At 36.8% G+C, this 60,948-nt stretch overlaps 3 protein-coding genes across 4 annotated transcripts in view; 1 reads left to right on the forward strand and 2 right to left on the reverse strand.

Annotated features, from left to right (window-relative positions):
- The window catches only part of LOC131161801 (uncharacterized), a 15,153-nt gene extending 13,704 nt beyond the window's left edge, over nucleotides 1-1,449 (reverse strand). Inside the window, exons 1-2 of one of the 2 annotated variants that reach the window (XM_058117778.1) lie at nucleotides 1,171-1,449; nucleotides 1-536 (exon numbers count right to left, since the gene is read on the reverse strand). The exon at nucleotides 1-536 is cut by the window's left edge and continues 31 nt beyond it. In XM_058117778.1, the coding sequence (XP_057973761.1) occupies nucleotides 1-536; nucleotides 1,171-1,293 (659 nt within the window). In that variant the 5' untranslated portion in view covers nucleotides 1,294-1,449. The remainder of the gene's footprint in view (nucleotides 537-1,170) is intronic. The other variant, XM_058117779.1, reaches the window with a different exon arrangement.
- A 34,366-nt stretch (nucleotides 1,450-35,815) lies between these two features.
- On the forward strand, nucleotides 35,816-58,579 carry LOC131161802 (very-long-chain aldehyde decarbonylase GL1-9-like). Its single transcript, XM_058117781.1, has 3 exons — nucleotides 35,816-36,104; nucleotides 36,207-36,545; nucleotides 57,666-58,579. Exons 2-3 carry the CDS (start codon nucleotides 36,315-36,317, stop codon nucleotides 58,206-58,208), a joined length of 774 nt encoding a protein of 257 aa, XP_057973764.1. The 5' UTR covers nucleotides 35,816-36,104; nucleotides 36,207-36,314; the 3' UTR covers nucleotides 58,209-58,579.
- On the reverse strand, nucleotides 57,726-60,730 carry LOC131162610 (pentatricopeptide repeat-containing protein At1g34160; the record flags this gene model as incomplete). Its single annotated transcript, XM_058119220.1, has 1 exon — nucleotides 57,726-60,730. A coding segment is annotated over one exon (1,734 nt), but the record flags the coding sequence as incomplete, so codon positions are not given.
- Between the last annotated feature and the right edge of the window lie 218 nt (nucleotides 60,731-60,948).

The raw sequence follows: 60,948 nt of genomic DNA on the forward strand, positions 1-60,948 counted from the left end.
GGATCAGACTGTTCTAAGAAGGATAAAGTGGCAATGTAATCCTCGGAAAAGGAGGTGATGTTAACATTATTGCCATAAGCACCTTCACAAGAAACAAACTTCTTAAAGCTGAAGGCATTTCTCTTACCACCATGAATGAAGTTTGAAGAACATAGTCTGCTAAGTATTGCAAGAAGGACTCGGCATTTTTCCAAAAGAAGATTTAGGTCATACTCAAGCAAGTTCAAGAAAACCAAACAACATCTCAAAATAAGATTGAATTCTTCAGCCATGGCCCATATATCAAAATCCGAGCTTGCTTGTACACTAGAAGAATCATGTAAAGCAGTGAATAACTCTCTAAACCTCTTAGGAAGTTCTCTGAAAATATTATCAGAGAGATCACATAAATATCTGAACATCCTTTTGGAACCATTTGGTCGGAATTCCAAATCCAAGTTATTTGAAGCCACTCTGGAGTTAGAACAGGCTGGTATGTCTAAAGTCAAACTAACAAGCACATAGTACAAATTTTTCAAGAGTGGCGGCTTTAGACCCTGAAAAAAAAAAAAAAAACATCAATACACGATTAAAAATCTGCCTATGTACAAAATTGCAAGCATGAAGATTGAGAAGTGACTATTTAAAAAGTTTAGTCAACGCCCAAGTCTCAAACCAAATTCTGTTGGATTATTAAACGAAAACGTCAAAGAAGAGATGAAAACAGAATAGAGTTTGTAAATTGGCATCATTCTCCAACAGGGTGTCGAAGTTTTCTTGAGTTTCCATGCGTTTTAGAAAGCAGATGCGCTTGGTACAGTCTCCCAAAAAATCATGCCGAAAAAAAATTGTGCAGCAAAATCTCCGCATTTCCAATCTGAAAGTAAAAATACGGGATATTGGTGCTTGTTTTCTTTCTTTCCAACAATTCATTTTAACAAAAAACAAATCGTTTTCTTTTTTTCTACAAATTTGTTTTCTTGGAAAAGATTTGGAACTGAGAACCTAAGAAATAAGTTCTTTGGAAATAAGAATTTCTAAAAGGACACTCCCAAATCAAAATTACAGAGCATATGAAGCTGCGTTTGTCCAAAGGCAGAAAGAAACCCTAAGTCTCTCAACTAAATGAACTGGAGCACGGAAAATGCAAATAAACACTAAGACAGGGAAAATTTTGACGAAATGGGTCACCTCAGGAGCTTCCATGGCCAAGAGAACTGCTTGGACGATTTGAAGAACATGAGGAGCAGTAGACTGTTCATTATCTAGGGTTTCGTTTGCTAGGCTGGAATCTTTCTCGTCTTTGGCAACCATCCCTAGAGAGAGAGAGAGAGAGAGCGCTGTGTAGCCGAGTTGAAGCGCACAGACATTTTATTTTTTTTGTGCTTTAATTTTTGGCGGGAAACCAAAGATGGAGCTGGGGCACACATTTTTTGGGCTACAATCAGTTTCCTTAGGAGATTGCCTTTCAATTTGAAATTGGATTTGGATTTGAAAAGGATATAATATAAAAATATATTAAAATTTATTTAAATTTACATAAATTTAAATTTAATATGTAAAATTTATGCTCTCAATTTTAATATAATTTTATATTAAATCTTATTCAAATCTAATACAACTTCAAATCTAAAATTTGGGAGCCCGTCAAGTTTTTAAAAATTAATAAAAATTCTTTAAAATTTAATTTTATTCATAAAATGAAGCATAGATTAATAATCTTAGTCAACTTGTTAAGTATATGTGGAAAAAAAAATTACATATAATAAAGTGATATTTTAAAATGACATTGATTTGATAAGTTAAATTAAGAAAATTGATCAATATAATATCTTAAAAATTGACTAAACAAATCAAAAATTTAAGTAATTCTTGAATTGATTGGTCCAACAGTTCAATCGCATTGGATCAACCAATTGACATTCATATAACAAAAATTTCTCTTATTATTTCATTTTTTTTAAGAAAATATATGATAAATAAAATTTATTGATAAATAAAAAATACCTTGTAATTATAATGCTGCAAAATGTTTGTTAGATGTACTTTATTAAAAATTTAATTATTAAACACAACATAAAACACATAAAAGATAACTCATTATTTTTAAATTCAAGTCACCTATCAAACATAGTGTTAAAAAACGTAAACTTCAAAATTCATTCTTTATAAATTAAAACTATAAAATTAAATACTAGTTCTTCTATGTGTAGGACATGAATGCTAAGTTGATAAAGATAACTCAAATTTATATTAATTGATTGACATTTATTTGAAACAATTCACTGGTTACTCCTGATTTAATTCAAATTGTTTTGTTATTAAATATGGTATATTCAACCTGATCCAAAAAATAAGTCGCAATTTAACTACTGGCTTATCACATTGGATCAACTAATTGACATTAATACAACAAAAAAGTATAGTATTATTTCAATTTTTTAGAAAATACATGATAAATAAAATATAATGATAAATAAAAAATACATAGTAATTCTAATGTTACAAAATGTTTGTTAGATGTAATTTATTGAAAATTTAATGATTAAACACAACATAAAACAAATAAAAGATAACTCGGTATTTTTAAATTCAAGTAACCTATCAAACAAAGTGTTAAAAAAACGTAAACTTCAAAATTCATTTTTTATAAATTAAAACTATAAGAACCCAACCCAAGGGAAGTGTATTAAATAAATGAAGAAAAGAGAAGGAAAATTTAAAAGGTAAAAATTTGCAAGGCTCGTCAACGAGGCTTCTTTGCCTGTTGACGAAACCTCTTGTTTAGTTCAGCGACGAGATTCAGTAGCTCGTCAACGAGAAGATGCCGAGAGATTTTGGGAAATCCTGAAATCTCAGGCTCGTCGACGAGGCCACTTTGGCGTCGATGAACTTCCATCTGTGGCTCGTCGACGAGGACATCGTCTCATCGATGAGTCTGGCCGGGTCAACTTGTTTATAAATATCTTTTTCACTTGCTTAATGGGTCAGAAACCAAAAATCTCTCTCTCTCTCTCTCTCTCTCTCTCTCTCTCTCTCTCTCTCTCTCTCTCTCTCTCTCTCTCTCTATATATATATATATATATATATATATATATATATATATAACTCGAATCTTCTCTCTTTCTCTAGGATTTCAGGTCGTTAGTTGCCGGAATCAATGATCCAACGTTACCACGCGAATCAGAAGAGAATCTCTACGTTTATAGCGGATCAGAAATTCGTTTCGAGGATTTTCGGGTTTTGACTCAAAATTGAGATAAGGTTCTAATTTCCTTTTCGTTTTGGTAAATATGTAGTAGTAAGAATTATAGTGAAGTATAGTTTTTGGATGTTTAGGTTTTGGGAACTCGACTCGTAGTTTTGGAGTCATAGAGTTCGTGTTTTGGTTTTCAGGTTAAGGTAATGGGATTCTGTTTATATCAGTTATTTTTTAAATCGGGATCAGTAAACTTATAGTTTACGATCGTATGTATGTTTTGGCTACTTATTTGGGAAAATCTATTAGGTAAAAATGCAGGATTTTAGGGTTACAATTTTTGAAAAAATTTGGGGTTTCGAGTATCATTTCTATTTTGGTTGGAAAATCATATGTTGTTTAAAATGGCAGTAATGGGATGACCGTACTTGTATTTGTATTAAACTGTATTTCTTGAACTGAAAACGATATGATTTGTGTACGCTCAAATAAGTGTGGAATGAACTGTTGTATGTAGAATGTTCCAGGTTTTGTAAAATAGTTAGAGGCGGCTAATTACCGTATGCTGATGACTATAGGAACATGAGTTCCAAAATTGTTCCAGATTTTGTAAAATAGCCAGGGGCAGCTAATTACCATACGCTGACGCTATGTCTCGGCTAATTACCGTGGGCAAGAGTGTCCGACTTTATATTCGAGGGTGTGAAATATCGCTTGTTTGTTTCGGCTAGTCATCGATGGGTGTAAGTGGACACCGTACTAGCAACAATATCGCTGTAAAGCTTCGGTTATTACAAGGTATCATGTGCTTGAGTGTGACGACACTGACCATATGTTTGGTATCGTATGTACTGGAACTGGATTGTGAAATTACTAGAACTGTATTGTGTTATGTTTTATGTCGAAATAATACTTGTATGCCACACACTAATATAACATTTTTTCTTCCTTACTAAGAGGTGTCTCACCCTAAATATACAAATGTTTTTTAGGTCCTTCGAGTAACCGAAACTAACATCCTAGCGTTCAGGAGCATGATTGTCGGTTAGCTGCATTTAGTACCTGCGTAAGCACAGGTTTGGTAACCGAGTTTTCATTGTTGGGTTTTGCAAACACCCAGAGTACATATTGTATTTTGGGAATGAAGATTATATTTATGTATAGACTCTGGTTTCGTATGATATGTGTATCGAAAGAACATTTTCGCTGCGTATTAGATGAGTATGGGTATGTATGTGAATGTGTGTAGGGTGTATGTGTACCCCACGGGGTCAGACCCTCATTCAGTGTAGTATCATGTATGTTTTAATTGATATAAAGACAGGTTAGGTTACTATATTCACACCTGGGACCCATCCGCTGGTTCGGGGCATGACAACTTGGTATTAGAGCAACAACCAGGTTGTTAGGTATTGTAGACTTGGTTAGGCGTAACTATGTGTACATACTAGAGTATAAGATGTAGGAAATGGGTAAAGTAGGTCGAGGGTTGTTTTGTTGCTAGACGGGGACTTATTGGCGATGCTTTGTGTTTTTCGTGGAATGACGATTTCAGTAAAACCACAGTAAACCATTGATGGTTTCATGTCGGTGTGGTAAAACAGGCTTGGACCCATGAGAGTTGTAGTTAACATGATTAACTTTCAATGATTGTGTTAACTGTGTAGAATATAGGAATTCTAATTGATTCCTATCTTATTTTCAGAATGAAGCTCAAGGATAACAACTTGGAAAGTAGTTCTAAAGGAACCGCGAGTGATGGGTCTCCTTCTATGCCTTGGGGTTTGACGATGTAGGTCATACAAGAGATCGGGTGAAGTGTTAGGAGACGTGAGCACTTTCCTACTGCCACGGGTTGTACCATAGAGAGGTTCACTCGCATGCACCCTCCGACGTTTACGAGAAGACCCGATCCGATAGTAGTAGAGAATTGGGTGTAGAAGACCAAGAAGATATTGAAAGTTTTGCACTACATCGACCAACAGAAGGTTCTCTATTCTACCTTTCAACTGGCAAGAGAAGCGAAAAGATGGTGGAAGACTATGAGTCTGCTTGAGAAGCAGAGAGCTGGTCCATCTGGTATGACTTGGAGCTGTTTCAAGGAGGTATTTTTAGGAAGATACTTCCCGGCTTCCACTCGAGATGCGAAGGCTGATGAGTTCTCAAGCCTGACTCAAGGAACCCTGACAGTGCAGAGATATGTTTCCAAATATATTGAGTTATCTCGTTTCGCACAGTATTTGATCTCGAACGAGTATAAGAAGGCTTGGAGGTTCGAGAAGGGTCTGAGGAAGGACATTCGCAGGCTTGTAGGTATGTTGTAGATTCGAGTGTTTTCTGTTCTGATGGATAAAGCTACCATAGTCGAGGCTGACCTCCAGGGGGATGAGGTGGTACAAAAACAGAGGAAGAGGCCAGTATCTTCTGGTTCTCAGTCTGGTCTTCGATAGGGATAGTGGAAGAAGAAGAAGAACTATAGTTCGGGTTATCGCCAGAATACCAAATGGCAGGGTTCGCAGGGGGATCCATCTTCCGCACCATACACTAGATGTCGTAAATGACATAACAGTGAATGCTAGTCGTTCTGGGGTAACTGCTACAACTATGGCAAACCAGGCCACATATCCCAAAACTGTCAAGCACAGAGAAGTGATATGCCTGCACAGAGCCAGAACTGTGGAAGTAATTAGATGCCTCGAGGGAACTATCAGGCAAACACGGCTCTGACGAGGGTGTACTCTCTTATTCCAACAGAAGCGGAACATGTGGGAAACGTGGTGACAGGTACAATGTTATTGCTTTCAAATAGAGTTGTTGACTTGTTTGATTCGGGAGCAACCCATTCTTTTATATCTGCTAGTTTTGTGCAACTGTGTGGGGTTGAAACCCAAGTGATGTATGAGTGGTTGTCTATGGCTACACTGAATGGGAGTGTAACGATTTGTAGTAGAATGTTGAGGAACTGCCCAGTGGTTATTCAGGGAAGGCTGCTACCGAGGAACCAAGTAGTGTATGACATGTGTGGATTTGACGTCATACTGGGGATGGATTGGTTATTCTTTAGCTATGCGGTGATTGATTGTCGTAGGAAGCTAGTAGTGTTCAAACCTCCTAGAGTGTAGGAGTATGAGTTTTTGGGATCGTGTGTGCAATCGACACCATATATTCTATCATCTATACAGGTGAGAAGGTTACTCTTGGAGGGTTGTCAGGGGTACCTAGCTTATGAGAAGGAACCACCTCGAGATGATTTGAAATTTGAAGATATCCGAGTGGTTAACAAATTTTCGGATGTATTTCCGGAAGACTTACCTGTTTTACCTCTTGATTAGGAGGTGGAGTTCGCTATTGATCTACTACCACGTAAGGTGCCAATTTCTAAACCTCTATACCGAATGGCTCCAGCTGAACTTAGAGAGTTGAAGGAGCAGTTGCAGGATTACTGGACAAGGGCTTTATCAGACCTAGTGTTTCACCTTAGGGAGCTCCAATGTTGTTCGTGAGGAAGAAGGACGGGTCGATGCAAATGTGCATTGATTATCGTGAGATTAATAAGGTAACAGTGAAGAACTAATACCTGTTGCCTCGTATAGATGATCTGTTTGACCAGCTACAGGGAACACATGTCTTTTCGAAGATTGATCTACGGTCAGGGTATCATCAGGTGAAAGTTAGGACTAAGGATGTAGCGAAGACAGCTTTCAGAACCAGATACAGTCACTACGAGTTTTTAGTTATGCCTTTTGGGTTGATAACGCTCCGATGGTATTTATGAACCTAATGAACAGGGTTTTATATGAATACCTGGATCAGTTTGTAGTGGTATTCATTGACGATATTCTGATATATTCAAAGAGTTCGGAAGAGTACGGAAACCATTTGAGGTTGGTACTCTAGGTCCTATGAGAGAAGAAGTTGCATGCTAAGCTAAAGAAATGCGAGTTCAAAATGAATTAGGTCGTGTTTCTAGGCCATGTTGTGTCGAAGGGTGGTATCTCAGTTGATATTGGAAAGATAGAAGCAGTGGTTGACTAGGTGAAACTGAAGAGCATGCAAGATGTTCAGAGTTTCCTAGGACTGGCTGGGTACTATCGGCGGTTCGTGGAGGAATTCTCTAAGTTATTTGGCCCTCTGACATGGTTGACGAGGAAGGGTGTGAGGTTTGATTGGACTGGTGAGTGCGAGCAGAGTTTCTAGGAGTTAAAACACCGACTGGTCACTACTCCAGTTTTAACCATCCCATCTGGGGACAGTGGTTTTATGATTTACAGCGACGCATTGCTGAAGGGTTTGGGATGTGTGCCGATGCAACAGGGGAAAGTAATTGCTTATGCTTTTCGGCAACTCAAGGAGTACGAGAAGAATTACCCCATGCACGATCTGGAGTTGGCGGTGGTAGTATATGCGTTGAAGATCTTGAGACACTACTTATACGGTGAGTAGTGTGAGATCTTCACGGATCATAAGAGCCTCAAATAATTTTTCACACAAAAGGAGTTGAACATGAGGCAAAGAAGGTGGTTTGAACTGATTAAGGACTACGATTGCACCATTAGCTATCATCCAAGGAAAGCTAAAGTGGTAGCTGATGCGTTGAGTCGGAAGTCAGAGCACAAGTCAATATTTATAGTAGTAGGTCAGCATCATATCAGGCGAGATTTGGAAAGTCTAGGCATGGAGTTGGTGGATGGTAATCATCAGATTTTCATTGCTAGCTTGGTGAACCAGCCGACGTTATTTGAGAGGATTAAAGCCGCGTGGGCTAATGATGCGGAGTTAGTTGAGGTTGTAGAGAAAGTGCAATAAGGGTTGGCTGCAGATTTTAAAATCTCTGAGGGAGGTATGCTGAGGTTTGGGACCAGGCTATGTGTTCTGAACGACGAGGGGATAAGGAGGACGATTCTAGAGGAGGCGCATCATTCCTTATATACGGTACATCTGAGTAGTTCGAAGATGTATTGAGATTTGCGCGAATCTTTCTGGTGGAGTGGCATGAAACGGGAGATTGCACTATTTGTGGAGCAATGTCTGACGTTTTAGCAGGTGAAAGTTGAACATCAGAGGCCGACAAGGCCATTATAGCCATTGAGTATTCTGGAGTGGAAATGGGAGCATATTTCCATGGACTTTGTCATCGGGTTGCCACCAACACTACATGGGCAGAATGTCATTTAGGTAATCGCGGACAGGTTGACTAAATCTGCTTACTTCATACCGATGAAGGTTAGCTACTCTTTGAGTAGGTTAGAAGATTTGTACGTGTAGGAGATAGTCAGAATGCACGGGATACTGATGTCCATTATTTCAAATCGAGACCCGAGATTCACTTCTCGATTCTAGAAGAACTTATAGAACGCAATGGGGACGAAGCTTACTTTTAGTACAGCGTTCCACCCCCAGACTGATGGACTGTTAGAGAGGACGATATAGATTTAGAGGATATGTTACGAGCTTGTGTGTTAGACTTCGGTGGTAGTTGGATTTAGTTTCTACAATTAATGGAGTTTGCCTATAACAATAGCTTCTATGCTAGTATCAGGATGGCACCGTTCGAGGTGTTGTATGGTCGGAGGTGTCGGTCTCCTCTGTATTGGGATGAAGTCGGTGAACGGCAAATATTAGGGCCCGAACTCGTATAGCAGACGTCTGAGAAGGTCAGATTGATCAAGGATAGGATTAAATCAGCTCAGAGTTGGTAGAAGAGCTACACGGATGTTCACCGTCGTGAGTTGGAGTTTGAGGTTGGGGGTAAGATATTTCTAAGAATCTCTCCGATGAAAGGGGTGGTGAGATTTGGAAGGAAGAGTAAGCTGAGCCCGAGGTATATAGGACAATTTAAGTACTGGAATGAGTGGGTCTGGTGGCCTACACTACCCCCAGCTATCTCGTGGATCCATGATATGTTCCACCTATCCATGTTGAGAAGGTACGTGTCGGATCCGTCGTATGTGATTAGTTAAGAATCTTTAGATATTAGGGATGCTTTGGCGTATGAGGAGATACTCGTTCATATTTTGGACCGTAAAGTTCAGAAATTTTGTACCAAGGAGATACTCGTTCAGATTCTGAACCGTAAAGTTCAGAAGTTGCATACCAAGGAGATACCATTAGTGAAGGTACTGTGACAGAATCACGTGGTTAAGGAAGCTTTTTGGGAGTTAGAGACGAAAATACGCTAGAAATATCCACAGTCTTTCCGAGTAGTAGTTTTGATAGCATGATCGGTTTGGGTATGTGTATATGTAATATTCTGCTATTGTAGTAATGTTGTGTGGTTGGTCTCTGGGAGGATTTTGTAATATTGTGAACTCCCGAGATAGTATGTATTTAACCACGGTATTCCTCCGCCATAAGTGAAAGTATGTATGTATTTGGGACGGGGCTGCTATGTGAGTGGCCACCGGCTCTTTCTAGAGTCGGGTATGCGTTTGGATATGTAGTTGAGTTGGTAAATGAGAGATTACAAATTTTGAGGATGAAATTTTTGTAAGGAGAGGAGGTTGTAAGAACCCAACCTGAGGTAAGTGTATTAAATAAATGAAAAAAAGAGAAGGAAAATTTAAAGGTAAAAATTTGCAGGGCTTGTCAATAAGGCTTCTTTGCCTGTCGACGAAGCCTCTTGTTTAGCTCGGCGATGAGATTCAGTAGCTCGTCGAGAGGAAATGCAAAGAGATTTTGGGAAATCCTGAAATCTCGGGCTTGTCGATGAAGCCACTTTGGCGTCAACAAACTTCCTTTTGTGGCTCGTCGATGAGGACGCCGTCTCGTTGACGATTCTGGCCAGGTCAACTTGTTTATAAATATCTTTTTCACCTGCTTAATGGTTAAGAAACCAAAAACCTCTCTGTCTCTAGAACTCGAATTCTCTCTCTCTCTCTCTCTCTAGGATTTTAGGCCGTCAGTTTTCGGAATCAACGATCCAACGTTACCACGTGGATTAGGAGAGGAATCTCTATGTTTATAATAGATCAGAAATTCGTTTCGAGGATTTTTGGGTTTTGACCCAAAACCGAGGTAAAGGTCCAATTTTGTTTTCGTTTTGGTATATATGTAGTAGTAAGAATTATAGTGAAGTATGTTCTTGTATGTTTAGGTTTTGGGAATTCGGTTCATAGTTTTGGTGTCGTAGAGTTCGTGTTTTGGTTTTCGGGTTAAGGTAAGGGGATTCTATTTATATTACTTATTTTTGAAATCAGGATTGGTAAACCTGTAGTTTATGATCGTATGTATGTTTTGACTGCTTATTTGGGAAAATCTATTGGGTTAAAATGTGGGATTTTCGAGTTACAATTTTTGGAAAAATTTTGGGTTTCGGGTATCTTCTCTATTTTGGTTAGAAAATCATATGTTGTATAAAATGGTAGTAATGGGATGACCGCACCTGTATTTGTATTAAACTGTGTTTCTCGAACTGAAAATGATATGATTTGTGTATGCTCAAATAAGTATGGAATAAACTGTTGTATGTAAAATGTTCCAAGTTTTGTAAAACAGCAAGGGGCGGCTAATTATCGTATGCTGATGAGTATAAGAACATGAGTTTCAAAATTGTTCCAAGTTTTGTAAAACAGTTAAGGGCGGCTAATTACCGTACGATGACACCATGTCTCGGCTAATTACCGTGGGCGAGAGTGTCCGGCTCTATATCTGAGGGTGTGAAATATCGTCTGTTTGTTCCCGCTGGTCACCGATGGGTATGAGTGGACACCGTACTGGCAACGATATCACTGTGAGGTTTCGATTATTGTAGGGTATCATGTGCTTGAGTGTGACGACACTGACCATATGGTATCATATGTATTGGAACTGGATTGTGAAAATACTAAAACTGTATTGTGTTATGTTTTACGTCGAAATAACACTTGTATACCACACATTGATATAACCTATTTTCTTCCTCACTGAGAGGTGTCTCACCCTGAATATACAAATGTTTTTCAAGTCCTTCAAGTAGCCGAAACTAGCATCCTAACGTTTGGGAGTGTGGTTGTCGATTAGCTAAGTTTAGTACCTGCGTAAGTACGAATTTTGTAATCGGGTTGTCATTGTTCGGTTTTGTAGACACCCGGAGTACGTACTATATTTTGGGAACGTAAATTTTGTTTATGTATAGATTCTGGTATTGTATGATGTATGTATAGAAAGAACATTTCTACTGTGTATTTGATGAGTATGGATATGTATGTGAATGTGTATAGGGTGTACGTGTACCCCACAAGGTTGGACCCTTGTTCAGTGTAGTATCATGTATCTTTTAATTGATACAGGACAGGTTAGGTTACTATATTCACACCTAAGACCCATCCGTGAGTTCGGGGCGTGACAAAAACTATAAAATTAAACACTAGTTCTTCTATGTGTAGAATATGAATGCTAAGTAGATACAGATAACTCAAATTTATATCAATTGATTGACCTGTATTTGAAACAATTCACTGATTATTCCTGATTTTATTCAAGTTGTTATGTTATTAAATATGGTATATTCAACTAGACCCATACCTAGAAAATAAGTCTTAATTCGACTATTGGATGATTCGAGCTTATTTTGAAATTTTATGTATTAAAAATATATTTAGTCATTTAATTTGTATAATATGTATATAATAAATATTTTAGAAGAGTATAATTATCTAATTTATTTTTAATGAATTACTAGTATTGTTTATTTTTTATACATTTTGAATATTTTTAAATAATAATTTAATTATTTTGTCATATTTCTGTCAATTGGTTGAGTCAAACCAGTTGGCGAATGTTTGATTCACTTATAAGTTTCATTTTCAAAGTATATTACACTTATCTTACTAATTTTCTCAACTTAATTTATTCAATTAATATTATTTTATTAATTTATCTCATTGAAATTGAATAAAAGGGTAAAACTGTCATTATATTAAAGATAAATTTTACTTTTTTTCATTAAAATTTTTAATTGATTAACGGTTAATTAATAGAAGGCTCATTTTGTGAATAAAATTAAATCTCAAGGGGTTTAATGGTAGTTTTTGATAACTCAAGGGGTAGAGTGTTATATTTGGAAAATTCGTAAGATGTTGTTGGATTTTACCTGCACAAAAAATTCCCTACATTATGTTAAACGACTAAATATTTTCCTAAAAGTTAATGCATACAACCATTTAAATTTGAATAATAATAATAATAATAATAGAAAAATCTTCCCCTTTTTAAAATCATTTGGAACCACCTTAAAGAAAATGATAAATTTATTAAGTTATGATAATAAATATTAAACTGAAAAAGGTGTTAAGAGTCATAAATTTTGTTTGGATATGTTTAAAATTAGTGTTGATGGCAAGCAATTTATAAAATAAGTGATTTTTGGCTATCTCCTTTTATAAAATAATTTATACTCACTTTTTAAACAAAAAGTGGTTTCACTCTTTCTTTCATTAAATTCTTTTCTTATACATTCATTACACAACTCTAACATAAAATATAGTTCTTATTCATCCATTGCGCAACTCTTGAAACTACATTGAACTCCAAATTATATAAATACAACCTTAATACAACTAAATCAAAGTTGAACAAAGATTACACATGATTACGTTCCAAAAAAAATTTGATAGATTATCACCTCTCCCAAATTTTTCATCAATTTGCTCATGTAGCATCAATTATTTCATACTCTGGAACACATGACCTTGTCATCGTTCCACCTCTAAGGAAACATTTTCCAAAACAATTTGATCAGTGATCACCTTTCCTGGATTATTCATTAGTTTGCTCATGTAGCATTAATTATTTCATTATGATGTGTTAGAGTAACATTCTACACTTTAAACAATTCATTATGATGTGTTAGAGTAAAATAAAATGTTTGTAATGTCATGCAAGAAAATAAAATAAACACTTGTTGTTTTGTTGGTAAGGGAGTCAATATCTTAAATCTCTTTTTCAGAATCTGAAAACATTCTCAATAACATTTCTTAATGATGAATTATACTAATTAAAAATTTCTTCTTCACATTGTGGTCTACTGTTCCCCTAAAATCAAGTAAATGATATATATTTTCCTTGCACAAAGTATATAACCGTAAGGATTAGGATATTCAACATCAACCACATAATATTTTTGTATAAAATGAAAAGTAAAATATATCATACTATCCTCAAATTTGTAGCATGTACTCGTGTGTTAGCTGTGGGCATGGTTAGCGTAGGCAACAGATTAGTCTGAATAAAAAATGTTTGGGATACTGTTGTTAATCCAAAAATAATAATAATAATACTTGGTGGAGGATGGAGAAGTTTTAATTTAGTTAATTGAAGGTAGTGAGTAAATATTTCCTTGTCACTAGCACTTCCTTCCTAATTTACATTCACAAAGGCAAATAGCATATTGAATAAGCATGCGACCATAGCATTTTTTGCACAATTAATTTATATTTGCAATATGGAGCTTGTTTATCTACTCCCACAAATACTTTTAAACAATTACAAATTTTGGTCACTTTATGCGGTTATTGATGAAAATGATTTTCTTTTAAAGGTAACAAGTGTATGTTACAATAAATTAACTATCACAACTTTGAAAAGGCTAATACTTTTCATTATGTCTTTATTTGGGGGGAGGGGGGTTATATAAGTTTTCTATGTGGTTTGATAATGTCAATAGCAAAGTGAGATAATGCCATTAAGACTTAATTGAAGTGGCGACTAATTGCTTCTGTTGAATGTTGAAATCTATCACATGTCAAATGATAATTAGTTGCATGTTTAATAATATATAACAACTATCAAAGACCTCATGCATACACTATAAGGATTTTGAAGAAAAAAATATTTTTTTGCACTTTTTTGTTGAAAAAATTCCACTTTACTCAACCAAATAATTGTCTATTGTAAATGGTTAGAACTACCAAGTTGCACATTAAAAATGTACTCTAAACCTACTCATTCTACTATACAACATGCAACTATAGTTTTGACAAAACTACATATTCTAGGATAGACCCCTACAATGCACGAGAACTTTAAATTGTTGACATTGGGTTTTAAGGACTCGTTTTGATTGCCAACATTTTGGTAACTGTTTGCAAGTCAAACAAGTATAGACAGTCAATTCATTGATTCACTAACTTGTTTATTTATTTTAGAAAATGGAGCCGCTACTTTATTTTAATTTTAAAAAGCAACATAAAGGAAAACCCTTTTTATAAAGAGATTAGGTTCGGGAATGTTTTTGTGAATAAGAAAGACAATTACTTAAATTTTTTTTATTGGAATTCAAAGAACTAGCTAGGACCCTATAGCACCCATTTTATGAATGATTACCGTACTTACCTTGTATCTCTATATGTATCTTCCCTTTTTGAAATAAATTTTCCATAAGAAATGGTTAAACCATGAAAACATTTGAAAAAGAAATAACTTGCACGATCAAGCGGTCAACCGCTTTTCATTTTTTTGCTTCTTCTTTTTAAAAAGCTTCCAACCCTTAACCTCTTTAAAAAGCCTTTCGTAGGATCAACACAAAGGAATTAATCTCATGAACAATCCTACTACTGAATGCCTACTCAAAATGAACATATAAACATGTATATATTAGAAAATAAAGAAGAGAAGAAAGAAAGAATTTTTTTTTTGTTTTTATTTGCTACGACTGGATCTACAAAATAGATTGCCTACATATTTTTAAAAGAGGAATCAATTCATCTATAGTTCTCAAAAAATATTTTTAATTTCAATCTTACAAATATTTTTAGGTTATTTTAAGAAAACTCTTGAATTTTGAATAATTTGATTTCTTTGAGAGAAAAACTATAAAACCCAACTTGAAAACTCTCATTCTTCCCTTTAGAAAATAGATTTTTTAATCCATTTAACGATCATATCATAAATGGTTCATAAAAAAGTTAAATTTTTAAAAAGGAAGCTTTGGTATTTTTGGAACGAAAACCATAAAACCTAAATTTAAAAAGTGGGGATTTTTTAAGGAAGATCCACAAATCTACCCTTGACATCTTGTTTGGAAAGTTGGAGAACTTCTAAAGCCACATCATGATGTACGACTCTAAGAATGTTTTGAAAACTTTATAAAAACATGGAAGCTTTTATGGGAACTTCATATAGATTCATTTCTTGATGAAACTTTGGTTTTTTGTGGAGAGACCATGAAAACCTCAAGTAAGCATTCAGATTCACCCAAATGTATTCTATCGAGTCTAGATATCCAAAACCATTTGAAAATTCTAGAGAAAATCAAGAAAAAGGTAAAAAAAAAAAATAGTACTATTGGGATCTAGAGGTAGACCACTTGTTAGGGCTAGTCGATTGCTTGATAGCCAACGACTAATTTTTCAAAAAAGACAAGGGGTGGTCTATTGCTTAAACATGGACTGGTTGACTGCTTGCAAGTAAACATTTGTACAAACATGCAATTTTGACTTTCAAACATGTTTTTCTTTTCTATACAATTAAGATAAAAACATGTCCTACAACATCTAACATATATATTTTGTTGGCCTAACAAGGCTTACGAATCCTATTTTGATGATAACAAATTAAGAGAACTTAACATATTTGGTTAAGCGATAATGTTTTAGGTAACTCAAGTATCAAGATCAAGTGATTCAAGTGACCAATATCAAAGTGCTTGACAAAGTCTGTTGAAAGTTCGAACTTAATGTTACAAGATCTTATGAAACTAAAAAATGTTAAAGCTTAAAGTCAAGTTGAACATGAAGAATAGAAGCTATATATGAAAACTTAGTGAATAGAAGTGTCATAGTTGTTTAAAAGTCTCATGTAAGTACTTCACATGTTTTTAATATAAGTGGTTGAAACTCTTAGGAATCATTACTGACTTAGAGACCAATTTTGAAAATCTCGCAAAATGATTTTAATTAAGTCTCATATGAGTTTTTCAAAAATTAAAGGCTTAACGTATTGAAAAACAAAGTTTTTGGAAAGATGCAAGCTTGGGTGACCGACCATATTGGATCAGGCGACTGACATATTATTTGCTAAATAAATTGAGTAGACATAATAGCTTCAGGCGACTAACCATACTCAATTAGGCGATTGACATTTTATGTTGGTGAAAAATAAACAAACAGAATAACATCAGGTAACTAACCTCTCAGGATCAGGCGACTGACTCTATTCTGTATTTGAAATTTCGCTGAATTATAAAAGCACAGGCGACTGACCCCGATAGTTTAATTGATTGATCTTTGGATATTTAAATTTAAAATAGCAAGGGAAAGTTTCCAAATTAGATTGCTTGGACCCTAAACTTTTTCAAAACTTGGGAAACACTCCAAGTAACTAGGGGAATATGAAAAATTAATTTTTTTTAATCTATAAATGCATGTGAAACCTTAAGATTAAACACACACCAACAATCAGCAATCAAGCTATATTCTTTCTACTCTCCAAAGCTCTTGCTAATATTCTTGTTGAAGCATCTGCTGTGATTTTGCTAAATTAAAACTCATGGTTCTTGTGCACTAGCTGAGATTTTCCAAATCCAAAGAACCTCGGTGATATTTACTCTAAGCTTCATCTCTTTATACTGATTAAATTGCTGAAGTATCTTGTGATTTTAATTGTACAAATCTGCTCTAACTGAGAGTGTTCTTGTACAAATCAAAGTTGTTCTTGTTTTTGTATTGTATTGACGATAGGTTATTAGATCGTTGTCTAGTGATAGGGGATTCTCGTTAGAGAGGGAACTCCACCTGAGAAGGCGAGAGGTTGTAACTCTGGCCTAATAAAGAAAGTGGGAAAGGAAAATCCTCACAACGGTTGTTTGAGGTAAGGACGTAGGTTGCATGCTGCTCCTTGTAAAAATCCGGTGTATCTCTCTTCTTCCCTAAATCTCTTTAAGTTCTTGCAATTATATTAACTGTGTGGATGCTTTAAAATTTGACGAAAGTTGGAAATTTGCTAAGTACACAGCTGATTCATATTGTGTGTGATTATCTCATTTATTCTACAAGACTTTTCAGATTGATTGGAGCCATTCAAGTTATCATTGTTCATTGTTTAAAAAGATAATTGATTTTGAAATTATAAAATCTGAATAAGCAACATCATCAATTTGTTTAATAAAGTGTGGTTGTAATCAACAAGGATAAAAAAAAAAAAAAAAAAAAACTAAAAGTTCCAAAGAAGTTTTAAAAACACCCAATTCACCCCCCTCTTGGGAGTTCACCTTACTTTTCAATTGGTATTAGAGCGGGGTTGTAGTAAATCTTAATCTAGAAGCTACACCAAGGTACCTATAGCACACCTAGGTGTATCTACCTTTGCCGAGGGTCAATCCTCATCATAGACCACCTATTTTCTGCGGTGTAAACTACACTTTTGGAAACAACGAATGAGAATCTATTTGCAAACCATGGAGTGGAAAATTTGGAAAGTTGTCACACATGGTGACCTTGTCCCTACCAAAATTGTAGACAATAAAGAAATACCAAAAGAAGAAAAAGAGATGGCTGATAATGACTTAAAAATGTTGCAAACAAATTCAAGTGCAATGAATGCACTATATTGCACCCCTGATGCAAACGAATTCAATAGGGTCATGGAATGCAAAACAGCCAAAGAAATTTGGGATAAACTTGAAGTAACTTATGAAGGAACTGTTGATGTAAAAGATAGTAGAATTGATATGCTCACTAATGAGTATGAAACATTTAAGATGAACCCTGATGAGACCATCACTAGTATGTACACTAGGTTCACCCATATTATAAACTCTCTAAACACATTAGGGAAAAACTACACTACTTATGAGATGATTCGGGAAAAACCTAGAGCGCTCCCACCTATGTAGGAACCTAAGGCCACTGTAATAACGGAAGGAACAAATTTGAAAAATACCTCCCTAGATGAATTAATAGGATCTCTCCTCATATATGAGATTGCAATAAATGAAAGAAATTCGGAAGGTAATAAACACAAGAAATCAATAGCTCTTAAGGCTAATAAAGAAAGTTCTAGTGAAGAAGAAGAAGAAGACAAAGAATTAGAAAATGATGATATAGCCTTGATTACTAGGAGACTTGGAAAATTTTTTAAGAAAAATAAGAAATTTACCCGGAAATTTAAAGGATCAAAAGCTGATAAAGGAGAAATGTAGAGACCCAAAAATATAATAAATGAAAATGATAAATGAAAAAGGAAAAAGGGAAAGGAAAGAAAAAGAAAAAGAAGGGGAAAAGAAATTTAAAAAGGGGCATCAATAGGGATTCGTTGACGAACTCATGGCCTTCGTTGACGAACGTCCTTCTGAGTCTCATCGACGAGAAGATACCAAGAGTAGGAAATTTAGGCCATTAAGGGTTCGTCGATGAACTCATTACCTTCATCGATGAAGACCCTTCTGTGGTTCATTGATGAGTACATGTGTCTCGTCGACGAAGCCACGTGGCCAGTGGTCTATACATATATATGTTAAAAATCAGATTTTTCAGAAAAAAAAATTCTTCTCTCTTCTCTCTCTCTCTAGGTTCGGCCAGCCCACCTTCTCTCTTTAGATCCGATACCGTTTTACTCCATTTTGATGATCGAAAGTTACCACAATGATCCTGGGGAGATTCTCTACAACTTAACCGAAGCGGATTGTTGATTTGGAGTCCTTAGGTACCACTCCAAAATCAAGGTAAGTAAGTTATTTTAGGGTTTAAGTACTTATTTAGAGTATATAAAGCCTAGGAAATGCTAAATGAGAAATATTCTGAGGTTGAGTTGATTGAACTGGGGGTAAATGCAATTTCAGGATTTGGAGTTCTGAACGCTGCATGCATGATTTAGGGTTTTTCAACACGCTTCTTAGGAAATAGGTAAGGGGATAAATTAAGTCAGGTATTTTCATAAAGTTAATTATGGAATATACAGTATTTGATTCAGGAATTCATGTATGGACCTGTTAATTTAGGTGTAATCCCCAGAGGGGGGTGAATTGGGTATTTTTAAAATCTTTCATATTATTTACCACTTAAACCCTATTTCTATATTTAACAAATTAATTGCAGGGGTTGAAGTTGATTTAAATTATTATATCAATGAATGTTTTCCTAATTAATTATTAAGTGCATGTGAAGTTATTCAAACATACACACATGAAATACGAGTAATGAAATGTAGTGCGGAAAGTAAAAAGAGTAAGGGAAGAGAGAAAACAAACACAGATTTTACGAGATTCAACCAACCCGGCCTACGTCCTCGCCTTGAGAGCAACCCACTCATGGATTCCACTAATTCCCTGCTCCTTTAACCGGGACAGAGCTTCCCTTACATCCGCTGCTTACAAGAGGCAAAGTTTCCTCCTCACCCGATTCACAACCTGAATCGTGATTACAATTATAATATCAAAACTGCAAAACAACTCAAGATTCGCTTCTAACAAAGCTAGTGAATACAATTGAAATCCTAACACATATCCATATGATGAAACTTGAAGTTCAGTATGTATGTAACGATATAATTGTTAGATGAATGAAATGTTTCAACCAATTTCCCTTTTATCAAATCTCCCAAAATAATGATGTAAGTAAAAGCTTTGGAGAAAATTAGGGTTCTAGTTCACTTTGTGAAAATGCACGAATATCAAATGTGAACTTATCAAAAAAAACTTTGTATTGAATATTATATCAATCAAAATCAAAAGGCTTTCTTTCAAATATTCAATCACAATACAATCTTTGTAATATGTAAATATATATATATATATATATATATATATATAAAATATGATTTCCAAAGATCAAAAACTGAATATAATTTTTTCCATAAAATATCCCTTAATAAAATATATAGTTAAGAACACTAAGGATATTTAATCAAGTGGTTTTAAGATATCAAAATTATAGAGCCTTTAACTGAATACACACTTGATTCAAAAACATTTAACCAATGGCGAAAGCTTTTCTCAAGTATTGATCTTATCAAAATAATATATAAGTAAGTACACTCAAGATTAATCACTCAACTTATATTCAATAATAGATTTTGATATGAAAAGTTCTTTGAAAACTAAATATCAACAAGTAGATCATTTTATATGAAGAACTCTATGAGACTAAATATTAACAAGTAGTGTGATTTACCAAACCTTAATATCAAAATGCTTGTACAATAATCACAAGAAAACCTTTTGAGGATCAAAGTAGCTTTAGCTCAGATGTGTAGTATAAGATTTGAAATCCCAATCACAACCTCAGTAGTGTGATCTCCCAAGTTGTGCTAATATGCTTAATCGTATGCAAAAGGTTTGATTTTCTTCTTCTTGTGGTTGTTTCGTATTGTTTTTCTTGTTCTTGTTGATCTTCATTTTCGGCACTAGGGTTTAGATGTTCATTATATAGGTACCTTGCCCTTAGAATGAATATTAATCGCATGTTCTCTCATTAAAAAAAATTAAGTTTTTAACTTTCTCGCAAGTTCAGACAACTGAGGGTTAGAGCCCAGACGACTGAAGTTTCTTAGAACTTCGAAAAATTAAATCTAGACACATGGTCAGACGACTGAGGTTAAGGTTAAGTCTTCTGAAGCGTCGAGTTCAGACTACTGAAGTCTGAGTTTAGTCTTCTGATGTGCTTCTGCCAGGTTCTGTGTTTCACCAGTATTTCTTCAGACGACTGAACTTAATCTTCGGTCTTCCGAAGAAATTATTCATTATTCAAACGACTGAGCTTAACTTCGGTCTTCTGAAGTTCAATCTTCAGATTACTGATGTGGAGTTCGATCTTCTAAACTAAACATTTTCTGGATTTTTATTTTTAGTTTCAAAAATATGCTTTGCTCTCTTTCTTTGCTCTTTTATAAAAATATTTTTTGAGATTTTAAAAATATTTCTAAGTCCATAAATATCCCCTAATTATGTTCATGAGATGCATGAGTCCTAAGGTCAGTCTAGGGCATATTTTGAGCCTAAAATTAAATCATATGAAGTATGTGAATACATTAGTTCTAAATACTCATTCCCATGACGATCTTGAACTTGCCGCTTGCATCTTCATTCTTCTACTCTTTCAGTTCCATGGATTATGCCAAGTTGTGTATGCTTTAATCTTCATGGCTTCCATGACTTGTTATCCTTCCATGCATGCTAAATATTGTTCATGTTCTCAATCTCAATGCACAGATCAAATACCAAGTGATTTGTCATTATCAAAATAGGATTGGACTCGTAGAGTCAAAAAGGCCAACCATTGCTAGGTCCCGCCTATGGGCCGCACAACTCAGTCATATGGGGATTAATACATAACATCAGCTAGCTATCCATCCAGGGTATGATTTCAGTATTATACATATATAGCAGATGATTTATACGTATACAAAAGTCTAGTATGACACAATATGTTATATGGAAATATGATTTATTTAGATTTATATAGAATAATTTTACCTAGTTTATTAAATGTAGTTAAATTACGTATGGATTTTCCTTACTTATCATATACAGTTTAACATGTACAATATATATTATAATACAAGATACTCATGTTGCCACACATTGATTTTAGTTTATCTCCCTTACTGAGAGGTGTCTCACCCTAGCCATACAAACATTTTAGGAAACCTAGATAGACGAGCGGACTGAGCTCCAAGGTAGTGAAGGCTGATTGTGCTACCCTGGTTGAAGGGTAAGTAGTTGGAATGAAATCAGAAAGGATTTTTGAGGATCTGATACTAGGATACTCACTGTCTTTTATTTTGGGATGTATATAAATATAAGTACTGACAGACACAATAGAACTCTGGTATTTGTGTATTATGTTGTGTGATTATGGTTTCCGCTGCTTAGTTGACACGTATGTATAAACAAGTGTATCTTCGGTACCTTTGGGTCCGGGTTGACTTTAACTTTGTTAGTATAGCTTGGTATTAGAGTTATTATGATTATTATTATGTGTAAATATATATATATATAGCATAAATTTTAGGCCATTGCAGTTTGGTATTAGAGCCTAGGTTGATAGGTTCTGTAGACTTTAGGGTACATCGAAAACAATACCAGAGTTTAGGAATGATTTTGAAGGAGTTAGGGAATGGGTAGATCATGATTTTAGTGAGTTAATGTTAGGAAGTTGAGATGAAAATTTAGGGTTTTGTTATGCAGTTTGGAAGCAGGATTTCCGTAGTGGTTTCTATGTCTTTCTTGGGGTGACGATTTCAGGAAAGTCATAGTAAACTATTGTTGAGCTGTCTTTCTAAAGTGCAGGACTGAATCTTAAATTGAGAATATGGACGTTAGGTTAATTGATGATATATGATTTTAGTTAGATAAAATATATTACATATGTTATGAAGATAGGGTCCTCAGACTATGTTTATTGACTTTTTTTGTTTATTGACTTTTTTTCAAGATGGACCCTGGGGGTAGAAGTGCTCATGCTAGTTGTGATGATGGTGTAGGGCCCTCTTGTAACGACCTGATTTTTTCTAAATTTTTTTTCCACTTAAACATATATATCAATTCTCTCTCTATTACCTGCTAAAAATATCTGAAGCCCCAAGGGAGTGCTGAGGAAACTGTGTTCACATTACATTTCTAGGCAGTGGTAAACATAAAACTATAAATTGTATTTACAATACCAGAAAATCTAGAAAGTCCCAAAATATACATCACAAAATGCCCAGTGACATCAATCAAGAATCCTAGAATCTACCCCATACAACCAACACTCAGGAAACACTCACCCTTCCAAAAAGGGCAATGCAAGAACTTCTCTACCCACGAGCCTGATCTGCTCGCCTAACTGGATCACCTGAAAAATGTTTAAGTCCCTAGGATGAGACAATGCTCAATAAGAAGAAATATGCTATAACTAGTGTGTGGCAATTGGATTACACATTTAATATATTGATATAATACTAAAACTGTAAAATTGATAGTCTAATATACCGTACAAAATACCTTTATTATAGTTTAAAATACAAATGTATATTTGATTTTTTTAGTTACACATAATTCTAATATTATAATAAATATGATGTTGTACTGTAAATTTGTATTTATAGAAATAGCTATGATAATACCCTGAGAACTAAATGTCATGATTTAACCCCTTATGATAGGGTTGTGCGGCCCATAGGTGGGACTTGACTCTATTTGGTCTACTAGGTAAGTCAATTTAAAACTTTACCAATCAACAATCCGGCCTACTGCAGTCTCTCCGGGCATGATACTACTCTACCTCGTCAAACCGGCCACCTCAACCCAGCTCTCTGGGGAGACTACAATCTCTTTTGGCACGGTAGATGGAATCCACACACTATCTAAGATATGTGGTTGCACTTTGATCTGAAATAGCAACGGTACCGTACTCAACTGTCTGAATCTAACTAAATATTTTCTCAGGGTCTGATACTATTTAGTATTGATATATATCATTATCTTACTATTTTTACCATGATTTTGAAATAACCATAACATCTTTAAACTGATTTGCATAATCTAAACTTCTGACTGAATAACTGAATAGCTAAGTGTTATGGTTTTGAGGTCATGGAATTCTGAAAAATATTATAAATCATACTTTCTGAAAACTGCATATCAATATTTTCTGCTAAAAAACTGTAAAACATGATATTTGTAAAACTATATAAATACTATACTAAACTGTAATAAACTCATGCCACACAATGGAGTAATTAAATCCCATGCTCTGAAATATGCATCTCTAAATATAATAATAATATTTTGGAAAACTGAATAATAATACTAATATATACATATTTTTCTGGTAAACTTTCTAAAATTCCTAGCATAGCATATTTCCCTTACCTATCTGACTGGGAGGTTGACCTCCACTCAACTCTCGCACCCTCAGTGTACCAAACCCAAAAATCTGCATTTAAATATTCAAATTCTCTAGTAAATCAATACACCCATATTTCCTGAGGTTGCTTATTCATAATTTCTTGAACTATAATTAATGGGGCTCCCAAACAGATACTTGTTGGGGTCTTCAATCCACGATTATAGGGGTCCAAAGCACCCTATTCCTGAAAATATGATACCCTAAATTTATTCCACAAAACAGCAGTATATTCTCATGGTATACAAAATCTAACCCCAAATAATACTGGTAATACTGAAAATGCCTAAAAATTCACTTATCCAAATTTTAAGATGGTTTGCAAACTGCTCAAATCGAATTTCTGCTCCAGTTAGGTTGTAGAGAATCTCCCCAGGATCATTGTGGTAGCTTCTAATCGTCGAACCGGGGAAAGACGAAGCCGAAATCTTAGAGAGAAGTTAAAGAAACTTTTTTTAGAGAGAGAGAGAGAGAGATAGAGAGAGGAGTTATAAAATGAATTTCCTGTTGAAAATTCGTTTTCCCTCTTTAAAATTCTTTTTCCTCTCTTTTATTTATTATTTAATTCCAATAATTATCGGGTTATTACATTCTTCCCTCCTTATAAAATTTCATTCTCGAAATTTACTATCTGTACCATACACCACTCTCAGAAGAAAATTGGCTACTTATTTTATTAATTACCCTCACTTATGGCGGAGGAATACCGTGGTTACATTCAAGGTCCTGAGAGATTACAATTATACTTATAAAATAAAATTCTCCTAAAACAAAAACATTACCTATCCTATAATCTAAAATACAACCATATACATATCACTCTACACTAAACAAACTTTGACTTTATCTAAACAACACTGACTAATACTATAATTCATTAAATAAGTATGGGTACTTTGTCTAATTTCTTCCTCAAACTCCCATGAAGCTTCTTCTATAGCATGGTTTCTCCACAAAACTATCACTAGCTGAATTTCCTTGGTGCATAATTCCTGTGTCTTTCGGTCTAAGTTTGTATTGGTGCTTCCTCATAGGCTAGTGAATCTCTAAGCTATATTCCTGCATAATTGATTATGTGGGACGAGTCTGGAACGTATTTCCTTAACATAGCAACATGGAATATATCGTGTATTCTAGACAAAAGCTGGTGGTAGCGCTAGCCTATAGACAACTGACTCTACTCTCTCTAGTATTTCAAAAGGGCTAATATACCTAGGGCTCAGCTTGCCCTTCTTCCCAAATCTCATAACCCCTTTCAGAGGAGCTACCTTCAAGAATAACCGATCCCCAACATCAAATTCTAATCCCCAGGGCCGGTGTTTGCGTAGCTTTTCTACCGACTCTGAGCTGTACTGATTATTTCTTTAATTAGTCGAACTTTATCATATGTTTGCTACACCATCTTTGGACCCAAAACTCGCCTCTCGCCAACTTCATCCCATAAAAGAGGAGAACGACACCTCCTACCATACAGTGCCTCGTAAGGTGTCATGCCGATGCTGGCCTGATAGCTGTTATTATAAGAAAATTCAACCAATGGCATAAACTGGGTCCAACTACCCCCAAAATCCAACACGCATGCACATAACATATCCTTTAATATCTGGATCATTCTCTTAGTATAATCATTCGTCTAAGGGTGAAAAGTAGTGCTAAATGCTAATTATGTTTCCATAGCCTCTTGAAAGTTTTTCCAAAATCGTGAGGTAAACTGGGGATCTCGATATGAGACTATGGATACCGTCTCACCATGAGCGCGAACTATTTCTTGAACATATATTTATGCTAGTTTGTCAATGGAATAGCTAACTTTAATAGGGATGAAGTGAGCCATCTTCATTAGACGATCAACGATCACCCAAATAACATTCAACCCCTGTCACACTGGCGGTAGCCCAGTTACAAAATCCATAGAGACGTGATCCCATTTCCACTCTAGAATGAAGAGAGGCTGCAACTGCCCCGCTGGTCTTCGGTGTTCAGCCTTATTTGATGGATATTCATCTATTCGCTAGTAGCTAATATCTAAATTCATATATAGTTTTGTATGCCTATGCTTATTGTGCGTCAATTCAACTAGCGTAAGTCCAATTGGCTAAGACTTAATTCCACACTCCTAATTGTGTGAACCTTTCGGCCTGCCCCATGCTCACATTTAAACTCAAGTGCAACAAAAACAACAACAAAACCAAGCCTTAGTTCCACTAGGTGGGGTCATCTATATGAATCTTTTTCCACCAATTTATGCGATCATGAACCATTTCTTTTGATAGATTCAAGGATATTAAATCCTTACTCATTATCTCCTCCCAAATTATTTTAGGTCTACCCCTACTCTTTCTATTCCCCCCCCCCCACAGTAACTAAGTCACTCTTCCTCACAGGTGCATTATGTTACCTACGTTGCAAGTGTCCATACCATCTAAGTCGTCCCTCCTTTATCTTATCTTCTATAGGAGCTACACCTAACTTACCACGAATAGTTCATTCCTTAATTTATCTTTCAATGTTATACCACTCATCCGTCTAAGTTGTTGACTTTTTGAGTCCGATCTCTGTTTAGATGCTGACAAAGTACCAATATCTTATATGTTTTTTTAGGTATGTGAACAGGTTTAAATTTCAGCACACATAAGATCAAGGTATTTGGAAGCTAGAAGAAAAACCAAGATCATATGTATCTAACGCATTCTATGAACGAGCAAAGAAGAAGGAGAAGATTGTTTAAATTGTAAATGCATTTATTATTTTTGGGTATGTAATAATTTATATCGGTCTATAGTAATTAATGCATGACATGCATGGTAGGAATATAAACTCAACATGACCATAGATTGACCATAAGAAACAAATGACCATAGACAGGTCGACCGATGCCAGGTTTTTTTAGGCTAAATTAAAAAGCCTAGATCTTAGAACGACCTTAGGTCCCTGCACATCCACTTTGATAAATCCCCTCAATCTTACAAATCATAATAATGCAATCAGGGGTAAAAATATGACTTAGGCTTTAAAATTGAAAGGGCTTTGGGCGACCGAACTTATGCGTTCAAAATGCCTCAATCGAACGAATGTATGAAAAATCAAAATTGTTAACCGGGCTTGGGTGACCGAACCAAAATGAACCAAACATTCTTGGTCGACTGAACGTTTAATGTTGTCTTTTTCACCTTCTCCAGGCACTCGAACTTCATGTTCATTTTTACCTCAAGCGACCAAAATGGCAAGTTCAGCTAACCGAACTTAAAACAGGTGACCGAACCTCAAACACTTTGAAAATCGCCTTGGTTCAGCCAGCCGAACTCTTCACCGGGCACTCAAAGTTGAAAATTTTAACTTTTCCAATTGTGAGTGTTCGGGTGATCGACCTTGAGGTCCGGGCGACCGAAACTCTCAGGTTGCCATATTTTTAACTGCATTAACTGAGGTTAATTAATGATTAATTTGCATTAAACATGATTAAACAATTTCCAAAATACCCTATATGTCCCCAACAGTTAGATTTTTGCCCTACTCTATATATACCCCCTCATTTGTCATAATAAGGGAGTGATTAGCACATAGATTAGCAAATTTTGTCTGAAAATTTTATTGATCTAAATCTTTCATACTCCTACCCTTTTTACAAGTATATTGCCAAAAACTCTTTCTTATACTCATTTGATCATATATCTTTAGAAAGTGCATATTTTCCTCACCTTCTTCGTTTGCATATTGATTGCATTTTGAAGCAAGGTTGAGTGTTATTCTTTTGTGAGAATATTTCATACTACTTAAAAGTTTATCTCTCTCTCATACTTGCATTTGTTGTGTATTGATTTTTGGAGAGTAGCTTAAAGTTTTCCTATTATATTTTATTTATAAATATTAGATTGGGAAAAACTCTTCATTGGCTTAAGAACTTGCATCCTTATTTTCATAAGCTTGCTTTGCATTTTAAGAGAATCATTTTTTAACAAGCTTAAACTTTAACATCCATTGTGCTTGATACTTGAAAAATATTTTTGAGATTTTTGTTTAGGATTCTAGAGATGCTTTGAACACTCATATTGCAAATACATTGTCTTGAAATCAAAGGTCTCAATCTCACATATACATATTGACACACATATTGTTGGGAGTTAACACATTGGTTAACGAAATCTCACTTGAGTTTAATATCTTATCATTCATTAGTGCATTAATTACATTATGCGTATAGTGGTACATATTTGCTTAGTGCAAGAAGCATACTTATTTGTACAAAAATTGAATATCTGTTGTATTCCCGACGTGTGATCGGAAGAGGGAAATTTGCCTTGTGAAAAGTCCCGGATTGGTTTAGATGCAATTAAGAGAACTAAGTGCACCATCCTAGTAAGGTATTGTATTAGATGCCACTCCACCCGTTAAGTGAGTCATAGTGGAATCCTCTTACTTGTGAGCTTGAGGCGGGAACGTAGGTAGTATTGGATGAACCCCGATAACATATCTAGTACAACTTTTATTTTTCCGCACTTTCAATTTCAACACATGTATGTTTTATGTTTGATTTATTATATGCAGTGCATGTGTTTGATTGTTTGAATATTTGATTGGTTTATGATTATATAGAAAGACCCTAGACGTGTGTAATACTATTTGTGGAATTTGAATTGACTTAGGAGAAAAGTTTTAAATACCCAATTCACCACCCTCTTAGGAATACACCAATTCCAACATAAGCATTTTCATATCGACAACTTTTACTTTTTGGATATTATGTTTCTTCGTCGTCCAAAATTCCGATCCATATAACATTGTTAGTCTTATAGCTATCCTATAAAATTTCCCTTTCAATTTTAAGGGTATTCTATGATCACAAAGCACACTTGAAGTACTTCTCCATTTTATCCAACATGCTTTAACTCTATGCATTACATCATCTTCAATTTCTCCTTCAGCATGCATAATAGATCCAAGGTATTGAAATTTACAAGTGCTATTTATTTCTTCATCATCAAGTTTAACTTTGTCCCCAATATTCCTCCTGTCATTACTAAAATTATATTTCATATATTCTTTCTTATTTCTACTTATATATCCTAAAGCCTCTAGATTTCAAAACTTCTCTCCATAATTCTAACTCAGCCACTACTCCGTCCCTAGTTTCATCAATTAATACAATATCATCTGCAAACAATATATACCATGGAACCTCTTTTTAAACACTCTTAGTCAATTGGTCCATCACTAAAGCAAAAAGATAAGGACTCAAAGTAGATCCTTGATGTACACCTATGGTGATTGGAATTCTCTAGTTTTTCCATCTATAGTCTTTACACTAGTCATTACTCCATTGTACATATCCTTAATGACATCCGCATACCTACTACATACACTTTTTTTCTTCCTAAAACCCACCATAGAACTTCCCTAGGTATCCTATCATATGCGTTCTCAAGGTCAATAAATATCATATGCAAGTCTCTATTCTTTTCCTTAAACTTTTCCATTAATCTTCTTAAAAGATAAATAGCGTATATGGTAGATCTCTCAAACATAAAATCAAATTGATATTCTAGAAACCTTCATTTCTAACCTTAATCTTTGTTCAACTACCTTTTCCCATAGTTTCATCATATGACTCATAAGTTTAATTCAGTGCTAGTTATTACAATTTTGAATATCTCTTTTATTTTTGTATATAAGTAGTAAAGTGCTTTTCCTCTACTCATCTGTCATTTTCGTAGTTTTTACAATTGTATTAAATAAATTAGTGAACCATATAATTATGTTATCACCTAAGCATTTCCAAACTTCAATTGGGATGTTATCTGGTCCCATAGCTTTCCCATTCTTCATCTTTTTTAGTGTAAACTTAACTTCGTTAACTTTAATTTTGCAAATAAATCTCATATTTTTAGTCTTTTCCTCATTTGACAATTCTAAGTTTAAGCCTTATATTTGGTTTTCATTAAACAACTTACTAAAGTAACTTCACCATCTTTCTTTAATGTCTTCGTCCTTAACCAAGACAATATCATCCTCACTTTTTACACATTTTATATTTCCTAAATCCTTACTCTTCCTTTCTCTAACTTTAGTAAGTTTAAATATATTTCTTTCCCCTTCTTTTGTACCTAATATATCATACAACCTATTAAATGATCTATATTTAGCTTCAGTAACGACCTCTTTTCAATCTTTTCTTACCTCCTTATATTTTTCAAAGTTATCTATGTTTCTACATTTTTGCCACGTTTTATACCAAATTCTTTTTATCTTTATGATTTTTTGTACATATTTATCCTACTATCAACTCTCTTTGCTATTCGAGAATCTTTCTTTTAATTCACCTAAAATCTTTTTTGCTATCTTTTTAATAAAACTAGTTAATCTATTCAAAAGAGTATTTGTATCTATCCCATCCTCTATGATCCAATCCCCATCTTTAATCATTTTATCTTTAAATTTTACTATATTTTCTCCTTTTAGATTCCACCATCTAATTGTCTTACACTGGTTTATTGTATCCTTCTTTTTTCATTTTTTAATACATATATCTAACACTAAGACTTTGTGTTGCGTGGTTAGACTTTCACCTGGAATAACTATACAATCTTTGCATGATAAATGATCTACCCTCCTAGTTAAAAAAAAATTTACTTGACTTCTATTTTGTTTACTTTTAAAGGTTATTAAGTGTATCTCTCTCTTCTTAAAGCAAGTATTCATTATACTAAAATCATATGACATAGTGAGGTCTAAGATCATCTCCCCAAACTCATTTTTGTCGCCATATCCATATCCTCTATGTATCCTCTTATAATTTTTATTATCTCTTCCAATGTATCCATTCAGATCTCCTTCTATAAATATTTTCTCAGTCCCTCGTATGCCTTATATAATACTATCCATATCTTCCCAAAATTGTCTCTTAAGATTTTCTGCTAAATCGACTTAAGGAGCATAAGCACTAATGATATTTATTATCTCTTGTCCTAATACCATCTTAATTTTTATAATTCTATTCCCTACTCTAGTTACATCCACACTGCTATCTCTTAAGTTTTTGTTTATAATAGTGCCTTCATTCTTATTTTTTTCTTTTCCAATGTACCAAAGTTTAAATCCTGATTTATCAATTTCTCTACCTTTCTCCCCCACCCACTTAGTTTCTTGAAGGCAAATTATTTTAATTCTTCTTCTGATCATTGTATCCACAATTTCCACACTTTTACCGGTAAGTATCCCTATATTCCAAGTTGCTAATCTAATCCTAGTTTCCTGAACTAATGTCTTTACCTGCTCACATCCAAAATGATGTAGGAACCCTAGCATATTTGAAATCGTACCCGGGCGCTGACATGACGTGTCGCTTCGGGGCGACAACCTAGTCCACCCTTGCACGCTTTTCACTACACCCAAGTGGTTCAAGTGCAACGCGTCTCTCGTAGGGGACACCCCAGTAAATATTCGGTAATGATTCATATCATAGTGATCTGAGAAAGTTTACACTGACCGTTAGCTACTTAACACAACCCTCCTCCTTTACCCGGGCTTGAGACCAGTTGTGTGTGAAAAAAATTAGGACATTAAGCGAATCATAGGTGAAGTAAAGGGTGTGCTCAGGCCATAAGGCTCCCCACTTCGCGAGGGTAAGGGGAGGGTTGTCACAGTGTACGGAGCCTTACCCCTACTTTTGTTAGGAACCTGTGAGCATCTAGATCAAAATGACACCAAAGATTTAACGTGGTTCGGTCAATAACGACCTATGTCCACGGAGCACACACCAAGTATTCACTATCACCAGAAAATATTACAATTCTCTCTCTCTCTCTCTCTCTCTCTCTCTCTCTCTTCCTCCCTTCTTCCTCTCTGCTCTCTCTAAGCTTCTCACACTTTTGCACACACAATTACATCTTCCACAACCCTCTATTTATAGGGCTTGGAATTTAAATCATAATTAAATAAAATCAATTACAAATGGAAGTTACAACAAAGAGGTTAATGGAGAGATAAATGCACCATGCGTTTCTGACTCGGCTCCTAGCTTGCAACGCGTCTCCAGCTGTGTCTTCTGGCTCTAACTCTAACAATCTCCCACTTGGAGATAGAGACGTCTCTTTAACCAGTATCATGAATAAATGATGTGCTCAAAACATATGTCTTTAGGCATGAAGACCAATTAAAGTTGAACACAACTTTAGCTTCTCTGTAGTCACCATTTTCCTGTCTGCTCGATTCATGCAGACTAATTTGATGGCTGTCATCTTCACAACTGGTGTAAAAATGCCGGTGTAGTCAATCCCTTCCTTATGCTCAAAGCCTTTGACTACCAACTAAGGCTTGTACCTTCTGGAGTCATCATGCTTTTCTTCGATTCTGTACACCCACTTGTTGTGAAGGCTTTTAGGCAACTTCCACGTTTTGTTGGAGGTGAGGGACTTCATCTTATCCTTCATCGCAAGCTCCCACTTACTTGTATCTGCCACCTGACATGCTTCATCATAGCATTTAGGCTCTCCTCCATCTATAGGAAGTAAGTAATCAATATACCTTCTGTTTGGTATATGAGACCGAGTAGATCTCTTAAGCTCCGGAGCTGGAGTAGGAGACAGTGGTGCGACAATATGTTCCACTGGTTCCTCCACCTGAGGATTCTCGGTATTCTGCCTAACACATTCTGAGTGGACCAGTTCTAGTCCCTTCTTCTTTGAGGCATGAGTGTTTATATGAAAACTAACCCTCTTCTATTTCCTGACCATACAATCCTCACACATGTCAATCTGTACAGCAATATACATAGAGGCATTTGAGGTTAGAAAAAGTGTTCCGATTTTCTTACCTCACGCAATCGTTAATACACCCTTTGAAACTTTCCATTCATCGCCAATGAATTTCGTCGTGTATCCCTCATTTGCCAGCTGACCAAATGAGATCAAATTCTTTCTCAGGTTTGGAATATACCTGAAATCCTTCAACTTCCATACTAACCCATTTATATTGATCTTCACAACTCCCTTGCCGGTTACGTCGCAAGGTTGATCTTTGCCAAGGTACACCTTATCAAAATTACTTGGTGTATGCTCCTCTAGGCAATCTCTACAGCATGTGGCATGAAATGAGGCTTCAGAGTCTAAGATCCAAGACTCTTGCTTGCTTTCCAAAGAGTAGATCAACATCTCATCATTCTAGGAAGCAATATTTGCTTCTGTCTTTGCCCTCGTCTCGAATTCTTTTTTTTAACTCCTGCAATGGTTCTTGTAATGACCAATCTTTCCTCAGTTCCAGCACTCAACAACTTTTGTGCTCTAGGAATCTGTGTCCTGAGTACCTCTGGGATTTTTGGATTTAGACCGTATAGGCCTAGATCTACCTCTGATGTTTGATCGTCCATGCCTGTTTCCTCTGCCTCGACTCTCCATGTTCAAGACTGAACTCCAAGTGGAGCCATGGTTTGACTGCATTCTTATTTCATCCGTTAAAATCATGCTGACGACTTCATCGTATACAAGCTTCGATTTTCCTACGGAGCTACCGATGGCAGTAACAACACCATTCCAACTTTCAGGCAACTGATTGAGAATCAGTAGAGTCCGAATCTCATTATCAAACGTTATCCTGACTAATGCGAGTTGATCAGACAACTCATTGAAGTTATTCAAATGACTGCTGAAACTTTCACCTATAGACATATTCATCGTAAATAGTCTTTTCATGAGATGCAGCTTGTTTGCGGCTGAAGACTACTTGTACATATTAGAGAGCGCATCCATCAGAGACTTGGTGGATGTTATATGCTTGGTATTAAACGCCATAGATTTTGACAACGTCATTCTGATGGCTCCGAGGGCTTTTCGATCAAGCAACTCTGACTCGTCCTCGTTCATGGATGTTGGCTTACCCTTCAACGGTAAGTGCAATTCCTTCCTAAATAAATAATCTTCTATCTACATCTTCCAGAAACCGAAATTGTTTCCATTGAACATTTTGATTTTTGAACTCTTTTCATTCGACATCTCGATTCGCTGATCTAGAGATGGAATTAGCTCAAATGGATAGCGCGATTGGATCCAAAACGATTGAAAACCCTAAAAATAGTTCAAGTTGCTCGAAAAACGGATTTAAAACGACTCCAAATAATTCAGTCAAAGTTTGGTCAAACCTAGTAAAACTTGCTGACGTGGCACAGTTGATGTGGCACTTGCTAACGCGGCGCTAATGTGTCAAGGTGGGGCCCAAAGATGACGTGGCAGCTGATATGTCTCCTCTGCTGACGTGACGCGTTGACGTGGTGTGCTGACATGGCGGCTGAGGTGGAGGTCAGCCCCGGGTCAAGAACTGGATCTTGGGTTGATCCAGTATTAGTTAGGTTCCGGTTCGGGTCAGGTTGCTTCCGGGTCGGGTAGAGGCGGATTGGGCGAAGAAGATGTGTGCAACATGTGTAGCGCGTGAGCGATCTGGTCACCAGCGCGTGGCTGGCGCACGGAGAGGCGTCTTGCTTCAGCAAGGCGCGTGAGGGCGCGTGAGCTTTCTTCTGAGCTCCATTGAAGCTCCGGCTTGCACGGTTCTCTTCATCTCGGCGAGTTGAATGCGATGGTGGCCTCAAAACTTGGTTTCGATATATTGGACAAAGTTCTGAATTTCGGGATCACTTCCGATCTCGCTTTTTTGCTCCAACCGGGCTCTGATACCACTTGTTAGGAACTTGTGAGCATCCAGATCAAAATGACACCAAAGATTTAATGTGATTCAGTCAATAACGACCTACGTCCACAGAGCACACACCAAGTATTCACTATCGCTGGAAAATATTACAATTCTCTCTCTCTCTTCCTCCCTTCTTCCTCTCTGCTCTTTCTGAGCTTCTCACACTTCTGCACACACAATTACATTTTCCACAACCCTCTATTTATAGGGTTTGAAATTTAAATCATAATTAAATAAAATCAATTACAAATGGAAGTTATAACGGAGAGGTTAATGGAGAGATAAATGCACCACGCGTTTCTAACTCAACTCCTAGCTTGTAACGCGTCTCTGGTTGTGTCTCTTGGCTGTCTTCTGACTCTAACTCTAACAACTTTTATGTAGAAAGACTATTTCCTTGGACTTGAACCCATGACCAACCGGTCACAAAGGAGCAACCTTACCGTTAATAGTCAATTTTTGTAATCAAAACAAAAGTTACAAATTCATTATATAAAAAATAAAAAAAATATAATTTTGTGATTGATTATTAAATATTTATCAATTTACCAAATTATAATTTTAAAAATAGTTTTAGTTATTTTGTTATAAAATAAATTGTTCATTAGATGATGAAAAAATTATATTAAAGATGAAAATAATAAATTATTTGTCATCCGTCACAGATTATTTTATTTGAATCGTTATAAATTTGTTACCTAATTGAATTTGTTTCATTAGCCTCTACTTTAGGTTAACGTCCCATAAAAATGTAAATGGTTTTTTTTTTCCAACCTCTCAAAGCCCAATGTAAATGAGGCTATTTTATTGGAAGTGACCTACAAGTCATCATTATCATTTTAATTTGGTAAATTGTTTTAAAAGAATAAATAGGAAATGCGAGGATGTTGAAAAGAAGAAGAAGAAGAAGAAGTAAGTTAAATTTTTTCCCCCAACCAAATCTATTATTTTTTAATAAAATTTTAAGATATTTCTTAAAAGTAAAAAAATGAAATAAAAGAAAATACGCATTTATTACTGACTAATTTGCTGGCTGCTGCGCGTCGACGTTGCAACGGGCGATTTTTCCCGCATGCGTGCCGGACGTTGACAGGCCCTTGAAATGCGGCCACATCAGCAAAGTTTCCGACTAGATTAACGGTCACGATTGACGTAACAGGATAAGGAAATAAAAATATCCCACGAAGCTCGTAATCCTACCAATGTGAAAAGCCTAAGAATTTTTTTTTATTTCTCTTTTTCTTTTTCTGGAAAGAAACAATAACAATCATTTTCCTGTCCCACCGACAAGGTCACTGGGCTCCTCCATGTCTGTATGAATCTCGGACCTCTCAGCGACATTTCGAGCCCATTGGCATGCGTCACCTTAGTCGTTGAACCAACATGCCCTAGATCTGAATGTCAATGCCATTCTCCTCTAACGGATTAAACGATCGGATCACGCGATTTCTGTAAGTTTTGAGTGCTGAAATTCTCCTGACTGTAGAGAAATATATAAGTTTCGTGTTTTCTTTTGTAATTTCAATTTTTTTTTGTTTGAATTTTTTTGACAGGGTTGGAAGGAGGGGGGCTTTGAATTTTAGATCTTAAAGAGTAATGCAGGTTCGAAAATCGCGTTTTTGAGCTTTTCTGAACTCGAATATTTCTGATTTGGTCGAAACATGGTGTTCTGGGAAGGATATGTGAGTGATGAAGCCATGGGCACGTTTGCCCCAATTGTGGTGTACTGGCTGTACGCGGGGTTTTATCAGCTGTTGCCGCCTTTAGACAAATACCGATTACATACTAGGAAAGAAGAGGAGGAGAAGAACTCGGTGCCGCTCTCGTCAGTAGTTAAGGGTGTTTTGCTACAGCAGCTTGTTCAGGCCACCGTTGCCGAAGGACTTTTCATGGTAAGTTCGTGAAGTAAATTAATTTATGTGTACATTATGCGCACTTTTATTATTTTAACTACTTTTCCCTTTGTTATCTCTTTTTTTTGTTTTCCCTACATTATTAAGGATTCTACTTGCTACATTTTTGGCGTTAACTTAAAGGTTTCTCTGATTATCTCCAAAAGCCTCAATATTAATGTCATGATAAGCAAGGAAATACAGACAGGAAATACATGATTTGAGAACGTTGGAAATGGTTTTCACTAAATTTGATTGGAGTGATGAAAATGGTTATAACAATAATATGGAGCAAGGCGAATGGGCATGTTCCATGAACAATACAGAGAGGAAGTACAGAATCTGATGATGTGGGAGAATAGGTCACAAAATTTATTAGTTGTAGAACCTTAAGCATAGAGATATGTGGAGATGGAGGTAGCAATGAGATAGCAATCTGATGTAAGGTGCATTAGCATGATCTATGCTGGGTCCCTTGATTGCATGAGAAATTAAATGGCATGGTAAGATGGCTGGTCAAAGATGGTATATTGAGAAGGTTCATTGACTTTAATTTTTAATAAAGCACCAAAGAAGCCTATTTTGAGCTTTGTTAATAGTAGATTACAAAGGAGAGAGAATGGAGTTATAGAGAATGAAAGTAGTCATTTGGGTGGATGGAGCGGGATAATAATGTAAATGGGTCTTCTCGTATTGGGTTTGCTAGATCAAAAGGATTTAGGCCATGGTTTTATTGAGGGCTTTGGGCTGTCTGTCTTGGTGGAATTCAAATTTTAAATTCTCCTGAGTTTTGCTGAACGTTAGAGAAAATAAAGTCAGCCGGAAGGAGAGGTTAGTTGGGCAGCAATCTCAGGGGAATTCAAATTTTAAATTTTCCGAAGATTTCCTGGAAGTTAGAGAGAATGAAAGTAGTAGCTTGGGAGGGCTATGGCTAAGTAATAATGCCGTTGGGCCTTCTTGCATTGGGCTTGCCAATGCTGTAGGAGCAGGCCATGTTTTATAATAATAAGGGTTTTAGGCTGGATGTTCTTGGGTCTATAAGTAGGGTTGCATGTCTGGCTCAAGTGGACAACAAAAATTGGCTTGGATCCAAAAATAAATATGAATGAGCTGTTACACTGAAGCCAGGGACCTATATTGGCGACTAGCGAATGGGAGACTAATTCTTGAGTATATTTTGGCGTTGAAGAATTAGTGGTGGAAGGATCTACAAAGAAGTTCTTGAAGAGGTGTAAGGAGGAGATTGCACAAATTTCAATTGTGGTTTGGATAGGGTTGGTGGGGTTAAAGTAAGACTTGTTTTAGATGAGTTGCTTTGTTGATGGGCTGGTTTGTTTGTTTGGGTAATGGTTGGAAATTGCTAGAGCAGAATATTGTTAAAATAAAAGAAGTCAAGACTAAATAGAACATTGCTATTTCCTATTAGGGAAGAGAGGGGGGTTATGGAGGTGATGTCCAAAACACAATGACCCGAAAATAAACCTTCCCCTAGTCCAATCAACACTGAGTAGAATAATTAATTATCCAAAAAAAGAAATACATAGCAACCAAACACGCAAAACCAGCCACACAATTACAAAGAGAAAACCAAAATTTATGTGGAAAATCCTTCAGTGTGAGGGAAAAATCATGGGACCAAAGTCCACTCCCAATCTTCTACTATTTCAAAATAGTAGGTTACAATAGGTCTTCCCTAGTTAAAACTAGAGGCTTACATCAACAACAATCATCAAGAATCACAAATTCTTGGCATAGAAAATAATACAAGCCATCACCATCAAGGTGGAATCAAACTTCAATGAGAAGTAGAGAGGTCTCACTCAAAATAGGGGCTGCTTCTAATCAATTTTTTCTCAAATGGACCATACAAACTGTAGTCCTGTACCAAAAATTGTCATGTCCATATCCAAGAAGGATACATGACTTCATTTTTGCATCAAGTTTTGATCTTTCATCCTCAGGAATGTGTACAAAAGCTTTGCAGCCAAACACTTTTAAGTGATGATAGGAAAAATCTTTCCTGCTCCAAACTTTTTCTAGCATGTCACACTGCAAGAGAATACATAGAGAGAGATTTATCAAATGAACTGCTGTACTTAATGCCTCATCCCAAAAGGATCTTGGCAACTTAGCATGTGATAACATGCATCTCACTCTCTTTATCAGAGTCTTGTTCATCTTTCTGCCAAGCCATTCAACTGAGAAGTTTTCTGATGTCGAATGCCTTGAGCTCTGCAATACTCATCAAATGACCCTAAATATTCACCACCGTTATTTGATCTGATGCACTTCAATTTTCTCCCTATTTCTCTTTCAACACTAGCCCAGAAATGTTCAAACACATCCAACACTTGATCTTTGATCTTCAAGGTGTACATCCACACTTTCCTGGAATGATCATCAATAAAAGTAACAAAGTACAATGCACCATCAAGTGTTCTAGTTTTCATGTGACCACACACATTTGAATGCACCAAATATGAAACATTAAATTTTCTAGATGGAGGAGCACTTTTAAAGGATATTGTGTGTTGTTTTCTAGCTAAACAATGTTCACAAGGCTTCAAAGACATACCTTTCATTTTTGGAAGAAGCTTTTTCCTGACTAGAAATTTAATTCCTTTTTGACTCATGTGCCCAAGTCTTTTGTGTCATAACTCCGAATTTGATCATTCTCCACTGCATTGACCATGCCCTTGGAGAGCTTTGCCTGCATCAAGTAAAGAGTATAACACTTCTTTCCTCTGGCAACAACCATAGAACTTTTAGTGAGCTTCCATTGCCCATCACTAAAGGTGTTACAATATCCCACATCATCAAGCTTCCCTATAGAGACTGAATTCAATCTGATGTCTGGAATATGTCTTACATCTCTGAGAATTAACCTGCTGCCATTGTTAGCTTGCAAGTATGCATCTCCAATGCCAACAATTGTAGATGAGCTATCATTTCCCATCTTCACTACACCAAAGTCACCCGATGTCATGGTTTTAAATAATGGCCGCGACCGTTACATAACGTCGTTATGTAATAGTTTTTTGAGTTACTGATACCGTTACACACCGCAAAATCGGTGGAAAGAAAAATCATGGTTGTAGCAATTGTTACAGATTGTGACTGTTACATAAAGGCCGCTACGGCCGTTACGTAACCGTTACAGGACTGTTACACCAAAAAAATTATTTTATTTTTTACTTTTTCTTCTCACTTTTTCACTTTCTTTCATAAATCATTCTCAATATACCATATGGCGAGAGGGGGAAAAGATTATAATGAGGATGATAATGATATAAAATTTACTATTTCTTTAAATACTCATAAGAGAAGCATTAATTAACAATTTGAAAATACTAACTTGTTAGGAAAATATTTTATTTTGATAATATTAGTAATTTGATATTTATGTTCTATATTTTTCAACTTCTGTTTTATTAATTAATTTAGCACACATAAGAATTTATCACATATAAGACTAATTAGAAATATAAATATGCACACACGTGTAATTTTTCTATCAATGGTGGTTTAAAACAAATGTAAACTTGTTGCCCTTACCAATAACTTAGTCAAACTAAAGGATCCAAAATATACTAAAACTCTTTCTGAGAAGGGTTAAAAGCTTAAAACATGCAAGTACGCTAATATGCACAAGGTTGTGTGTGCTTGAAAAAAATACACAGCCGTAACGCCCACTTCCCGTTATGTAACATCCGCTACTACCACTTCCCGTTACACCCGTTACCATTATGTTAGGCTACCCGCTACTCAATTTAAATCCATGGTTGCAGGTCCTTGCCACGAGTGGCAGCTCATGCTCATAATTCCTCTGACACAAGTCCTAGTCTTTGCGCTGCGGTCCGTTTCCCAGCTTCGCTTGCAGGATTTGTACTTCTGATTGTTCTATCCATTCCCAACCCCAATGAATCTAGCATGAAGGGCTCAGTTAAGTGGTTCGGGTTCTCGGTTGGTTCCCGTCCACCTGCCCCCCTCATAGCCCATTAGTGGGTGGGGTGGTAAACTTAGAGGATGCCTGCCTCCTCTTCAAACATGTCCTCAACAACCCAGCAGTTGTCCGGTCTCCACTTTTGGGGGCAGGAGTGCTTGGTCACTGCGGTTTCCAAAAATCTAAGAAGCAAATCTCATTAAAGCAACCACAAGAAAAAGCCTGCAGAGAAGTTGAATGACCGAACACTGAAAACAAGTGTTCCTGTCCAACCATATAAACAGAAACACCTCATAGGCCATACAAAATCACAATCTGCTAGCGGCAGCAGCAGCCCCATGCCTTCCATAACCTTTGAAAGAAATCTATAAGAAAGCCTCAAAAGAACTCAGGTACACCGAACACTGAACAAATATTTAATGTGCTCCAAGCCTCTGAACAATGCAAGAATAGATGAGAATGTAACTCATCACTACTTTAACACATCAAACATACATCGTGAAATGATGCTTTATATGGTTTTAGGCAATAGATTGTTGGTGTTAACTCTATGAAAATGACTGTCCAAAAAAGGCCATGACCTTTAGAATATTTGCTTTCCAAATAGAATTAACAAGAGGGAAGTAGAGGAGCTAATCCAGTAAATAAAGAATTTTAAATCATCATAGAACTATCCAACACTCAAATCCTCTAATCCCTTGTTAGAAGAAGGCAGAAAGGAATCCAACAGATTGAGTAATTCCCTAGCCTTCCTATCATTTAAAATTTCTATGGAAGCAAAAGTCCCAAAAAACACAATCCCTGTCAAGAATGAAGAAAGAAGAGACAGGTGCATTATGAACGGCTGGTATAGGAGAAAATGAGAAGGGAAAGCAACCAAAAAAGAGATTTCTTCCCTAACCATAAATTCTCCAAAAATACAAACTCAAGAACCATTCCCCATATATCTGGGGAAAAAAAAGGATGAAATCTGTGAAATAAATTTATAAGGGCGCCTATGGCAACGGCTGCAACTCTCAAAGGGGCCACAAACTGCCCTTTTGGAAGGCATGGGGATGCTGCTGCTAGCAGATTGTGATCTTGTACAGCATATGAGGTGTTTTCGTTTATATGGTTGGACAGGAACACTCATGTTTTCAGTGTTAGGTCATTAAGCTTCTCTGCAGGCTTTTTCTTCTGGTTGCTTTAATGGGATTTGCTTCTTAGATTTTTAACAGGATTGGCTATCTTTGTTGGCTTGGAAGATCATTTGCCCTCCTTATTGTACTCTTACCATTTCATTATTCTCAATTCTTTTTTTCGAAAAAAAATCCTTATGCTTGTTGTTTGAAGGCTTGAGTAGGGAAGGCCGTTAATTGTGGATGCTATTTTTGAGGACAGTTTTTATTATTATTGGACCATTTGGAAAGGTCTCTATGTATTCTTCATTAGCAAAGGGTAGCTTCAGGGGTGCCAAGCTATTGAGGATGGCTTATGCACTCCCTCCAGAATTTAAGGCCCTGTTTACTTGTGGAAAACAATTTTATTTTCCATTTTCTATTTTTCAAATAATTACAAAATTTCACCTTATTTTTAAGTTTCCCAAATTTGTTAAAAAAAGTTGGATTTTAATATCGTTCTAGTTGCGTTCTAGATTTCTTATATAAATTTTGGAAATTTGGAAAATAAGTAGTATTTTTGTATTTATCTAGTAATTTGGAAATGAAAACTATTTCCCACAATTAAACAGGCTCTAAAATTCTTTAAATTGCCCTTTTATATATATAAAGCTATGGACGGGTTCTTTAGAAGTGAGGAGAGCTTTGTTGTACACAAATAATGGATGTTCTGGAGAGGACCCAATGAGAAGAGCTAGGCAATTGAAAATGTGTGGATTGTGGCAATTGAATGTATTCTGATGGCTGAAGGGATTCCTTGAATTGGTGGGGATCCAAAGTGGAGAGAGAGAGAGAGCTTTTTGAACAACAATTAGCGGGTAGTTATAGGAGAGAGACAAAATATTGCAAGATGTCATCTTCCAATAGGTTGACATGTCATGTCTCAATAAAGAAGATGAATCTTTGAGCAAATCCGGTGATGACATATGGTTTAGATGAGAAGAAATGAAAAAAAGGGAACATGTGTCTCAAATGACACGCAAACACAAGAAAATGCTAAGGGGTAGGAACCCACTTAGTGGACCTTGGCTCAAGCCCATCAAGCCAAACCTCTCTCAAACATCCCAAAATTGGGATTGGTAGAGACCTTCCCACGTGTCTCCATGGCCAATCTAGGCACATGCCATTGATATTGACCTCCTGCAAGAATGCAATTATAATATAATTAATATGTATATGCGAGTTTGATATTGATCAATTCAACAATCTAGGGCAAAATGGTAATTTACGCATTTATGAAAGCTTTATATATATATATTTTATTGGGGATCCCCATCTTGAAAAAAGACAGGAGAAAAAAAAAGCATCTACCCCATTGCTGCCGTCATTTCTGATTCTTGCCACCTATATACTTCCCCCATCCAGCATGGAGAGAGAGGATTAGTTTATATGGAGAATTCGAAGTGTGCAATAATTCTCCTCAATTAACCATTGATCATGTTGCTCTTGTTTGCATCTGTAATCTATTGTCATTGCTGGCTTTCCTGAGAAGGCGGGCAGACAGTGAGTAGTGTTGCTTTTTCCATCAAAAGGTTACTAATCTCAATTGCATCTGGGCTGGGCATATCTGTTCAAATGAATAAAGAACCTCCATTATGACATGCACGATTCCTATTTCTTTAAAACTAATTTCATTTTTGAAAATTGAGTTTTTGTGGGAGAGATAATGTTTGTGCGGGGAGGGGAGGGAATAGGGAATAGGTGAACCAGTTTAGGTTTAATTGTCTAGATTCTTGTACAAAAGGTAAAGTAGAAAGATTGTTTGGGATATGTAGTTTTTGAGGCTCTGCAGTCAAATTAAGATTAATTTTCTAAACAATTATATAAAGTAATAAATCCCTTTCTGCTGCATATATTTTCTATTTGTTTAAGCGCTGTTATTCCTAATTAAGTTTGTGCCTATGTTTTTTTTTTTTTTTTAAATTAATAAAACAGACTTCATTTTATCCTTGTCCCTCATTTCTGTGCGGGGAGGGGAGGAGAGGGGAGGGAATAGGGAATAGGTGAACCAGTTTAGGTTTAATTGTCTAGATTCTAGTACAAAAGTTAAAGTAGAAAGAATGTTTTGGATATGTTGTTTTTAAGGCTCTGCAGTCAAATTAAGATTAATTTTCTAAACAATTATATAAAGTAATAAATCCCATTCTGCTGCATATATTTTCTATTTGTTTAAGCACTGTTATTCCTAATTAAGTTTATGCCTATGGTTTTTTTTTTTTTTTTTTTCAGATTAATAAAACAGACTTCATATTATCCTTATCCCTCATTTCTGCTCGGAAGAAAATTAAGTATTTGCCTTGTTTTTGCAAAATGAGAAAGATTGAAATGCAGATGTTGAGGTGGATGTATGGGAAATCACATTTCTGGAAATCTTCAAAGATCCCTTGAATCAAATGGCTAGTCAAAGTACTTTTTTTTTTGCCCACATTAACATTTAGCACGAGTAATAATAGTTTCTTGTATGCTTTCATCAAAAGGATATGAAAGGAAAACAGTTCCTATCATATGGAAAGATGAATTATAAAAGAGGAATGAAAATAGAATGCCTTATTACAAAAAAAGGGTAGATTGTAAAATTACAGGAGAAAGCATGACAGTGGAGAAAAATTATAACAGAGTAATTGACTCAATGAATATTATCTTTTCTTGATTTGTAAATGAATATATTAAAAAAAAAAACAAACTAAATGTCCCCAAAATGAATAAATTCTATCTCCCAGTTATACGCTAAGTTGAATTTGTGAAACAAGGTAGAAACATGAAGGTCAGTGACAAATCTGAGTTTTTTTTAGAAGAATAGACAGATGAATATATTAAGAACAAGAGGAGACTACAAGGGAACATGAAAGGCTTATATACACTAGAAATGGAACAAAGCTACAAAAAACCTACGTCAAGAACAAAAATGAACTTCTCCAACCCAATGGAACTAGAACATCGTTCCTTTAAATAAAAAAGGATCTTCTGAAAGATAGCATCAGTCTGAACTCTAAGGAGTATTTGCAAAGAGACTAGCATTCCTGGTATACCATTGCTGATAGACGGATGCAACTCAAGCCAATATGCAAATGGATACTTGTTAGCCTTGAGAGAAGTAATCCGAGTAAACTCTTCCTCTCAGTTAGGAAATCTACCTAGGATGCTTTAAGCAGGTATTAGCTTTAGGGTAGCTTTTACTAGAAAACTTGCAGTTCAAATGATTTCTGGTTTTAACAATCTATTTGCAAAAGACACAAGTACTAGAACCAGCTCTACCCCAAGACTGAAGCTTGTCTAGGGGTCTTTATTCTATTGAGAATAACAAGCCAACAGATAAATGAATGTCTTGTTATATAAAGTTTTATACCAAATTGTGGAGCTCCAGACTGCTTCTGGATTTTTGTGCCTCAAATACTTCCAAACAAGCTGAGAGAGACGTTAGAGGTTATTTATGTCTTTTAGTATTATTATTATTATTATTAAGTGTGTTAGTATGTTAATTAGTGAGAGTTAGTAAGGGTATTATTGTCATTAGAATGTATTTAATTTGTATTGTAAATAGAGGGACAGACCTATCTTCAAATTAGGTCATTCATTTTAATCAAATCTTAACATGGTATCAGTGCATGATCCAACCTAAACCCTATTCCACTCAGCCATCATCGGAAAACGCCATTCCTGCGGCTGTCTCTCCCAGATTGACCTCCATCCCATATTATTTCACAAGACCAACCATACACCCATAAACAGAACCCCCAGAAGCCTAACCCTGCAAAACCCCATCACCGGAGGAGCCCCCATGTGACCCTATGTGCTGGCCAAATGCCGGAAGGGCCGACCCCATGTGCCGGCGCGTGAGTGAAGTTCTGACCACCTTTTTATTTTCTTTTCCTCTGCCATGTTTTGATTCCTTCTCTAGACTATATTATCAAGCTGTTAGACCTGTTTTTTGCTAAAATATTCAACCTTTTTCGACTATGCACTCGCGGTATTTCATTAATCTCTGTTCAGGGTTTGTGAAGGCTTCTTTGTGAGTTTTTTTTTGGGGCCGTGGCAACATTCGAATGTTTAATTGTGTGGCTGTGGCAGTGCTATATCCATCGTTGAGCTGTTCACCTCTTCCGTGGTTGTGTCGGTGCTTCACATAGTTTGTGATTGTCTGGATTAGTTTTGATTGTTCTTCTTGTTTTGGTGTGGTTGCTGATTTCTGAGTGTTGTGATGGAATCTCTGAATCCCAAACATTTGTTTCCTACATCACTGCCGCAAATGACAACTCAAAAGTTGGATGGAAGGAACTACGTTCGATGGTCTAAAGTTGTTTGAATTTATTTAGCAGGATTAGGGAAATCTGACCACTTGCTCCAATCTGATCCTTTTGATGAGAAGAGAAAAGACATGTGGGTTCAAGAAGATGCCTTGATTGTTACCCTCTTATGGAATTCGATGGAGCCACAGATTGCACGAATGTGTATGCATCTAAATATGTGCAAGGAGATTTGGGATTGTGTCAAACTTCTATATTTCAGTAACATTACACGTATGTATGATTTATCCTAGGAGTACTTTCAGTTATAACAAGGAGATAGGAGTACTGCAGATTATTTTGGAGAGATGAAGCGTATTCATGAGGAGCTTAAAGTCGTGCAACCTATATTGCTGGCGTTTGTGAGATGCAGAAGCAGAGGGAGCAGATGACAGTGCTTCGTGTTCTAGCAAGCTTGAGACCCAAGTTTGAAGCAGCTTGGTCCTAGAACTTAGTAGTGCCGAACTGCCATCATTTGCTGATGTTTATTCTCGCGTCCTTCATGCTTCCTTTAGCACGCATTATCCTACTCTTGCATCTAGCTCTGAAAGGACAACCTTTGCTACACAGGACGATTCTAGTTCTCTACCAAACAATCGCAAAAGTTGTCGAGGTGGTTCGAGTGGTCTTATGGTAGAGACGGGCAAGGTATAGGTACTCCTCGCAATTGCACTCATTATGGATGGAGTAATCATACTATTGAGCTGTGTTGTGACCTTCACAACAGACCTTCACATGTTGCCAATGCAGCCCCCACTGACTTCACACCTTTGGTGGCAGCCAATGCAGCCACTACTAACTCCTCACCTTTGGGGCTGAGTGGGGGGGCAATGTACTGTATCCATGTCAAAGGAAGAGTATTCCAAGTTCTAGTAGTATCAAGCGTCACAACAAACTTCTCTTCTCATTGCATCTCTTGCCCAAATAGGTAATCACACAATATGCCTATCATCTAGTCCTTCTTGTTGTAGCCCTTGGGTCATAGACTTTGCTGCCATTGATCATATTATAGGTTTACCTAGCTTCTTCTCTACTCTTCAATATCCTGCAAATTTACCTTGTGTTACTTTTGCTGATGGATCCACCACTGCGGTCAAGGGAATTGAGACTGTGAATCCCACTTCTTCTATTTCTCTTCCTTCGGTTTTCTATATTCCTAAATTTCCTTTCAATCTTATGTCCATTAACAAAATTACTAAATCCATGAATTGTTCAGTGGCATTCTTCCCTGATTATGTGATCATTTAAGATTTGAAGAAAAGGAAGACGATTGGCAGAGGGCGTGAAGCTGGTGGACTATATCACTTTGAGCCGCTATATCCTTCTACTGCCTGCACTGCTGCTGCCACACCTTTCCAAATCTATTGTCGCCTTGGTCATCCTTCTTTGAAAAAGTTAAAATGACTTGTTCCTTGTTTGAGTTTTGTGTCTAGTCTCGATTGTGAGTCTTGTTAGTTGGGAAAGATCCATCGTGTTCTTTTCACTCCCAAGTCAATACCGGGCTGCAAGCCCTTTTTTGTTGATTCATTTTGATTTTTGGGGTCCTTGCAGGGTTGTGTTCAAGTTGTGTTTCTGGTACTTTTGAACCTTTGTGAATGATTATTCAAGAATGACTTGGTTATATTTAATAAAAAATCTTTCTGAGTTATTTCATATATTTTATGCCATTTGTTATGAAATAGAGACTCAATTTGGTATGCCAGTTCAAATACTTTGAAGTGATAATGTTAAAGAGTTTTTCAGTGCACAATTCACTACTTATATGACTCAGTTTGGTATTGTTCATCAATCATCCCGTGCCCACACTCCTCAACAAAATGGGGTTGCAAAGAGGAAAAATAGACATCTTCTTGAAATTGCTTGCACCTTGCTTTATCAAATGTATGTAACTAAAGTGTTTTGGAGCGATGTTGCACTTACTGTTTATTATCTTATCAATAGAATGCCATCCTTTGTTTTGAGTGGTCAAATTCCCTACTTCATTCTCTTTCCTAATTCACCTTTATTTTCTCTACCCCCTTGTATATTTGGGTGCGTCCTTTTTCATCAACTAACTCCTGGGGTGGATAAGTGTAATGACCCGAAAATTTTACACCTCTGATACCACAACTACAGCGCCCCGAACCCGATGGAGCTTGTAGTGCTATTCTTCATACATAATCTCTGATACATAGCTATACCAATCCGTACTCGAACCCGAAGTGGGTACCGGGTACACCTGTCCGTAATTCATACTAGACATGCAGCGGAAAACATCAAACCTCGAATGATTATACCAGAGTTCTAAACCATCACCATTACATCAGTATTCCCAACGACAATATTACATTCCAAAATATACAACAGCATGTATATACAGATCAGCGTCACGCACACTTCAACCCAAAAACTATCTAATCCTGCCTTGGAGCTCCCTAAGCTCGGCTCCCTGGGTTTTCTAAAATGTTAAAAGCTATTGGGGTGAGACACTTCTCAGTAAGACAGAATAGATTATCATCAGTGTGTGGCAGATGAGTTTTTACATAAGCAAAACATAACCATTAATTTAACTTTAACTGAAAAAGGCATTTATATACCATAACTCACACCTATACAATTTTAAATACATATTTTCTACTCAAACATACTTTAACTTAATAGATAATCATGTTTTCATAAATCTACACATATATACATAAAAGAATTTTCCTGATGGAACTATCATATAACATCATGTATAATCCCCCATGATTGGATTGTGCGGTTGGAAGGCTGGACTTAGCCATGAATAGCCTACCAGGTTATGTCAAAACTGTTATGTATGTAGTACGATTGCCCACCCAACCTGGTCCGGACCCAGTGGGTAAACCTGCTCCTGCAATACATCACTCCATGGATTAATCGACTATCATCCGCCTATACTTTATTTGAAAGTGTGGCTATACTACATGTCATGCTAGCTACGGTACTGTGCTATGAATTATAACTAGTCCATTGGGGTTCTACTACCTTATAATATAATTCATATAAGAAAACTGTAACATGATCTCATTTTCATAAGTTTGTATAAAATCTGACATGTTCACAATTCGGTATAAAACTGTCATATATCATAAATCTGGAATTACTCCGGTTAATGTGCTGAGGATTAGAGCTAGGATCCTGAAGTGGTGTTTGTTTTTCAATCTGTTCTAAAAATGGAGAGAAAATGAGGAGAGAGAGAGAGAGGATTGGCAACCCTAGGAAGAGAGAAATTTTCTAAAAAAAATGAGCTTAAATCCTATTTATAGGCTGCTGTCCCAAACAAAACCATCGACAGTTTCCCTGAAACCATCCCCAGTTTGGTCTTTAACCAAACCGTTTTTCACCGTTTTACCTATACAGGCCCTCGGTAACTCAAAACCGTCGACAGATTTCCTGAGCTCCACTAAACCGTGGATGGTTTGGTCTGCACCAAACCAAATTCCCTCTTTTGGGTCTCTACAATAAGTTGGATCCTCGTGCTATAAAATATGTCTTATCTGGGCTACTCAAATACTCAAAAGGGACATCGTTGTTATAATCTTGTGCTGCATCGCTTTTTGTTTTTGCTGATTTTACCTTCTTTGAGTCTACACCTTACTACACCCAGTCATTGAGCGCTTCTAAGCTCAATGAGTCTCTTCCTTTGCCTAATGTTCCTTATTCTACGTTGTTGCCCTTGCCCAACCAACTGTTTGAATCTTTATGTAGTTCTAGTCCTTATCATCGTCTTGATCATCCTAATTTGCAGGTGTATTCACGACTTCGGTTCCAAGGGAGAGAGTCCTCTCTAGCTTCTACTACCATGCCTTTGGTTTCCTTGTCTAATGATCATACTTCCCATGATGTTGATCCTCCTATTGCTGTTTGGAAAGGTAAACGCACGCGTACTCAACTTCCCATTTCCAACTATGGTTGAAGAGATGAATGCTTTAGATGACAATGGTACTTTGGACTTGGTACCTCTTCGTCCTGACAAGTTTGTGGTTGGTTGTTGCTAGGTTTACACTGTGAAAATCAACCCTGATGATTCCGTGGCTTGTCTAAAGGCCTGTCTTCTTGCTAAGCGGTACACTCAGGCGTATGGTCTAAATTATTCTGATACTTTTTCTTCGGTTGCCAAACATACATTAGTATGTTTGTTCATCTTCGTGGCTACTACTTGTCACTTGCCTTTACATCAGTTAGATGTGAAAAATGCCTTCTTGTGTGGTGACCTTGAGGAGGAGGTTTATATGGAACAATCACTTGGGATTGTTTCTTAGGGGGTGTCGGGCTTAGTGTGTCGGCTCAATAAGGCTTTATATGGTTTAAAACAATCTCTCAGAGCATGGTTTGGTCGTTTCGGTGTTGTAGTACTTGAGTTGGTCTTCGACGGTGTGCTGTAGATTATTCTGTGTTTTATCGTCATACTTCATCGAGTGGGATCCTTCTTGTTGTTTATGTGGATGATATTGTTATTACAAGTGACGATGATAAAGGTATTCAGAGTCTCAAACTTTTTCTGCAGACTAAATTTTAAACCAAAGATTGGGGACCGTTGAAACACTTCTTGGGTATAGAAGTATCTAGATCTCATATCGGAACTGTTTTGTCAAAGAGGAAGTATGTTCGTGATCTATTGAATGAAACTGACATGTTGGGATCGATTGATACACCCATGGATCCTAACGGCAAGTTAGTGTTGGATATGGGTGATTTGCTACCTAATCTTGGACAATTCCAGAGACTTGTTGGAAAGTTGAATTATCTTATAGTCACTCGACCGGATATATTTTTTGCAACAAGTGTTGTGAGTCAATTTCTAGATTCTCTAAGGACAAATCAGTGGGACATTGTAGTTCGCATCTTGAGCTAATGAATATTTAAGTAATCTGGAAATTAGTAAAATTGCATAATTTCAACTTCCTTATTTTCATTAAATAAATTCAAACATTGCCCTTTGGATAATTATTTGCTTGCATCCTTGTTCATGCCATCGCCACTTGCTTGTTTTATAATTTAAGACTTTGTTAAGTCATGCACATTGTTCAATAGCTCTATGTACATCTTAGTAATTTTAAGATTCATATTACTTGTAGTTAACTGCACTCCCTCTCAGCATCATTGTACCATATTGCACTGCTCCATGGCCACTAACAAGAACAATGAATCCACTTCCATTGAATGTGGACATATGGACCTCAACTTTGTTTGAGTAGACACTCTTCAAGATTTGTAGATGAAAAACTTGAGCAACTCAATAAACTATTTGCATAAGTCCTACATTTGTTTGGTAACCATCCCACATTAGGCCCTAAACCACCTAATTAACATGGCCCCCCAACCTTAAATTAATCTAAAGTCTAAGTTTGAAGATGGCAGTTCTTATGAGATTGACCATGCAGAGTACTAGTATCTCCCACACCCACCTAGGCATGAGTACAAGGACTTAGGAGGTATTTCTAAAAGGGTCGAGGCACATTTTATGTGCACACATATGATGAAAAATTGGATCCGACCTTCTAAAATTGGATAAAGGAGATGGAGGCCTACTCTGAGTACCACATGAGAGGTGGGAAAATTATGTTTTTTTGCCAAAATTAAGTTAGTTGAACCAATTGTGAAATATTGGCAAAATGCCATAGGAGAGTCTCCTATCAGCCAATGGGAAGTTGCTAGAGTGAGGATTAGATTGTGGATGCCATTGAATACTTTGGAGATAAGGTGAGATAGTTGATGACTCTAAGGTTGATGACACCTATGTTGATGTTGAGGGGTGTGTTTTTTTCCACCTTTATATATAATGATGGCTGGAAAATAATTGCAATCTACTACACTCTCATTGGTTGTGGTGACCCTATAGTAGAACCACACCGTAATTCCTTCAGGGTAGTTAATAGGACCACTTCTCCAGTCACAAAGAGGTGTTTAGCGTCCATCCACTAAGGAGACTATAGGGATAAGGTCTATTATTATGTGTTACTTATGGATGGCTTATGCCCTGTTAGGGCATCTTTGGTTATATGATTTGAATATGCCTAATCATGGTTGGGAAAACATCTATAGGAAAACATAATTCTTAACCCTACCAAGTACACTCCCAAGGACTCTAGGAACAAGAAATCGACCCCACATGCCCAGTTAGAAACGATTCTATATCCTAGACAACAGGGAGACCCCATTGGAGGCTAGTAATTTCTGTTTTTGAGTTGTCTCATGCTGTAGGAGATTTGTATGTTTCTCATAGAGATTCCTTTAGGACTTTTTGCTTATTAAACATGCTGAGATTGGTTTCTTGAACCCTAATGCCTAATTATCCACGCCGCAATTAATTCATTGGAGCAAGCTGAATTGAATAGGAAAGTAGGACAACTTTGAGAGAGGGATTTTAGCTTTATTCCTTGTGTTGTGCCAACTTTTTTTCCTGCCAAGAAGGATGGATCATGGAGGACTTGCACAAATAGTGGAGCCATTAATACAATTACAGTCAAGTATTGGATTTAATTCCTAGACTTGAGGATGTGCTTGATATGTTTGCCTACTCTAATTGGTACTCCAAGATTGATCTAAGTGGATACTACCAAATTAGATTTAGACCAGGGGATGAGTTGAAAACTACATTTTAGACCCAGGATGGTTTTTGGAATGGTTGATCATTCCCTTTTGGACTCTCCAATTCCTATTGCACTTTTATGACTATGATTCATGACTTGCAACCATTCATAACATTCCTAGTGGCCTATTTGATGGTATACCACTCTATAGTAGGACTAGATTGGAGCACTAGCACATATATGTAGCCTTCTGTCATTCGAAGGGAAGCTAAGTAATATGCTAACTTTAAGAAGTGTAGCTTTCTCTAGCATAGGGTGCTCTTCCGTGGTTTGGTGTTTCTATGTAAGGTATACAATTGGTCTTTGATAAGATTAGAATCATTAGGGTGTGTCTTGAGCCTTTAATGAGGGTTGTAGCTTTGCAGCTTAACTACTTTCTAGAAGCGCTTCATTAGGGGTTTTGGTATTATTTGTTCCCATTACTGATTGCCTTAAGAAAAGGTTGGCCCCCTCTACTTTTAAGGAGAAAAAGTAGAAGATAACTTGATGTATTTAGTTATCCATACTTTGTGGAGTCTTTAAGGTTACTTACAATGCCTCTGCGATGCGTACAAGTGGAGTTTTGAGTCAGGACGAACACCCTACACCATTTCTTTAGTGAGAAACACTCAGAGGCTGAATAAAAATATAATGAAAATGATAAAGAGTTCCATGCTTTCCACTATGGGCGATGGTATGTTTTACCCTACGAGTTTCTACTCTTTTGACCAGCTTGCTTGTGATATTTGAGTTAACAAAAAAGGTAGCCAATGGCCTTGGTTGGGTTATAAACATTTCTTCATATCATGATTTTTGTGTTCTCAAGATTTGAGCATTTGAAGAATGAGTATCTGTTTATTTTTTAGGAGATGACTGAGAGTAATTGTAGAGAGTTCATAGACTTTCTCATTCACGACACCTAGATAGTGCTCTAGGTTGTGCACTCCTTGCACCTTTGTTAGGTATTTCCTAGTTTAGGAATTGCATGTTGGCGAGTTAGATAGTCATTTTAAGTAGAGAAAAGATCATTGCACTTCTTTTAGCACTAGGTTGTGCATTCCTCACGCTTCTTTTAGGGATTTCCTAGTTGGCGAATTGCATGTTGGTGGGTTAGCTGGTAATTTGAGTGGAGATAAAATCATTGCTTTCATCGAGGATAGGTTCTATTGGCCTTTGAAGATGAATGTGGCTAGGGTAGTCTCCTAGCATTGTACTTAGCTTGCCAAATCTAGAAAACAAAACATTGGTCTTTACACACCTTTTGCTTTGCCACATGCTTTGGAGAGACCATATTTTTAAAACTTGGACCAGGCTGGCTGATGGTTGGATCGAGATCGATCATTTTTTGGTCCAAGTGATGTCATTGAATTGAAAATAGATTGAATCAGAATCAACCCGACTGGACACTGTTGACTCAGTTCAACCTAGCCACGCCCAATGAACCGGGAAGGTTGAACACTGAACCTCCTAGTAGGAGAATGGAGGTGCTGCCAACACGCCAACTACTGCTTGTGATTGTTTCGTAACAAATAATACATAGATACATAGATACATTGAACATATGCTATTTATCTCTTAAGAAGCTTAATGGAAAAGTTTAGGGAAGAGAAGAGGGACTTGCATATGGTTTTTATTAACCTAGAGAAAGCTTATGGTAGAGTACCTAGGGAAGTTCTTTGGTGTGTCTTAGAAAAGAAGAGAGTTTGCGGTAGATATACTGAGGTCATTAAGGATATGTATGATAGAGTAGTGGTTGATGTTAGGATTGTAGGAGGGCAATTTAGAAATTTTCCAATCACAATAGGTGCACATCATGGTTCTACTTTGAGTCTTTATCTTTTACTTTAGTTATTGATGAACTTACTAGGAATATTCAAAATGAGATCCCTTGGTGTATTGTTTTCAGATGATATCATGTTGATTGATAATAGTAGTAGCGGAGTGGAACATAACCTAGAACTTTGGAGAGCTACATTAAACTCTAAAGGGTTTAGGATAAGTAAGAATAATAAAAAATATATAAAATGTAATTTTAGTAATGTAAGGAGTGGTAGTGGAGAGAAGACTTAACTTGGTAATCAAGAGATTAATAGCACTAATAGATTTAAATATCTTGGATCTATTATGCAAGTGGAATGGGAAATTGAATAAGACATAGTACATAGAATTAAAATAGATTGGGTAAATGGAGGATTGCATCAGGTGTTTTGTGTGGTCGTAGAATACCCTTAAAATTAAAAAGGAAAGTTTTTTAAGACGACTATAAGGCCGACTATGCTTTAAGGTTCAAAATGTTAGGCAACTAAGAAACAACATGTACAAAAAGTAAAAGTTGTTGAAATGTAAATGTTTAGGTGGATGAGTGGTATAACATTAAAAGATAAAGTGAAGAATGAGCATATATGCAGTAATTTAGGCAAAGCATCGATTGAAGATGAGATAAAGGAGGGCTGGCTTAGATGATTTGGGCATTTGAAACATAGGCCTAATAGAGCACTTGTGAGGAGGAATGAGTTAGTTATTGTTTTCGACATGAAAAGGGGTAGGGGTAGGCCTCAAATAAGTTGGGATGAGGTAGTGAGGAAGGATGTAATAGCCCTTAATCTAATTGAGGAAAATGTTCTTGGTCAGATGAATTGGCGGAAAAGGATTCATGTGGCCGATCCCACCTAGTGGGACTAAAAGCTTCTTGTTGTTATTAAATATCCATGGATACAAACTTACATTCGCACATGTTTCCAATATCTGTTAACCCCAAAGCACTAAAACTTAAATAGATATTTTTAATGAATATAAACTCTTTTCTCTCTATCTTTAAGTATTTTTTGAGTCAATGTTATATAATAATTAATAAATTTTAAGAACTTTTTATAAAAAAAAACAAAATTATAGACTTTATCTAAATTACTGTCAGTGATTATTTTTTATTATAATTAAAGCTAGTAGGTGATTACTAATCTATGAACATATCTCTGCTATTATCTTTGATTATTGTAGTATTATCATATTTTAGTGTATATACATATATATAAAATATAAAATTATGAACTTTATCTAAATTATTCCTAGTGATTATTTTTATTATAATTAAAGCTAATAGGCGATTACTACTCTATGAACATATTTATACTATTATCTTTGATTATTGTAGTATTATCATATTGTAATATGTGTGTGTGTGCTTGTATAATGCAGATATCACCAATTCGACCACCAGTTTGATTCACTAGTTCAAGTGGTCTGGCCAATGCAGTGGCTTCACTGGGTTGGTCACCAGTCCGGGTGTTAAAACCATGGGAGAGACTTGAGCATGGATTTTGTTCTTGGATACTCCAAATCAATTCAAGGACACAATTCCATCTTTGTTGTAACCAATCTGCTTTCCAAAATGACATAGATCATCCCATGTAACAAGACCACTGATACACAATTAGTTGAGCTGTTTTTTAGGAAGGTGGTAAAATTGCTTGGCTTATCTAGCTTTTGTGTCTGATAGGTACATCAAGTTTGTTGGCAAACTTTGAAAGACACATTTTAGGTACGTGGCACTGATTTGACGGTTAGGCTGAGGTTGTTAATCGTTCTTTAAGTGATCTTCTCCAGCTTGCAATGGGGAAAAACAGGGCAATTGAGTGCAGTGTCACCTACTATTGAGTTTGCATGTAAAAACTTGTGAATAAATCTATGTCTAAGAGTCCTTCTGAGTATATATTTGGTTACAAACCCTGCACACCCATTTATCTCATCCCTTTACCATCAGATGCTCACATTTCTGAGCTGGTCTTTTGTTTGTCACATCCATGAGCTGCATGCTGAGGTTAGGCATTAACGTTCCATAAGTTACATTACATGGATTATAAACTTGCTGCTAATGTGCATGTTAAGGCTAGAGAATTTAGTATGGGTGATAGCATTATGGTTCACATGTGAATGCTTCCCCAAGAATATGTTTAAGAAGCTTTATGCCCATGCCATGAGCTCATTTGTCATCTTAAAGAAAATTGGACTTATTCATACTTGCTTGATTTGCCATATTATGTGAACACTGCTCCTATTTTCAACACACATGGCTTGTTACAAAGAGTTAGAAGCTGAGGCTTGGACCCAATGCTTATTTACTTGATTAGCTGTGTCAAACATTAGTCCTGCTTCAATGTGGAGGACCTGACCCCTTACCAACTACCAAGGCACCTTTGCACCTCTTGTATTGTCTTGTCTTCATGCATGTTCTCCGGCCTCTCAGGCTTCTTCCATTTCTCAGCCACAAAATGCAGTCAAGATTTTTTTGGATGACAAGTTTGTGGCTTTTCCAAAGGTGGTTTTTGCTGATATTTAGTTTAGTAGAGATGTTGACTGCTTCAAAGGCTGCATGGCGGCTCACTGAGAATCATGTTCAAGAGAGTGCCCGGGAGTTCTTGGAGTGGTTTTTGCAGTGGAACTCTATATGGTCAAATTCCCTTCAGCTGGGGAAGTATGATAGAGGACTGCTGTCATTTAGGCCACTTATTCAGCATGTGCATTTCGGACATGGATGTAGGAAATTAGGATGCATGTATTAGATGCTGTGTATTTCTTTGTTATGTTGGGATTATGTTTTAAATTGTTTTAATTGACCGTAGGGTATAAATACATTTGGTAGATGTATGTTGGGGGTGAGTTGGCAATTTGAATTCATTTCAGAAATTCTCATTGCTTCTTCCCCCACAACTCTCTATGGGACAACCTTTATATATTTGATAGTTGTATGTTGGGGTGAGTTGGCAATTTGAATTCATTTCAGAAACTCTCACTGCTCCTCCACCCACCCACTCTTTGTAGAAAAACCTTTTTTCTTCTTTCCTTCCTTCCTCCTCTTCTCCTTCTTCTTCCCCTTTGTTCTTTTATTTAGATTAAAAGTTGGATAACTTAAAACTTGTTGGATGATTGTTTGGTGAATAGTTGGACGTAATAGCTTTGATTTGAGGTTGAACTGCTAAACTATAAATTATCCTGAAAAATGGAAAGCATGGATCATGATGGCTTAAATCAGTTAGTACTGTCAAGATCTGGGATTTGGGATATATATTAAGATCATAAATTGGTGCTACACACATAAACATGCATGCATGCAATTATATATATATAAGCTGATGGCAGTGTTTCATCCTCTTGATTTGCTACAGTTGACGTCAAAGGCAAGTTCATCAGGGATCATGATTCAGCCATCCCTCCCTGTCCAAGTTGTGCAGATAATTGCTGCAATGCTTGTTATGGATATGTGGCAGTACTTTGTGCACAGGTACATGCACCAAAACAAATTCTTGTATCGCCATGTACATTCTCAACATCACAGACTAGTTGTCCCTTATGCAATTGGAGCCCTGTACAATCACCCACTTGAGGGTCTCCTGCTTGACACCTTGGGTGGGGCAATCTCCTTCCTTGTCTCAGGAATGACTGCTCGGACGGCTGTGACTTTCTTCTGCTTTGCTGTGGTAAAAACTGTAGATGATCACTGTGGACTTTGGCTGCCTGGCAATGTCTTCCATATTTTATTCCAGAATAACTCTGCTTACCACGACATCCATCATCAACTCCAGGGATCAAAGTACAACTATTCTCAACCATTCTTTCCCATCTGGGATAAAATTCTTGGGACCCACATGCCTTACAATCTTGTAAAGCGACCTGAAGGCGGGTTTGAGGCAAGACCAGTTAAAGATTAGCAGCATTTGGAGCATCTGTTGGTGTGTCATTTCAAGTTCTCTCGTCATTTCTGCTTCAAGTTGCAGTTATTGGATGGTTGTTTTTGAAGCTTCATATTGGTGCAGGCGGTTGATTCCAAGTTGTTCACTCCTTTTCCAGTTGCTCAACAGTGTTCTCTGTAGCATAATCGGTTATGATTATTTTGCCACCCTGCAAAGTGATTTGTAACTTCTTGTTGTCAGAGTATATTTTGTAGCATACTTGTTTTATGGTTACACAACATATAGATTTTCCATGCTGTTGAGATTGGTGTATAATTAACAGAATTGGATTTGTATGTTGCTTAACACTGCTTAGTAGTTTAAATATCATTTTTCTGTAATTCTAGAAATTTGTCACTATACTCTGGTTGGTTGAACAGATATTCTGTAAGAAGCATTCTCCTTTAGAATGAAAAGGAAACAATCAAAATTAAAATGACAACAGAAAGAGAAAAGGTAAGGCTGTCAAATCTTAATCATTTCGACCCTGCCCCCCTCCTCCCTCCCTCAAATTAGCACTACAATGAAACACTTCTTGGGGCCCAAGTCATATCTTAATGTTCAAACTCTCTTCCCACCGGGACTCCAGACAGGACTGGCTGCTTTTGTTTCTGTTCTTTTTTAGTTCCAAATGTATGTACGATTAAGGGGGAACTCCTTTTGCTGACTATCTTTTCAATTTTCATGGTATACAATTGAATGATCCTTTAATTCCAACTGCTAGTCCACGGTTAGCTACACAAAAGAGATGAAAAAACAAATGGATTTCACCAATAATCCCTGCAAGAACAAGATCCATCTTTGAATCTGTGAAACCGAACTCGATCCCTCAAAACAATTTCCCGATCATAAATCTTTGCAATAAGCTTAATGACAACATGACAATCCCCACATATCCGCAGGTTCTTAATCACCTGAATTGGGGACCCATCATTCGTATTCACCAGCCCAAAGGCAACAGCCAACTTCTCACTGTGATAACCCAATGCATTCTCCTTCTCTTCCTCCCCAATATCATGCAACACAAAACTAGTCTCAGCCACATAACCATACTCCTTTATCCTGAACCTAATCTCATCCAGCTTGCCATAAATCTCCCTCCAATTGGGGTGGCTCTGATCGCCATTATAAAAAGTATGAACCACACCCTTCACTTCTGTGTAGCTGAACCCTGGCACCTTCCTCACATCCCTGCTTTTCATTGCCTCCCTCACTCTCCCCACATCCGCCCACCTCTCCTGCCCTGCGTAAATGTTTGACAACAGCACGAAATCACCACAGCTGTTGGAACCCATCTCCACTAGTTTACGCGACGCCATCTCTGCCATTTCTACATTCCCGTAAATCTTGCAAGCTCCCAGCAGAGTTTGCCATATCACGACATCGGGAGGGGTGTTAGGCATCGAAACTATGATCTTGTAGGCCTCCTGAAGCCGCCCTGCTCGCCCTAGCAGATCAACCACACTACCATAATGCTTCATGTCTCGTGCAACCCCACGATCCTCCATGGAATCAAACAGCTGAACTCCATCTTCCACTAGCCCAACGTGATTGCACGCGCACAATGCAGCTAGGTACGTTACTGCATCTGGGCTGGCCTCGGCTCGATTCATTTCCTCAAAAAGCTCCAGCGCTTTGTGTCCCTCGCCATGCATTGCCAGCGCCATGATCATCGTGTTCCACGACACAAGACTCTTCTTACAACTCATATTTGCAAAAACGCCATAAGCTTTGTCCACGGACCCGCATTTGGCATACATGTCGATAACCGCATTGCAGACTTGCACGTTTGTGTCCAACTTCTCGTCCCTTAAGTAATTGTACATTTTTTCGCCTTCACTCAAAGCGCCAAGTTGTGAACAAGCAGAGAGAGCGCCAAGCACAGTAATCTCGTTAGGTTTCACACCCTCCACTCTCATTCTCTGGAACAAAGCCAAAGCTTCATTGGGTCGACTACCATGAGCCAACCCGGCAATCAACGCGTTCCAGGCGGCGACATCTTTAACAGACATTTCCTCGAACACTTTGTGTGCGGCATCGAGATCGCTTGCTTTGGCGTACACGTCTAACAATGTTGTCTGCAACAACACATCGGCTTGAAACCCAAAATGCAGAATCTGAGAATGAAGCTGCCTGGCCTCGCAGAGGGCCAATGCACGTGCGCAGGCCTTTAGTGCGAAAGAGCACGTGAGAGCGTCGGGTTTGTGCGGTCTACGCGACATGGCCTTGTAAGTCTCAACGGCATCGATGGGGTCTTTGCATTGCGCGAGGCCTCGAATGAGGGCGTTCCAGTCGTTTGTCACCGGAGCTCGGATCTGCCGGAAAATTTCACCGGCGAAGGCGAGGTCCCCGACGGGAGAGATGGCGCAGAGCTCGAGGAGCTTTGTGCGGGAGGGGCAAAATTGGAAAAGTCCGGTGGTTACGAGATGGGCTTGGAGTTGTTTTATGCGTGCGAGGGAGGTGCATTTCTGTACGAGCGAGTCCATGAGGCCCCCAGACGAGGGAAAATACGTGATTTAAATCTTTGGGACAAGGGGAATAGTGAGTGATTGACCATTTGCATGGTCAAAATATTTGTTTGGATGCCAAACATGAGCCTTGCACCAACAAGCTATCTGATGATACTGACAAGTAAACAAAAGAAAGAGCTTAAGAGGCCTCTTGCCTCCAATAGAATAGTCCCCTCATACTCAAAGTTGAGTAGTCTAAGCATCAATGG

The sequence above is a fragment of the Malania oleifera genome, chromosome 8 (assembly GCF_029873635.1).
Source record: "Malania oleifera isolate guangnan ecotype guangnan chromosome 8, ASM2987363v1, whole genome shotgun sequence".
In the NCBI taxonomy this organism is placed as follows: domain Eukaryota; kingdom Viridiplantae; phylum Streptophyta; class Magnoliopsida; order Santalales; family Ximeniaceae; genus Malania; species Malania oleifera.

Bases quoted from the DNA above. Each gene is read 5' to 3' on its own strand.
- LOC131161802 (XM_058117781.1), top strand. From the start codon at position 36,315: ATGGTGTTCTGGGAAGGATATGTGAGTGATGAAGCCATGGGCACGTTT. The intron at 36,546-57,665 runs GTAAGTTCGTGA...GATTTGCTACAG, and splicing joins TTGCCGAAGGACTTTTCATG to TTGACGTCAAAGGCAAGTTC.